This window comes from Hemitrygon akajei, chromosome 31 (genome assembly GCF_048418815.1).
Source record: "Hemitrygon akajei chromosome 31, sHemAka1.3, whole genome shotgun sequence".
In the NCBI taxonomy this organism is placed as follows: Eukaryota; Metazoa; Chordata; class Chondrichthyes; order Myliobatiformes; family Dasyatidae; genus Hemitrygon; species Hemitrygon akajei.
In genome coordinates, this window is record NC_133154.1 from 28,323,510 (window position 1) to 28,395,598 (window position 72,089).

Consider the following 72,089-nt stretch of genomic DNA (forward strand, 5'->3'; position numbering starts at 1 on the left):
TCTTCCAAACCGGTGTTACTTGAATATTTTGTGCACTTCTCAATCTTATTTTAACTCTGTCCCAACTTTTGTTGAGTGCATTGCAGCCATCAAATTCTAAATTTGTGTATATTTACAAAATACAATTAAGTTGGTCAGTAAAACTATTGAAAATCTTTTCTTTGTACTTTTGTCAGTTAAATAAAGGTTCACGTGAATTAACACATCACAGATTTTTATTTTTGTTGCATTTTGGAAAATATCCCAACTTTTCTGGAAATGGGGTTTGTATTGGCAGATGGAATATAGTGCTGGGAAGTATATGGTCACGCATTTCGGTTTGTTTCATGGTTATCTGGAGAATAAGAATCTCAGAGTTGAAGCCTTGAAACAATAATCTCTTATCTTGCCTACAAAGATATGGCCATCATATTCTTCTACTCCCGGAATGTCCTAAATGTAATAGAGAGCAACTTTTTGCTTCGTAGCAAACCTTTATTAAAGTTTCATAGATTTACCAGTATATACAAACTGCTAGTATTTAAATCCACACTTCCATGTGGTGGGATGAGGATCCAATATCTACGTTCATCCACACATATATATCCTGATACTTATTATTGCAGTTACATTGATTTGGCTAATTGGAAAGATTACTGATTTATTGATGCATTTATGTTGTGGTTAAATGTAGCATCTACGTTACTTAACAAATCTATCAGCTAAAACTATTCACTCAACTTATATACAGCAATAACCTGCTGGAGGAACTCAGTGGGTCAAACAGCATCTGTGGTAGGAAAGGAATTGTCTACATTTTGGGTTGACACTCTGTGCTGAGGACACCTCCATCAGTTCTAATACATGATCTTGACCCAGCACCAATAATCCCTTCTCCCCCATCCCCACGAACAGATGCTACTCAACCCACTAAAAATTCCTCCATCTTCCCTCTTGTTCCAGATTCCAGCACCTGCAGTATCACGTATCTCTGCTGAATGTTCATCCATTCTCGCATTTCAGCTTCCAGTTGTTCGTTGCTGGTGGTAAGAATGTAGCAGCCAGAGGGAGATGACAAGTTCCCCATCAGGCTCTGGGAGGAAACTCTGCTGGTGAGACAGGGATCCACAGAACACAGAGCAGAGTGGAGGAAGGCCACATTATCAACACAGGGTCAGTATTGAATAGAGCTGACCGCTGACCCAGAACACTGAACCAGCAGTTAAGGACGATGTGGGAGCTGACATTCTGTGCCAGGGAGAGTTTGATGAATGATAAACACAGCTCCTTATAATTGATAGTTCAGGTAATTGTGGTACAGTGTGGACAGGCATATCAGAGGATTGAAAACACATGGATAAGAAATGGATATGAGCGAGCTTTATGTCCATGGGCTGTGGGAAGGTATTCAGTGGTTGGGGTGGAGGAAATAGCTGGTGTGGGAGAATGTAGATAGGTTCTGGGAGGGAATTCTATGGGGGGGGGGGGAAGAGTGGCCGTGGGCTACAGGAGAGTATTCAGTAGGTGCGGAAATGCTGGTGATGGGGGAGTATCTGTGGGCTGCAGGAGGGGATTCAGTGTGTGGGGAGTGTTGCTAATTGAGAAGAGTCTGTGGGCTGTGTGAGGGGATACAGTAGGTAGGGGAGTTGGTGATGAGGGAGACAGGCTGTGAGAGGATTCAATGAGTTGGGGGGGAAGAGTTGGTGATGACAGAGAGCGTACATGGAATGTGCAAAGTGATTCGGTGGGGGGTGGGGAGTTGGTAATTGGTGATATTGTGCATGAGCTGTGGGAGGAGATTTGATGGGGGGAGGAGTCAGTGATGGGAGAGAGTGTCTGTGGGGTGTGGGAGGGGATTTAGTGAGGGGGGGTGAGTGTGCATGGACTGTGGTAGGGGATTAAGTCAGTGAGGAGAGTGAGTCATGGGTGAGAGTGTCCGTCGGCTGTGTGAGGGGATTTAGTGAGTGGGACATAATTACACTGGCTCAGTCACATCCCTGGGGTTTTGAGATTCACCAGCTGGAATCTGGCCCCACTTCAAATGTTTCAGCATGTGCCTCTGATATCCGGCTAGGGATTGGATGTGGAATGTGTGTGGTGGACAATATTTGGGGTCCAGTTCATTGATCAGACTGTGGAGGGGAATGGTTGGAAGCTGCTGGGATGTCAGAGGATTGGTGTTGTGGTCACATTTCTAAATGTATGCATTTTTTGACTGCTTTCCTGCTATGGATACAATTTTGCCACAGCACCTACCACAGTTACCTGCTCTGAAATAATCTCCGCAGTCTCCTTATGAATTTCATGAAACTCCATTCTGTTGCTTCTTCATATTTCTTCTTCAGGTACTCGTACCTCTGTCGAGCCCTTTCTGCATCCTCGTTTCTGCCTTCAACTTTGTATTTCTTCATCTCACTCCCCATATGCTCCATGGCTTCCTTCAGCTCCTCCACGCTGCACATTTTACCATCGTCAAACCTCTTCTTGATCTGCTCCATGATCTCCTTATCCCTGCATTCCTCAAATGCCTTCCTCCTCTCCTCCATCTTCTCCCTCTCATGTTTCACTCTTGAGAGCTCCTCTTCCAAAGCTGACAAAAGGGGCAAAGGATGAATTGGTTAGTCCATGCAGAGAGTGGTGAAGGGGTAATTTCTCGAGGTGTGTGTGACAAGACATTGAGAGGGAGCTTTACTCACTGTTCAGCCTAAGAAAACACACAGAAAATGCTGGAGGAACTCAGCCAGTCAGGCTGCATCTATGGAAATGAATAGACAGTCAACGTTTCACCTGAGTCCGTATTTCAGGACTGAGGAGTAAGGTGTAAGATTCCAGAATAAAAAGGTGGGGAAAGGGGAAAGATACTAGTTGGAAGGTGATAAGTGAATGCAGGTGGTTAAAGAAGGTCAAGAGCAGGAGAGGAAACAATCTGATTGGCGAAGAGAGCGGACTATCGGAGAAGGGGAAGGAGGTGGAACCCAGGGGTTAGTAATAGGCAGGTGAGAAGAAGTAAATTGTCAGAGTGGAGAAAAGAGGAGGGAGTGGGAAAAATGTGTTTACCAAATCGATATTCATGTCATCAGGTTGGAGTCTTCCCAGATGGAATATAAGGTGTTGTTCTTCTACTCTGAGCATCACCACTTCTTGGCACAAGAGGAGGCTATGGACCGATATGTCATAACAGGAATTGTAATTGTAATTAAAATGTTTGGCCATTGGGAATTCCTACTTGTGGCGGATAGTGCGGAGGTGCTAAACAAAGAAGTCCCCCAATTTACAATGGGTCTCACCAATCTAGAGGCCGCATAAGGAGCACCAGACACAATAGAGACCCCAGCAGATTTGCAGGTGAAGTATTGCCTCACCTGGAAGGACAGCCCTGAAAGGAGATGGGGAAGGTGTATGGGCAGGTGTAGTACTTAGAGTGCTTCCAGGATTAAGTGCCTGGAGGATGATATTTGGGAATTGGGTTGGGGGGGGGCTGGTGGAGAGATGAATGGATAAAGGAATTGTGGAGCGAGCAATCCCTACAGAAATTGGAGGAAGAGGGTGGTGGAGATATGTTTATTGGCAGGATCCCTTTGGAGATGGTGGAAGTTGCAGAGGATGATGTATTGGATGCGGAGACTCCTGGGGTGATAAGTATGGATAAGAGGAACCCTATCACTGTTATGCCTGTGGGAAGATGGGGTGTGGACCCCAGCTCCCCAACTACCATAAGTACCTGTCCCCCTCCAGGCAGAAGCCACTCATAGCTGACACGTGCATTCCTCTCTCTGCGGTGGGTGTCCCAAACCCACCAGCTTGTTCCATCTCCGACACAATTCTAACCCCAGGATCAGTGGTGGAGGAATCCTCAGAGAACTAAGGGGAATCTGGGCTTGTTGGTGACCACAGGGGAGGGACACTCTCAACATCAGACTGAAGGATGGCCTCATTGTTCTTGGCTTTGAAAGTCCATACAGAGCCACATTCTAAGGTAGAGAGGAGCAGCTCTCCTCACCGCAACCCTTCGCACAGTCTCTGAACCCTAGTAAGCAAGTCCAGGTAAGATATTCCTCGTTCAGAAATGGGCATCTCTTGGCTTACTCTGGAGTCTGAACAGAAAACACAACCTTTATGGTCTACATCCTCCTTGTTACCCCATTCACTGCCCCAGCAGCAACACCAGACAGTCCCCCAACCACTAGAGCACCCTTACTCTGCCCCATGAGAGGGTTTGGTGTCCCACGGCTTTTTTCCATTTCCATCATCCACAACCGAGATCAGGGTAAATGCTGGGGTCCCACTCCTGCAGTCATCTTCCCACCATGTAGCCTGTGTTTCTAATCTACACTATCAAACTCCTCTCCTATTCCATGGTATTCTCCCTTGTTTCGGCATAATACACCAGGTTTTGGATCAAACTATTGCACTTTCCATTTGTATAACTGTAGGCATTCTGCTCGAGTTCCACTGATATCATATGCCAAGCCCTTCTGTTTTCTCTGCACCTATATCTCTTCAACAAGGAGTACACACTCCTCACTGATTACCCCTACTCCAGCCTCAAATCTACCTTCTACTCTTGGGCACCCCACTCTGGATTTCTGTTGATGTTCTTCGAGAGACCCAACACCAACTTCTTTATGTGAACATGTCCAAGAACATCGGCACACCCCTCCCTGATCTCACTATGACTTTGGACCTTCTGATGAACTCTGAGCTGAAGTACCCAGCAGGAGTGTTTCACATTTTTAGTTTTCAGACTCGAAGAGTTAATTTTAAATCTACGAATAAACACTGACCAAAATGTCTTCAGCATTTTGTATATTTTCTCACCAGAGACACGCTTTTGTTCCTCCGTCAGCCGGCTGTCCATTTTCTGTACCTGGTCTAGATGAGGTTTTTCTTTTTCCAGGAAGTGGGTGAGGACAGCACACCCCTGCAGAGAAGAGAAGATACAATCATTCATGTCCAACTCTCTCTCATCACAGCAGTCCACAGGAGACCAGTGACAGGCTCTCCCCATCAAATAACTAGTGCTGGGGACTGTTACAAAATTAAGGAGCTCCTCTTACCAATCTACAGGAAACTAGTAAAACCACAACTGGAAACGACGCACAATTTATATCATGGCTTTGAATGAAGGCAGAGTTCTTTCTTTTTTTCAATGACAAAAGGCTAAATAGTAAAAATGACACACACTGGTGACAAAGAGTAGAGAGCTAGGTTGTATGAATGGACAAGTATCAGGCAAATTGAGCACAATGTGGGATAATACAAAATATCCATTATGGCAGAAAGATAAATAGTAGTATATTATCCAAATGGGAGAGTTTGTGAGGTTCTGAGATGTAGAGGGATCTGGGCGTCCCAGTGCAAGATTTGCAAAATGTTTGTGTTCAATTAAGTGGAAGAGATGGATGTGTAACAAAAGTAGGAAGGAAATACTTCAGTTATATCAAGTTTTGGTGATATTATATCTGGGATATGGACTGTATAGGTCTACTTTAACATTAATACACTGGACACAGTTTAGAGATGGGTTTTAGACTGATACCTGGAAGGACAGATTATCTTTCTCAAGAAGGTAGGACTGGCTCGGTCTAGACACTTCTGTGGGAAAGCCCAGAATTAGGAGTCACGGACTGTATGGATAGTGTAGGAGAGAAGGTCGTGAGTCACAAAGCTGAGTTGGATGAACAGGTAGCTGGATCAATGGAGATATGAGAAAAGCATTTTTCTCTCAATGCATGATTAGCTTTTTGAACTTTCCATTGAAGCACAGTGGAAGCAGAGAGTTAGGATTTTTAAGGGAGAGATTGGAAGGCTCTTGAAAACTAGGATTAAAAGATAATTCCCACAGCCCCATTACTGACTCTCCAACCACTGAATCCCTTCTCGCATCCCACGAACATCTCCCCATCACAATCTCTCACTACCCATGAAATTCCTTCCCACAGCCCCACAGGCACTGACCCCACCCACTGAAAATCCTGCCACAACCTATAACACTCATTCCTCGATTATAGACCCAATCTACCCAATTAATCCCATTCCAGATGATACGGAGAGCAGAAATCAAATTCAATTTTGTTGGGTTAATGGAAGCCAGAGGGGGGAGTTTTCTGAATCCATGTACGGCAGGGGAAGGAAAAGCTATTAGAATTGAAAAGTAAATGTCTTGCTGTAAAATATTGAACACACCTCTATCTCATTCTTAGTCTTTTCTTTATACTCCTTGATGGCCTTATCAAGATCCTTCTTCAGCTTCTGGAAGCCACCAGGTCTCAGGTAATGTTCAGATGTCAGGTTTTGTTTTATTGATGACATTACTTTTTTTAGATGTGCCTCAAATTCCTCTCGTGACTTCTCCTTGATCTTGGCCTCGAGAGACTTGTAATTAGAACTCATTGTCTCCTGGGAATGAAGGAAAGATGTACAGTAAACTAGGAAACAAAGTATTGTACACTGACCAGTGTCTCACAGTCCCTCTCTCTCAGTGGTATATCTGCATACCAACTATATCTCTGAGTTGCTCTCTCTCAGGGAGAGATCTGTACACTGACCACTGTCTCTCAGTCAGAGATCTGTACACTAATAATATTTCTGACTCACTCTCTCTCAGGGAGAGATCTATACACTGATCGGGAGTGATCTGTATACAAACCAGTGTCTCTCCGCCACTCTCACTCAGGGAGTGAACTAAACTATCCGGTGCCTGTCAGTCCTTTATGTTCAGGATGATACAGTATCTATGCTCCTTGTCTCTCACTCTTAAGGGTTGGATCCAGGGACTGTTGTACAGTTGAGACAGTTGGAAATCACTGAAGATTAGAAGCTCACCTCCAGCTGTTCGATGTGTTTGTCACTGTTGTTCATACATCTTTTGTGGAAGATATTGAATGCCTCTTTGCTCTTCATATGGTAATACTCTGTGAGTTTGCTCATAGTAACATCATCAGATTCTGAGAATTTTTTCATTTCATCATCAAAGAATTTCAGGGCTTCATCTACTGCTGCTTGATTTTCCACCTCCATTAACTTGGCAACACAGCTCTCCACACACGGTAGGACTCCATCTGCTATCATGCCCACGTACATTTTGGTCAATTCAACAAATCCTGTGTGGGTAATTTCTGGAGGTCAGTGCCTGGGGATCTGATCACACTCTCAATTCCCGCTCTCCATATCACAATGTACCCAACCCACTCTCATTCACTTCCAATGGGATCCCATTCCCCCCAATTCTCTCCCATCATGCATACTCCCAATAAGACTCCACCCCTTTCCTATTCAATCCCACAGTCCATGCTCACAAAGGGACCCGAACCCTTCTCATTCAGTCCCCCAGACTATATTTCCAATGGGACCCTACCCCTTTCCCATTCAATCCTACAATTTATATTCTCAAAGGGATCCCACACCTCCCCGTTCACTCATAGTGAATTCCATCTCTTTATATTCACTCCTACCCTCTACACATATGCTGGTATCCCACACCATCCCACTCATTCCCAATGGGATCCCAACACCTTCCCATTCACTTCCCTTGTCCACACTTCTAATGGCATCCATATCCCTTCCCATTCAGTCCCACTGTCCATATTCCCATATACTCTGATAGTATGTTCCTATTCCAGGTGAGCGTTTCAGGCCAAGAGCTTTCACCAGGGCTGGAAAGGAATATGATAAATCAGGATAGGAAGGTGGGAGAGAAAGAAATCCAAATTGTCAGGTGATAGGTGAAACCAGGATAGGAGGAGAGGGGTGAATTGGGAAGTCGATTAGTGAAAGTGATAAAGAGCTGGAGTAGGGGGATGTGATAGGAGATGACTGAAGATCATGGAATAAAAGAAAGAGAAGGAGCAACAGAGGGAAGTGATGGGCAGGTAAGACATTTGAGAAATCTATCTTCATACCATCAGGTTGGAGACTACCCAGACAGAATACAGCCTGGCCCCCTTGGGGCAAAAGAGGCCATGGACAGACATGTTGAAATGGAATGGGAAGTAGGATTGAAATGGGTGGCCACAAGGAAATCCCATGTTTTGTAGCGGATAGAGTGAAGGTGCTCAACATGATTGCATGAGCATTGATTTCTTAAACTCTAGTAATTCCCCCCCCCCGCTCATTTCCTTCACCATTCCCCATTCTTTCTTCCCTCTCACACCTCTTTTCACCTTTCCATCACCTGCTTCCGGTGCTCCAATCCCTTCCCCTTCTTCCATGGTCTTCAGTTCTCTCCTATCAGATTCCCCCTTCTCCTGCCTTCAACCCTTTCACCAATCGACTTCCCAGCTCCTTTCTTTACCCTTGCCCCTCTCCCAGTTTCACCTATCACCTACCAACTTGTATTTTTTTCTTCTTGCACCCTCCCCCATCTTCTTATTCTGATTTCTCCCCTCCCTTTCCAGTCCCGATGAAGGGGCTTGGCATGAAACATCAACTGTTTACTCTTTTCCATAGGCGTTCCCTGGCCTGCTGAGCTTCTCCAGCATTTTGTGTGTGTTGCTTTGGATGTCCAGCATCAGCAGATTTTCTCATGCCAGGTTAGTGTGTTATACTGAAGAGAGGTGGTGAGGTTTTGCCCAGTTACTCACTCCTGCCCATGACCAGCTGACCCCCAACAACTCTCTTGACTTTCTTGTGGGTGTGAATGTAATCGATGAGGTTCTGCCGCTCCGTAACAAAATCCTCATCCAGATCCTTGTCCTCCAGTTCCTGGAGCTGCTTGAGTTTCTTCCGGTGTGCGGGAATGGGAAATGCAAAGCAGCAACGTGAGGGAAAATTATCACGGATACACCTGCGGAGTTCATTATATTTCTTGTCCTGCTCATTGATCTCACCTGTAAAATAGAACCAGGAATCAGGCAGGAATCACCCTTACTGAGTCTGTTCCAAACGTGGTGACTGTTATCCACAGGGCTGTGGAGAGGAATAGGGGAAGGACAAGAAGGAAACAGAGGGGAGGCAGTTTGCAAGGTGTGATAGTGAGGGACAGGATGTGTGAGAGGGGCATCAAGTGCATTGTAGTTGGGTGATGGATGACTTGTCATGGAGGGGGATGATGTGACATTGAAAGGGTAGTTGAGGGTTATATTGATTGAGAGGTGGGTGTGTGTGGGAGAGTGACACCCTGCCAATGAAATGAAACTCTGATGGGAAGGAGGTGTCAGCTGGGTGGGAGTGGTGCATTTATATCATCAAACCAGAGGACAATGTACATTGGTGTTAAGTTAATGCAGGGAATTGTGAGGTAATGTGAATGTGAACAGGGCAGGAATGCAGAGTAAGTGGGGAAATGAGAGATGTGAAGGGGCCGGGAGACCCTAGAGTGTTTGTGCACAGATTCTCAAAGGTAAAGATTGCCCCTTCCTCTCCTACCCCTCAGACATTGACTTCAACCCTGCTCCTTTCCTTCTCTGGCCCCTTTCCAAGTTTGCCCTATCTCCTCAGAGACTGGTACAGCCACATACTCACTGTCCTTCAGTTGTAGATTGCGCTCCAGGTACTCATTTAGAGTGATAGGTTTTCCATCGATCTCTAGCTCCAGAGTGAAATCACGAATCAACCAAACAAATTCAGGGAAAAAACGGACAAAGTCCCAACTGTCACAGTCATCGGGCTGGGACTTCATCTGGATCAGCTTAGACTGTTCAGTCACAAAACTGGAAGCAATATCAAGGAAAAGGAATGAAGGGTTGGCAGGAAGATAGTGAGGAATGTCATTCACTGTTCAGATCTGCCCCGAGACAGAGACACTAGTCAGTGTACAGATGTGTGTGTGTGTGTGTGTGTGTGTGAGTGGGAGAGGGGGAGAGAGGGAGGGGGAGGGAAAGAAAGAAATATATATATGATATGCTTGTCATTATGGAGATATCTCACTGAGAAAGACAGACAGACACACTGGGCAGTGTACAGATCTCCCTCTTGGCAAGGTGGACTGAAATAGTGATCAGTGTACAGATCTCCCACTCAGAAAGAGGGTGACAAAGAGACTGCAGTCATTGTGGAGTTATCTCCCTGAGAGAGAGGGTCTTGATGAGTAAAAGGCAAAGCTGCTGGTAATTGGGAGCCCTGGATATCTAGGAATATTGTAACTTTGCTGAAGAAAACAGGAGGTGTCTTGATCCAGATACAAGTAGTTGGGATCAAGTGAACCATTGAATATATATATAGAGGATGCCGGAGTAAACTCAAGATGGAGATTTAGAGGGCAAAAGGGAGAATGAGGTGACTTTAGTTATGAAAATTAAGGAGAATTCTGAGTGATTTTACAAATATATTAATGAAAGAACAGTAACATGGGAGTGAATAGGGCCCCTGAAAGAGCAAGTTGGAAATGTATTTGTGGAAGTGCTGGAGATGGGCACAGTTCTCAAGCATTATTTCCCTGTCACAGAGGACACTGAAGAGGAGTACCAGCAAGTGCAGTGGGGTCTCAGGCTACGTCCACACTAGACCGGATAAATCCGTAACTGAAGCTTTTTTTCTTCGTTTTTACCATCCGTCCACCCTAAAATGGTGTTATCGTCCCCCGAAAACGGAGATTTTCAGAAACACTCTGTGTGTGTGTGTGTGTGTGTGTGTGTGTGAGAGAGAGAGAGTGAGTGTGTGTGTGAGAGAGAGAGAGAGAAGAGAGCGAGTGAGAGAGTGTGAGAGTGTGTGAGAGAAAGAGAAAGAGAAAGAGAGAGAGGAAGAGAGAGAGAGAGAGAGAGAGAGATAGAGAGAGAGAGAGAGAGAGAGAGAGAGAGAGAGAGAGAGAGAGAGAGAGAGAGAGAGAGAGAGAGAGAGAGAGAGAGAGAGAGAGAGAGAGGACTATCGATGTTATGGTTTCTTTGCAGCTTGTTTTGAATATACAAGGACGCTGCCTGCTTGTGAGTTTCTGCAGAGACAGAGAGAGCTATGAGTTGCTCGTGAGTCGTCATGGTGACGGAGGGCGGTGTTAATTGATGGACAGCTGGCGTTCAGCATGCTTGGATAAACACAAGGTCAGCCGGTTGTCTGACAGACACACACAGATTTGGACACCGGATGAGTTTTGTGTGCCCACAGAAAGGTGGGTTTTGAAGGATCGATCAGGAGAATCGATCAATGGCTCTGGCAGTGTGAAAAGGGGTGACTGGTGGAAAGTGTGTCCAACCCTCGCCTGGGTGGATAACTTTACCACAGGAAACGGTCTCCTTTTTGTGGTCACATTCGGTGACTTTAAAGGATTTCGGAGGACAACGGAGGATCGACGGCATCGGCTTACTCGGACAGCCACAACACCTCTCAACTCAATAACACGAACTGAACTGACTTCATTTACTCACCATCGTAAGACTGTATCCATTATCTCCTAAGCTTGAAGAAGCTTGGCTTTTATATTTACACTTATACTTGCATAAGTTCTGCTAACATGTTTGATTTATCTAATTTTTATATTACTGCATTGCGTAGTTACTAATAAAATAGCTTTAGGCAACAGCAATACCAGACTCCAGGTGTGTTCCATTTCTGCTGGTTCTTTTGACCCGTTACGGGGTACGTAACAGTAGAGTTACGTTTCGGAAGGACTATTCAGTGAAGGACTTTTACATTGTTTGCAGGGGCTCCGGTTACCTTTGCACAACAGAAGGAGCTCAGAGTAGAGGTGCAGGATTCCCTTAAAGGGACTTACATGTAGAGAGGATAGGGGTGTGCAGAAAGATTTTAGCATGCTGGCGTTCATCAGTTAGTGTGCTAAGTTTGAAGTGGGTGGTTACACTTTGATTGTACGGACTGTTGGTGTGGTTACACTTGGAGTACTGTGTACAGTTCTGACTATGCAGTTATAGCAAGGATGTGATTAAACCAGAAAGAGAGTAAAAGAAACATTTGAAGGAGGTTGCCAGGAGTCAGGGAACGGAGTGACCTTTATTCTTTGGAGCATAGAAGATTGAAGAATGATATCACAGCTGTAATAACAAACTCATGAAGGGCATTGATACGGTCAGTGGTCTTTGTTTGCAAGGTTGGGGAAATGAAAACTACTGGATATAGTATTATGGTTAGAGTGAAATTATTAATAGGAACCTGTGATGTCATTTTTTTATTGACAGAGGGTGGTGATTATATTGAACCAGCCAGCAGACGAAGTGGGTGAGGCGCGTACATGAGACACATTTACGAAGTATGTCGACAGATATGAAGATGACAAGAACTCAGAGGGATATGGGAACGTGCTGGAAAGCTGGATCAGCTTGAGAATACATTTTAGTCAGTATGGGCAAGCATGGCGGACAGGATACTTTCCGTACTGTAAAACTCAATGGCTCTGTGATTGAGAGACAACAGAGTACAGATATATGCCAAAAGAAAGGGACAGAGAAACATCAGTCCATGCACAGATACCCCACTGAGAGAGACAGGGACTGAAATAAACTGATCAGACTACATTATCTCCCTAAGAGAGTAGGTCTGAGAGACATCAGTCACTGTGCAGACATTCCTGAGAGAGGAACTGAGAGACATTGGTCATGTGCAGATAGTCCTGAGAGAGGGGAACTGAAAGACACTGTACAGATACCACCCTGAAAGGATACTGTAGGTCTTGCAGAGATTGCTGGTCAATTTGATTTTTACCATTGTAAATGAGGACGCTGCTCAGAAGGATGGCCAGTGTATAGATGGAATTATCATTGTGGCTGTCTCCCTGCAGGTAGAACAGAGCAGATAGTGAGAGCTTTTGCTCAGAGATGAGTCGAATAAATAAGCATCCCATTTCTGGACATTTCTTGCTCAGTGTTTACAGAGGTTGGTGGGTGAGGCTTCACTCCACAGCATCCTTCCTGTCAATGCCACCAGTGGCAGGTGTATGGCCAAGGGAAGCCTTACAGACTGAGTCTCGACAATTGCTCACCACCACGGTGCTGAGAGAGAGCACATTCTCATGGCACCTTATCATCCTTTTCATTTGGGAGGATGGGGATGGGAATTGGAGTGGGTGGGACAGGAAACGGTGTGGGTAATAGACTTGTATCACATATAGTTCCAAAGGAAAATATGGCAGAATTGCTCCCTGATGCTCAGCGTGAACCTGTGCTGACAATGTTAGTTAATCAACAAATTAATTCAGTTTTACATTAAGCATTTAACCATCCAAACTGCCTGTGGTGAGATTTGAACTCTGGTCTGTGGATCATTCCCCTGTCTGTGGGTTACCCATTTGGTAATGAAACTACTGTTCTGAGGAGAAGAATAGTTGTGAGGGATGGACTGACCTTCTCAGGATCTCGCAGACCCTCGGTGTCCAACAACAGGAGGACCTCATTGGGTCTTTGAGGGTGGGATTGACACCACATCCAGATTCCTTTGGTGTGAGCCTGGACGGTTGAATCCACTGAGAATCCTGCAGAGGGGAGAGACAGAGATATAGAGAGGTAAACTTTGCAAGAACATAAGTGGATCTATGATCTTCTATAGCCCAATGACATGCAGTTTCTTAGTACCCAATCCCTAGTTAGTGAGGGTTAGGTAGAATTGTTGGGAACATGTGAAGAATAAAATTGGATTGTTATAGGATTCGTGAAAAAGAACAATTGATGGTTGGCGCAGAGTCAGTTTTATGGCAAGTAACTCTGGTCGCCATTAACAAGACCAGTGTGCTCTCTGCATCCGAAATATGTAGCAAGAATGCAGTATAAATTCCCCAGATGTCTCTAGATCTATTGTCCAAAACAGTGATGGGAACACCAAGATAAATGGATGTCTCCAGTACATCTCCCACTACTGACAGCTTGACAATGCAAGTGTGCTCTGTGTGTCCCAGGTCTCAGGAAAACTTCTGCAAGACAGATAATAAACAGAGGTGAAAGGTTAGAGGTGGAAGTTTACAACCACTGCCCTTACCGTTCTTGTCTCCTGCGAGACAGTTCATGAGGTAGGACTTCCCTGTATGAGCAGCACCAACCACAGTCACAACAACCATTGGAACCTCAAAGGACTGGAGGACCCTCAGAGCCTCTGGGTTAAGTTGCAGCTTCCCGTCCTTGTTAAAAACTAGCTGCAAGGGGTTCTCCATCTTCTGTTTGTTGGCATCAGGGTCCCTGTTTACCGACATCAGACAGTCCTTTCCCGAACTGTCTACAAAATCAGAGCAAGGGAATCACACGCTGATTGAATCAGAGTAAACGGAATTGACAAAATACAGAGCACATCATCAAAACAGCTGCATCTCAATCCTGAGCCCCTGGAGTAGATCCCAAACATTATTTTATACACTGGAATCTGTTACCTACAGTACATACCAATCCCAAATACCATGGATTGTAACCCAGCCTCTACATCACTACTGAGATCTGTTATTTTATATATACTCCCTCTGAACACCTAGAATAGATTATGGCCTATAACACACACCTAGGAATCTGTTATTCAACATATAATCTCTCCAAATCCATGCCTTTAAAGCACTCCCAATGATCTGCTTATTTTCTAAATAGAAAACTCCAAACCCCTGGATTACGTCTCAGGCTGTAGCTCACTCCTGGGAGTCTGTTGTTGTACAATATAAAACCCCAGCCAGGGAATCTGCTGTGATATTGCCATGGTCCTGACTGAACAGCAGCAGGCATCCAGGATCCAGCACTCCAATTCCCCAGAGTATGATTAACTGCCACTGTCCCTCAGAGACTCAGACTGCCAAGTATTGCCTGCCACATTCCTTCATGAAAAGTTTGTACTTAAAGGCCTCACGCTGAGCACTCAGTGCTCAATCATGGAAGTTTCATTTCCAGTACTACTGTTTCTGATTTTTGTCTTTGGATTTTGTTTGTATCATCTTGTTTATTTTGAGTCTGAATTCATTCTGGACCTTACTCTGCACTTGGGTTAACCACCATCCATAGGTCTCGTGTTACAGCATGATTGAGACATCGTGACCTCAGCAGAGTACGAATGACTGTGTTGGTGCTGCTTCGTGCACCCACGCTGAGCTCAGCAATTTTATCAATATTGCCTCTAACTTCCACCATACACTTAATTTAACTTGGTCCATCTCTGACACCTCCCTTCACTCTTTTGCTCTCCTTGTCTCCATATGTGGAGAGAAACTGACAGCCAACATCCTTTATAGACCTAGTGATTCTCAACTTTACTTTGTCACTGGCTCAGGTGCAGTGAGTGTTACTGTCAGAGGCGTATGGAATTTGGGAGAGACAGTATAGAAGGAGCAGATTTGGGTGAGGCCAATCTTTCTCGGCCTCACAGACATGGTAAGTGTTGGCGTCAGAGGCCTAAACTCAGATGCAAATAAATGAAGATGGGGTCACGCAGAGTGGCTAATATTGGAGTGTGCCAGAGATAGAGTGGGAAGGCTTTGGCTTTACAGGCAAGAAAAAAATCTGCAGATGCTAGTCATCAAAGCAACACACATAAAATGCTGGAGGAACCCAGCAGGCCAAACAGCATCTATAGAAAAGAGTAAACAGCCAACATTAAAGTCAGGCAGTGTGGGAGAGATCGGGGGCTCATTAGTTAGGGGTCAGAGAGGAGATTCTGTGGCCGCAAAAGAGACACCAGGATTGTGTGTACCCTAGGCTGCTAGGGTCCAGGATGTATTGGAATGGCAGCAGGATATTCTCTGGGGGAGGCTGAACAGCCAGAGCTTGTGGTGCATATTCACATCATTGACAGAGGCAGAAAATGGAAAGAGATCCTACTTAGTAAGTATATATAGTTAAGAAAGAGGCTGAAGAGAAGGATCTCCAAGGTACTAATCTCCAGATTACCAGCGGTGCCATGGCTAGAGCAGGTAGGAATGGGGTGATACCAGGGATAAATGAGCGACTGAGGAGATGGTGCAGGGGGTAGGGTTTCAAGTTCTTGGATCATTAGAACATTTTCTGGGGAAGGAGTGACCTGTACAAGAGGAGTGGGTTGCACCTGAACTGGAGGGGAACCAATATCATGCTTGGATGCGGAGAATGTGAGTGAGGTACTCAATGAGTACTTTGCTTCAGTATTTACCAAGGAAAAGCACAGAGAGGACCAGGAGATCAGAGCTGAGTGCATAAATATGTTAGGGCATTTAGTGGTTAAGGAGGAGGAAGTGTTGGGTCTCCTAATGAGCATTAAAGTCAAAGAGGTAAAAACAAGTCAGTGTATGTGATGCATTTGGATTTTCAGTTGGATTTTGATAAGGTCCCATACAGGAAGTTGGTCAGCAAGGTTAGACCACATAGGACAGATGGGGCTAATGATGTGACATGGACTGAGAATTGGTTATTGGACAGAAAACAAATCAATGGACAAATGAGAACAAGGAAATGGGCTCAGATGTAGGTCTCATGTCCTCTCACGCCGATCCCACCACTTATGGCTGCCCGAAATCTCAATTTCAGTGTTGATCCAGAGTTTCCCAGTGGGGGCAGCTCTGGCCCTGAGCTGAACAAGTATTCAAAGCGCTGAAAATGAGCCCTTCAGGCTGGAATTTAATCACAAGTTAAGCGTGATGGGATTGAGTACACATTACTCTGTAGAGTCTCAGGCACATATATTATCAAGCTCGAGAGCCTAAGACTTTTGCACAGTACCATATTGATTTTATGTGTTGTCCTGCACTGCTGCTGCTGCAAAAACAAATCATGACATGTGATTGTTGATGTCTCTTCGGCAGTTCGCAATGAAAAGATCCAAAGCAGGCAGAAGACCAGAGCGGGGTGTCCAGGAAGAGGAAAAGGGGTTGGAGGTGGGAGAAAGGGTCATCGATGCGAGCTGCAGAGTCCTTGCCAATGAACTAGGTATGGAGATGGAGACTGTGCAAGAAGAGCTCAGTATCATGGTGGACACAAAACTCACTGAGGTATGGGTGCAGGAGGGCAAAAGTGAGGCCTTTACTGATGACATAAGATTCGGCCTCAGAGAGGGGAAGGTCAGGGAGATGATGAAGACGTGGCGCGGATGAGAGCTGGTATCAGAAAGGGGAAGAGGGCTGGTAGTCATTGAGGACAGGGGAGGGATGGTGTGTTCAGGGACAGTCCGGTGAGAGGAAGATAGATTCTTGAGGACCCAAGAGATGACAGTGGGACCTGAGAGACACTGCACTGCAGAGTGGTGGGGGAAGGTGTGAATGGGATTCCAGCAGCAGGGTGCAAAGACCTGCTCTGTAGGTGGTTTTAGAGATGGTCCAGGCTGAAGTCGTGGTTAGAGGTTGTGCAGTCAACACTTCGAAGGTGTCCGGGAATGTTGGACCTGCATTGACGGCATTGGAGTCCTGGCTCTGAGTCTGCTCAGGACTGTTTGAACTGTTGGTCAGCAACAGGGATCGCGGTCTGAGGACACCTGTGGCTGCGGGCATTCGAAACTGCAGGTCCTGTGGTCTGTAGACAGACGATCTTTTGATCCACCGAGCATCAGAAAAAGCGGGATCTCCCGGTAGTCACCTATTTCAATTCCACTTTCCATTCCCATTCTGTCATGTCAGTCTACTGCTGCGATGAGGCCACACTCAAGTTGGAGGAGTAATGTATTAAATTCCGTCTGGGTAGCCTCCAATCTGATGGAATGAACATCAATTTCTTGAATTGCCGGTCTAATGACCCCTTCCCCATTCCCATTTCCCTCGTCGGCAGTTAGCTATGAAAAGATCCAAAGTAGACCAGAGCGGGGGTGTCTAGGAAGAGGAAAAGGGTTGGAGATTGGAGAAAGGGTAACTGATGTGAGCTGGAGAGTCTTTGCCAAGGAAGTACAATTGTACAAAGTACAAGGAAGGACAGCACAATTTTCTCTGATGACTACACCTGCAAAAGGTGCATCCAGCTGCAGCTCTTGTCAAACTGAGTTAGGGAGCTGGAGATGGATGAACTTCGGATCATTTGGGAGGCAGAGGCAGTTTCAGGGAGACAGTCACCCCTAAAAGTCAAGAGACAGGTTACTGGGTGACTGGGTGACTTTCAGGAGAAGGGAACGACCAAAACTAAACACAATACTCCACAATGTCTCACTAGTATCTTGTACAATGCCAACATAACCTCCCACCTTCTATATTAAGTGACCTCACTACTGACTAATAGCCAGCCAGTAGTGTAGTGGCATCTGCACCAAACTTCAAGGCGAGTGGTCCCCATTTTGAATTCGGCCGGCTGCTTGCATGCTTTCACAGTTCACTGTGAAAGTCATACTCTGGTTTGACTTCCCAAAATGCAACCCTTCACACTTATCCAGGTCTGATAGGTATGAACTATGAAGAAAAAGTGAAAGAATTAAATCTTTTCAGCCTCAGTAGACACAGAATGAGAGGAGACATGACAGGTGTTCATATTTATTAAGGGTATAAGTAAGGTGGATGCCAGTTGCAACTTCAAAATTAATCCATCATCAAGATTACAGGGCCGTAGATGGAGACTGACTAAAGGCAGATTTTAGACCAACTATCAGGAGACATTTCTTTACACAGTGAGTAATAGCTTAGAGATTTTCAAATCCAAAGTTGATAGTTATTTTAACACACTATGTGCATGAGACAGGGAGGTGTGACAGGGCTGGGGGAGGTAAAAAAAAAGTGAAGGAGTTTTAGTGCCTGAGCATAATGTTGCGAAGGGGAAGTATAAGGGCTGGTGGTAATTTCACAGAGAAGGGTAGGTCTGGGTGGTTATAATGATAGGAAGAAGAACAAGGCCATGAGAGAGTTACAGCATAAGGGGACTAATGGGGTTACAGTGGAAGTTTTAGTGCCCTTTCATATGTTCTCACCAGAGGTGGACTGCACTGAAGGTTTATCAAACTGTCTACAGCAGTTTGATAAATGCATATGAGAATTGACTTCATTTCCAAGACTGTATAGACTCAAATACAGAAAAACAAGTGGAAACTTTATTTAATTTCAAAAATCTTTGACTGGCATTGATGGTATGAAGATGGGTCTTGATCTTTTGCCACTTTATTAGGTACACCTCTACACCTGCTTGTTAATGCAAATAAAATTCAAAATCTCAAAGTATATTTGATATCAGAATACAGTGGACAACCTGAAATTCATCCTCTTCACAGACATCTATGAAACAAAGAAACCCCATAGAATAACCCTGAAGCTAACCCTCCCCCCTGAATTTGCACAATCAGTAGAAAATGCATCAAAATTCCCTAAGTCCCCACCCACGCCAGCAGAATCACTGACAAACCCCCAAGACCCCACTATGTGAGCAGCAGCAGAAGCATCCAAAGTGTCCTTGATCCAGAGTCCATCAAAAAAAAAGATCACCAACCAGCACTTCGGTATCTCAGACAGAATCTCACTCTCCAGCGAGGGAGAGAGAGGTCGCTCCTGCAACAACGAGAGCGGTAACCAGCAACTCACTGTTTCGATGTTACAGTCTTTCACGTCGACGACAGGCTCTCTCTCTTCATCTAGAGTGAGAGGGATAGATCGAAGACAGGGTTCTTCCTCCCTTTGCAGCTGGTGGTTAGCAAACACACCGCCTGCTGTCTCGCTGTTTTAGTCTCCCACGATGCTTCAGTCAGCGAAATCAGCAAGGAACTGAGTTGCCCACAGGGCTCCTCCCTGACTTCAAACCTCTTGGCCATGAGGGCTCAAGTCTTCCGGGCAATTCCTGGAGTTAGTGTTCACTAGCAGTTCATTCCACACAATTACCACCTTATGACCACCAGTCTTACTCAACCTCAGTCGAAAAAGCCTGCTTGCGTTTACCTTATTTATGTCCCCCATCATTTTGTATCCCTCTACCAAACCATGGCTCATTCTCCTGTGCTCCAGGGCAGGAGATCCAACCTATTTAACTTTTCCCTATAACAGGTCCTCAATTCCCAGCAATATCCTTATCGATTTTCTCTCTACTCTTTTAATCTCATTGATATCTTTTCTGTAGGTAGGCGGCCAGAGGTGCACATAATACTCCGAGTTTGGCCTCACCAACATCTTATACAACTTGAACATAACATCTCAATTCTTGTACTCAGTACTATGGTTTATGAAGGCCAATCTGCCAAAAACTCTATCTTTATGACCCTATCTTCCTGTGATGCCACTTTCAAGCAATTATGGACCTGTATTCCCAAATTCTCTGTTCTACCACGCTCCTCAGTTCGCTAACATTCACTGTCTAAGTCCTACCTTGTTTGTCCTCCCAAAGTGCAACGCCTCACACTTGTACATACGAATTCCATCTGCCGTTTTTCAACCCATTTTTCCAGCTGGTCCAGATTCTGCTGCAAGCTTTGATCATCTTCCACAATGTCCACTATGCCCCCAATCTTGTTGTCATTCACATTATCATCCAGATCATTGCTATAGATGTCAAACAACAACTGACTCAATATCGATTCCTGCCGCACTCCACTAGTCGCAGGCCTTGGTTGAGGTGTATTGAATATTGAACTAGTCAAAGAGGTACAAACAAGTCAGTGTATGTGATGCATTTGGATTTTCAGTTGGTTTTTGATAAGGTCCCATACAGGAAGTTGGTCAGCAAGATTAGACCACATAGGACAGATGGGGCTAATGCTGTGACATGGACTGAGAATTGGTTATTGGACAGAAAACAAATCAATGGGCACATGAGAACAAGGAAATGGGAGTAGGTATAGTTCACATGCAATCTCAAGCAGATCCCCCTATTCATGGCAGCTCTATCCCAGATCTCAATTCCAGTGTCGATCCAGTGTTTCCCAGTGGGACAGCTCTGGCCCTGAGCTGAGCAAGTATCCAAAACGGCTGGTTGTAGAGTGGTACAGCACAGAAAACGAGCCCTTCAGGCTGGAATCTAATCGCGAATTAGGGGTGATGGGTTGGAATATACATTACTGTGTAGAGTCTTAGGCACATATAAGGCTCAGGAGCTTATGAGTATAAAGCTCAGGAGCCCAGGACTTTTGCACAGTACTGTAGTGATTTTATGTACTGCCCTGCACTGCTGCTGCTGCAAAAACAAATCATGACATGTGAGTGTTGATGTTTCATCAGCAGTTAGCAATGAAAAGATCCAAAGCAGGCAGAAGACCAGAGCAGGGTGTCCAGGAAGAGGAAAAGGGTTGGTGATGGGAGAAAGGTCCGCAATGCGAGCTGTAGATTCCTTGCCAGAGAAGTAGGTATGGATACAGAGGCGGCGGAAGAAGAGCTCAGTGTCATGGCAGGCGCGAAACTCACTGAGGTATGGGTGCAGGAGGACAAAGGTGAGTCCTTTACTGATGACATAAGGTTCTGTGAGATGGTTTTGAGATGGTCTAGGCTGGAGTCGTCGATGGAGATTGTGCAATCAGAACTTTGAAGGTGTCCAGGGTTGTTGGAACCTGCATTGATGGCATTGAAGTCTTGGTTCTGAGTCTGCTCAGGATTGATCAATCTGTTGGTCAGCAGCAGGGATTGTGGTCTGAGGACATCCGTGGCTGTGGACATTGGAAACTGCAGATCCTGTAGTCTGTAGACAGGTGATCTTCCGATCCAATGATTACCAGAAAAAGCTGTATCTCCCGGTGGTCACCATTTAAATTCCGTGAGAAAAGAGTAGCCAATGTTTCGGGCCGAGACCCTTCATCAGGAATGGGGGTGAAGAGAGGGCCGAAGCCCAGTAATAGAGATAGGGGAGGGGCTAGGGCCTAGAGGCGCCAGGTGGAAAACCAATCAGAGGAAAGATAAAGGGGGGAGAGGGAAGGGATAAGCATGAAAGAACTGTAGAGATAAAGAAGCAGAAAGTTGAAAGGGGAGAGGGGCAGAGAGGGACCTGGGATAGGGGAAGGGGAGGGTGAGGGAATTACCGGAAATTGGAGAATTCAATGTTCATACCACCAGGCTGGAGGCTACCCAGACAGTAGATGAGGTGTTGCTCCTCCAACCTGAGTTTGGCCTCATCATGGCAGTAGAAGAGTGCATGTATGGACATAGCTAGAAGGGAATGAGAGGCAGAGTTGAAGTGGGTGGGATCCACAGCATCTGCAGTTGTATTTTTGTATTACCATTTAACTTCCATTTCCTGTTCCCATTGGTCTACTGCCACGATGAGGCCACACTCAAGTTGGAGGAGCAAAGTCTTATATTCTGTCTGGGTAGCCTCCAATCTGATGGAATGAACTTCAATTTCTTGAACTGCTGGTAATGCCCCCCTTCCCCATTCCCATTTCCCTCTCTCACATTATCTCCCTATCTGTCCACCACCTCCCTTTGGTGCACCCCTTCCCTTTCTTCCATGGCCTTCTATTCATCTCCCATCAGATTTCCCACTATTCCAGCCCTTTATCTCTTTCACCAATCAACTTCTTACCTCTTTACTTCAGCCCACCCCCTCTCCCGGTTTCACTGATCACCTTGTACTTCTTCCTCCCTTCCTCCGACCTTTTCATTCTGACTTCTCATATTTTTTTCTCCTGTCCTGATGAAGGGTCTCGGCCTGAAACATTGGATGCTTTCTCTTTTCCATCGATGCTGCCTGGATTGCTGAGTTCCTCCAGCATTTTGTGGGTGTTGCTTGGATTTCCAGCATCCGCACATGTTCTCTTGTTATAAATTAGGTCGAAGTTACCTTGTTGTGTTTATATGCTTAATACCAAAGCTCCTGGACACTTAAATTTTTCGTGTCTGGTCAACCCAGCCCATTACAGCTGTTAACATATCAGAGGATCTGTCCTGCGACCAGTGCTTAAGCAGAAAGAAATTTGTTTAGCTTTGGCATGCCACTAAAAATTTTAACAAACCTCAATAGATGCACAGAGTTGAATATTCTAATTCATTGCATCACCACATGGTATGGAAACAGCAACTCCCAGGAATGGAAAAAATCTAGGGGAAGTGTTGGATACAGCCCTGACCACTGCAGACAAATTTACACATGACCGCAGCATCCATCTTCAAAGATCCCTCCCATCCAGCCTAACTAATACCATTGGGCAGGAGGCAAAGATGCGTTAGGTCCCAGATCATTAGGTTGAGGAAAATGTATTACCCTACAACCATCGGGCTCCTGATACAGAAAGTAAAACTGTTTAAATCAATTTACCTCCTAGTGTTTATGAGGAAATTGGAAATTTGTGCATTTCACTTCTGGAAACACTACTTTAGATTCTATAAATGACTGGATAAAACACCTCCCGCATAAGTGTCACTATCAAATATATCGTATAGTAATTCCAACCATAGAATACACAAAAGAAAGTTATTTACAACACATTATCACATAGCATTTGTGGAAATGTATGCTTTGGTCTGGTACCATACAGTCATTTAGTTTACAACTGCATAGAACTGCAAAGATTTAAGATGAACATTCAAATAACTGATTCCAGAACACTCTACAGCATGTGATACATAAACTAAAACTTATTAAAACATATTACCACTTAGTGTTTTGAGGACATTGGAAATATATGCTTCTTTGCTTTGAACATAATACATTAGCTTCTGTACTCTTTTTGTTATGCAACTACATATACCTTCTCAGACTTAAAGCCACTATCCAATAAATGGTTGTGGAACAATCAAGACCATGGAATACATACAATTGTTCATAACAAGATATCACACAGCATCTTTGAGGAAAGTGGCTGTATATGTGTTTTACTCTGGGAACACTGGGTGTGCAATTTTGCGTTACCATAAGGAGCAGAATTATGCCCTTCAGCCCATCAAGTCTGTTCCACCAATAGATCACGGCTGATCCCAGATCCCACACAACCCTGTACACCTGCCTTCTTGTCATATCATTTGATGCCCTGACAAATCAGGAAATGATCAACTTCTGCCTCAAAGACACCCACAGACTTGGCCTTCACCACAGTCTGTGGCAGAACATTCCAGAGATTCACTACTCTCTGGCTAAAAGCATTCCTCTTTACCTCTTTTCTAAAATGTTGCCTTTCAATTTTGAGGCATGCCTTCCAGTTCTGGATACCCCCACCATAGAAAACATCTTCTCCATATCTGCCCTATCTAGTCCTTTCAACATTTGGTAGGCTTCAATGAGATCCCTCTGCATTCTTCTAAATTCCAGTAATTATAGGCCCAAAGCTGCCATACACTCCTCAGCGTTAACCTTTCATTCCCAGAATCATCCTTGTGAACCTCCTCTGGACTCTCTCAATGATAACACATCCTTTCTGAGATATGGGGCCCAAAGCTATTAACAGTACTCCAAGTCCATCCTGACTAGTATCTTATAAAGAATCAGCATTATCTCCTTGCTTTTCTATGAGAAACATAGATAACTTACAGCACAATGCAGGCCCTTTGGCCCACAAAGCTTTGTGAAACATATCCTTGCCTTCGAAATTACCTAGGGTTACCCATAGCCCTCTATTTTTTCTAAGTTCCATGTCCTATTCCCTTTCAAGTAAATGCCAACATTGCATTTGCCTTTTTACAACACACTCAAACTCTTTCTTTTTCAATCTTTTTATTGAATTTTTCAAAAACAGATACCTAACGGTCATAATAGTACAAATGGAGTGAGATTACATTGTTAGCAATTAACACATGAGTAAAAACTCTAGGTAACACCATATAATCGACCTCCCAAACCCTTGATATAAACAAGATAAAAGAAGAAAAAAAAAGATGAAAAAAAAACAAATTGAAAAATCAAAAACAAAATAAACTAAACTAAACACAACTAAACCTACACTAAAAAATGCAAGCTGGGCTATTCTATTACATCAAAAAAAAAAATCGTTTGTGTTGTCAACTCCGCTCCTCTACCCAATTTAATGAATAATATAAAGGAATCGGAAAAGGTTCAAATTACATTCTGTGAAAGTATTGAATAAAAGGCCTCCAAGTTTCTTCAAATTTAACCGAGGAATCAAAGGTACCACTTCTAATTTTTTTCTAAATTTAAACAGGATATGGTTTGAGAAAATCATTGAGATGTAGTAGGAGGATTTATCTCTTTCCTATTCAATAAAATAGATTTTCTAGCCATTAAAGTAGCAAATGCAATCATCCACCAAGCTGCAGAGGGCAGATCAATCATTGGTAAGCCAAAAATTGCAGTAATAGGATGAGGCTGTAAATCAATGTGCAAAACTGTAGAGAATGTATCAAAAATATCTTCCAAAATTTTTCCAAAAGAGGACAGGACCAAAACATGAGTCAGAGAGGCTACCTCAGAGTGACATCTATCACAAATCAGATTTATATGTGAGTAAAAACGAGCTAATATATCTTTAGATATATGAGCCCTATGTACTACTTTAAATTGAATCAACGTATGTCTAGCACAAATAGAAGAAAACTAATTGAAATTTTTCCCATTTCTCTAAAGGTAAAGAAAGTTGAAGTTCCTTCTCCCATTCATTTTTAATTTTATTGGAAAATTTGGCTGTATATCCATAATCATATCATAAATGATTGCTATTAAACCCTTTTGATAAGGGTTTAAGCCTAAATTTTTTTCCATAATATCAGTTGGATATGAAATTGGAAAAGTAGGTAATATCGCATTTAAAAAAATCTCTGATCTGTAAATATCTAAAAAAATGGGATCTGGGCAAATTATATTTATTAGACAACTGTTCAAAAGACATGAAACAGTTATCCAAAAATAAATCACGAAAACATATCAACAACACACACAAAATGCTGGTGGAACACAGCAGGTCAGGCAGTTGTTGTTCCACCAGCATTTTGTGTGTGTTGTTGTTTGAGTTTCCAGCATCCGTATAGATGCTTCCTGACCTGCTGTGTTCCACCAGCATTTTGTGTGTGTTCTTGTTTGAATTTCCAGCATCTGCAGATTTCCTCATGTTTGCTCTTTAAAAGAACATATTATATCCTTTGTTTTCCAAACCAAAAAGGCTTCATCCATGAGAGAGGGTTTAAAGAAAAAATTAGATATAATAGGACTTGAAAAAATAAATTTATTCAAGCCAAAAAACTGAAACCATATTCAAAATGTATGTTTAATTATTGGATTAACAATTTGTTTATTCAATTTAGAAAAAAAAGGAAGCAAGGTCCCTAAAATGGAAGTCAATGAAAATCCTTGTGCAGAATTACATTCAAGATTAACACATTGTGGACTGATGTTAATATCCACATCTTGTGTCCGAAGTATTAAATATCGAATATAATTTGCCGAACAATAAAATCTTAAATTCGGCAGTGCCAGGCCACTGTTCTTTTTGGATTTCTGCAAGTATTTTTTACTTAGCCTAGGGTATTTATTTTGCCATATATATGACAAAATTTTAGAATCAATAGTATCAAAAAAGGATTTAGGAATGAAGATTGGTACTGCTTGGAAAAGATATAAAAATTTAGGTAAGATAATCATTGACGTTAAATAAATCCTTATGTTTTTTAGTAATCTTAACACCTAGATAAGTAAAATAATCTGTAACCAATCTCAATGGTAAATGTCTATAAATTGGAACTTGCATATTTAAAGGGAAAAATTCACTCTTATTAAGTTTCTGTTTATAACCAGAAAAGTTACTAGACTGAGTGAGCAAGGACATGACAGCAGGAATAGATTTCTCAGGATTCAAAATATATAATAACAAATCATCTGCATTTAATGATAACTTGTGTATCACATTTCCACAGGAAATGACATATATCGAAGGTGAGTCACAAATAGCAATAGCTAATGGTTACAGGGCAATATCAAATAACAATGGGCTAAGAGGACAACCTTGCCTAGTGCCCGGAACAACTGAAAAAAAGGAGATCTTGTATTATTGGTAAGTACCGAAACCATAGGGGCATAATATATCAATTTAACCCAAGATATAAATTGCAGGCTAAAATTAAATTTCTCAAGTGTACTAAATAAGTATGGCCCATTCAACTCTATTGAACGATTTCTCAGCATCCAATGAGATAACATATTCTGGAGTTCTGAGGGAGTATAAAGAATATTCATTAATCTCTTAATATTAAAGGATGAATAGCAGTTTTTAATAAATCCGGTCTGATCAACCGAAACAGATCGAGGCAATACATTCTCCAATCTAGTTGCCACTATTTTCAAAAAAAATCTTAGAATCTACATTCAATAAGGATATAGGCCTATATGATGCGCATTCAGTGGGATCTTTATCTTTTTTAAGGATTAAGGAAATAGAGGCACCATAAAAAGATTGTGATAATTTACCTGTAAATAATGCATCCTTAAAGATTTTACATAGCCATGGAGAAAGTATAGTAGAAAAGGATTTCAAAAATTCTACTGTATAACCATCTGGGCCAGGTGTTTTACCTGAATTCATCGATGAAATAGCATCTTTTATTTCTTGTTCCATAATAGGAGCATCTAATTCTAAACGCTCATTAGGTGATAATTTCGGAACATTCAATTTCCTTAAGAATTCATGCATTATAGTGGGGTCATCAGGAGATTCTGATTGATATAAAGAGGTATAAAATTCTTGAAAAGATTTCTTTATCTCATCTTGATCAACCATCAGATTTCCATCTTGTTTTCAAATTTTAATAATCTGATGTTTAACCAAATCAGATTTCAATTGACTAGCCAATAGTTTACCAGATTTAGCACCATGTACAAAGTTTGTATATAAAATTGACACCTAGACTTAATTATTTGATATTCAATTGAGGATGTTAAAAGTAAACTATGCTCCATTTGAAGTTCGACCCTTTTTTTTTATAAAGCTCCTAACTAGGAGCAATGGAGTATATCTTGTCAATCACTTTAATCTTATCAACCAACATACAAATCTCTTTATTAATTCATTTTGTTTCAGTCCAGCAGAATCTGAGATAATCTGTCCATGGATGTATGCTTTAAAAGTATCCCACAGTACACTGCTGGAAATTTTATCTGTAGAGTTTGTTGAAAAGAAAAAATTAATCTGTTCCTTAATGAAATTCATAAAGTCCCAGTCATGTAATAATACAGATTTGAGTCACCATTGTCCAAAACTAGAAGGTATATCCATTAGTTTAATAGACCAGTGGCGCATGGTCAGAAATGACAATGAAATCATAATTACAGTCAGTAACAGAGGGAATTAGACGAGAGTCAATAAAAAAGTAGTCAATTCTAGAATAACTATGATAAACATGAGAAAATGAGAGTAAGTGTTTAAAAATTCAGGGTAATCAATATTCAGAGCATAAACATTAACCATAACCACATTTTTATTACAGAGTAGGCCAATGATTACCAGAAATCTACCATTTGAATCTGAAATTGTTTCGTAATGAACAAATGAAATAGACGAATCTATTAAATAGAAACGCCTTTCACTTTAGCCTGGGAATTCGAATGGTATTGTTGGTATTTACAAAACCTGAAAAAACGCGGATTATTCTCTTTCCTCACATGAGTTTCTTGTAAAAAAATAATGTGGGCATTCATTCTTTAGAATACATTGAATTTTTTTTTCCATTTAATCAGATGGTTTAAACTGTTTGTATTCCACAAAACAAAAATAATAATCTTATCCAACATAATAAGACCAGTAATATAGTACATAAAGGGTTAACCAGAATACAAACTCATGAACTCAGAAGAGGAATAAAGGTTCAAAGGGGAACCGGAAGTTACGGCACATCGGACATTTTAGTAGTTTTGAAATAGCGCAGGTGAAAAAATCTAATCCAAAAAGAAAGAAATCCCCTCTCCCCACAAAAGAAGAACAATGCAGGACAGCATCTTAAAATGTCAAAAAAGAGAGCAAATGTAAGTCCGTTCAAGAAAAAAAGAAATCAAACACCAAAACATCATTAAATAATTTCAAAAAATTAAAAAGCAGAATCTCAAAAAGGAACAGCAAAATTAATCTAGAAATACTAAGAATACTGTTATGAGTGATGAACCGATCTGATGGACAATGGGGTGCAGAGTTACCCATTCCCCCTCCCTGAGAATCACGAACCATTAATGTTGCTATGCTGCTCATGAGAGAGAGAGATGAAAAAACATGCAAGAACATCTGCTGGAGAGACACCCTTCAGACACACCAGTGGACACTGATTGAATGTTGGGACCCACAGGGAAGGGTGGGGACATTGGAGACCGAACCAGGAAATCGGTCAGTTAAACTCACAGTGTTACAGCAGGGCCGGTGGGGACTTGTGTGTGTGTCCACTCATGCCAGTGACGAGTCCATCACAGAAGAATGGTCTAGCTGAATGACAGAGGGCTCATAACTGAATGACCACAAAGATATGATGGATTAAGAAAGCAAAGGAAGGTTTGGCTACAGTGGCTGTTACATCTCTCTCTCTCTCTCTCTCTCTCTCTCTCTCTCTCTCTCTCTCTCTCTCTCTCTCTCTCTCTCTCTCTCTCTCTCTCTCTCTCCTCTCTCTCTCTCTCTCTCCTCTCTCTCCTCCTCTCTCTTCTCTCTCTCTCTCTCTCTCTCCTCTCTCTCTCTCTCTCTCTCTCTCTCTCTCTCTCTCTCTCTCTCTATTACAACACAACAACCATATCAACCTCAGCACACATGAACTGAACTGAACTTTATACTTTTTTTAATGACAATTCATTTACCCCTAGACATCGATAGAGCTTGTTTATTATTGCTTATTATTATTCCCACACTTTTAGGTTTATTATTGCTAACTTGTGTTATCTATAAATTTGCATTATTGGTATTGATTTGCTTATTTTACTAATAAACACTTTTAAATATAGTACCACCAGACTCCAACGGATTCTTCTTTCTCTGCTGGTCAGGACACCCAGTTACAGGGTACGTAACAATACCTACAGTACAAACCAAAAAAAAGAGAACCCACACATAAACAATTGAAAATGATGGCAACAAGAAAATAAGGTCTTATCGGAAGAAGAAAACAAAACAACATCTTGAAATGTAAAAAAAAAGGGAGCGAATGTATCTGTACTGCGTATGTTAATCAAAATGGCTTTTTTGTTTGTTAAAAGTAAAACTGCTTCTTTGTTATGCTAACTGGTGAGGGAGTGTTTCTTGCAGAGCTTTCTCAAAGCTTCTTGCATCTTGTTTAGGTTAAAATTGCTGATAACAGGGATTGTATTCATTTGTTAACCAACTGGGTTGGATGTTATTTTCTCTTGTGGGTCTGGGAGCTGGGATTTCGCGGTCTTTTCAGGAGTCAGGGTGGGTCTGGGAGCTGGGATTTCGCGGTCTTTTCAGGAGTCAGGGAGGAGACGGCAAAGAAGGTGGACGTGTGCCGTAGTGCTCGGTTGATCACTTCGGGTGGTCCCAGGTATGGGGTCGTGGAGGTTGGAGGAGAGCGAAGAGGGGTCGAACGGTTCGATGGCTGAGCTCCAACGATGTGCACTAAATTGACTGAACTCTGATAAGTTTTGGCGTCTTTTCTTTATTTTCTTTTCCTTCATATATACTGTATCGTTATTAATCACTTAGTTCTAGTAAGAGTCATAAAATGTATTCTGTAACCGTACCTGGTGTTAGCTTGATATTGTATGAGCGACATTGCATTAACGTGTATTCCACAGCATCTGCGTATATGGGAGGTGGGGTTTGACGGGTGGATGGATGCTCCCCCTAGACATATACCAGCCTGTCGTGCAAGCGTTACAAATCTCCATTCAAAAAAGAAATCAAACACTAAAACATCTACTAAATAGTTTTAAAAATAATAAAAAGCGGAATCCCAAAACAGTACAAACCAGAAAAGAGAACTCTCACATTCTAACTGACCCAATCAATAAGCTGGTAAATAGCTTAGAAATTAAGTAAAAACAAAAAAAAATGGAACCCAAGTCAGGCCGTAGTAGAGGAAGTTTGCTTGTCAAAAAAATTTTGAGCTTCATTTAATGTCTTGAAGAGACAATGGGAATTATCAGAGAGAACGATCCTCAATCGAGCAGGAAAAAGCAGAGCTGGTTTGAGACCCATACGAAAAAATTCTGACATCAGAGGTTTAAATGCCATTCATTCCTTCAGAACCTCAGGGCTGAAATCTTCAACGAAGTGGAATTGTAATCTTTAAATTCTAACATGCCTTTCCGCCGAGCAAAGTGAATCAGATGTTCTTTGATATGAACATAATGGAGACGAATAATTACTGGCTGTGGATGATTAGATTTTGGACATAATGAGTGATGGATATGGTCAATGAATGAAGGGTCGTCCAGGACTTCTGTGCCAAACACATAGAATAAAAACTGAGAAAGGAACTTAATAGGATCTCCCTCCTCAACATGTCCAGGGAGCCCGATTATCCATAGATTCTGTCTTTGAGATCGATTTTCAAGGTCGGTAACTTTAGATTTATAACGATCCAGTTGTTGAGACATCGAAGCTAAATTTTGTTCAAAAGTTGTGATTTTTCGGTCTCTTTGTCGAGCGCCCTCATCAAGTTCTGAAATTGGTTGCTTTCTGCAGTCCAACTTCACATTTAAGCAATCTAAATTATCCTTGATCGTCTTTAAAACTCCTTCAACATGGCAAATTTTTGAGTAAGTTTATCATCTATAAGCTTCCACATTGCTTCAACAGTTAACGGAGCTTGCTTAGATTGTTTAGAATCACCATTTCTTTTTCCATTAGGATCCGAATCTTTCCCCTTTTTTTTCTTCTTGTGATCTGGTATTCATTTCCAGCGAATTAAAGTCAAAGTCCCAAAAGTATATCTATAACATAAACCTTTTGGTGTAGGTATAAAAGAGAGTAAATACAGGTGGCTACAGGTAATAAAAGTAGAGGAAATGGAGTGAAGCCAGATTAAACCTCACTCCATGAGTACCATCAGGAGACCTCCAGACACAACCTGTAAATTAACCATCTGGGAATCTTGCATAAGGACTCCAAAGTCTTGCTGCACCTCAGATGTTTGAACCTTCTTCTCATTTAGATAACAGTCTGCATTATTGTTCCATTTACCAAAAACGCAATATCATACATTTCCCAATGCTGTATTTCATCTGCTAATTTTTTGCCCATTCTTCCAATTTGTCTTAGTCCTGCTACAATTGCATTGGTTCCTCAGCACTTGCTACCCCTTCACCTATTTTTGTATCATCTACAAACTTTGCCACAAAGCCATCAATTCCATTATCCAGCAAACACGAGGAGATCTGCAGATGCTGGAAATTCAAACAACACACACAAAATGCTGGCAGAACACAGCAGGCCAGGCAGCATCTATAGGGAGAAGCACTGTTGACGTTTCGGGCCGAGACCCTTCCATTATCCATTATCCAAATCATTCACAAACAATGTGAACAGTAGCCGTCATAATACTGACCCCTCAGAAACACCACTATTCACTGGCCCCTTTTATTTCCACTCACTCCCTCCTGCCTGTCAGCCATTCCTCTATCCATGCCAGTATCTTTCCTGTAATGCCAAAGGATTTTATCTTGTTAAGCAGTCTCATGTGTGGCACTTCATCAAATGCCTTGTGAAAATCCAAGTAAATGACATCCACTGCCTCTCCTTTATCCACTCTGCTTGTTACTTCCTTGAAGACTCTAACAGATTTGTGGGCAAGATTTTCCCTAACAGAACCATACTGACTTTGACTTAGGTTATCATTAGTTTCCAAGTACCCTGAAACCTCATCCTTAACAATAGACTCAACCTTTCCTAACCACTGAGCTTAGGCTAACTGGCCTAAAATTACCTTTCTTTTGCTTTCTCCTTTCTTAGAGTGGAGTAACATTTGCAGTCTTACAGTTCTCATACAACTTCAAATATCTTGTAAGAATGAAGTTACATATTCAAATAACTGATTTCTAAGCACTCCAGCATGAAATGCATTACATAAAACTATTTCAAACAAAGCACTGTACCTGTTAGTGATTTTGATGTCATTGGAAATGTATGCTTTCTTTCCCCTGGAAACACTATTTTAGAGTCAGTGCACATTTTGTTATACAACTGGATGTACGGTACCTTCACAGGCTTCAGTGCCACTATCAAATAAACACTTGAATATTTATCAGACTGTGGAATGCATAAAACATAGTTGCATACAACAAGTTGCCACATAACATTTTGAGGAACATGGCAATATATGTTTTTTGCTCTGGTGAATCTCTATTTAGCTTATCTAAACACAAGAGATTCTGCAGATGATGGCAGTATGCAGCAGCACACATATAATGCTGGAGGATCTCAGCAGGTCAGTCAACAACTATGGAAGTGCATAAACCAGTAAATGTTTCAGGCCAAGACCCATGTATTTAATTGAGGAAGGGCAGGTTAGTGGCAATGGCCAGGAAGTTGGGATTGGGAGTCCAGACTCGGAGCATGTGTTCTCAGAAAGAATGCACAGCAGAAATGTAGAGGTTGTTTTTGGAACAGGAAGAAGGAAGTATATTCAAAGTTTAAAAGAAACAAAAATTTGACAGGACTTCTTAGAATTATACATTGCCCCAATAAAGGACTTATTAGAGATGAAAGGGAACATAAAAAGGGCTTGGCAATAGAGGCACAGCAATACAGCATGGATTCAGGCCTTAGAGCCCAACTAGTCCATACCAACCACATTCTCCAACCGGCTGGCCCCAACTTCCTGCATTCAGTCCACTTCTCTTCATGTTAATGCTTCTGAAAAGATGCTGTTGTAACTTCTTCAACCACTTCCTCTGGCAGCTTGTTTCGTATACTCACCACACTCTGTGTGGAAAATATGCTCCTCTAGTCCTTTAAGATCTTTCCCCTCTCACCCGAAACCTATGTTCCCCAGGGTTAGATTCCCCAACACTGCGGGAAAGATTATTACCATTCACATTATCTATGACTCTCATAAATGAAAAACTTTCTACAAAGTCACCCCTCATTCTCCTACATTCCAAGGAATAAAGACCTATCCTGGCCAAAGCCTCCTTAAAACCTAGCAGAAACCTCACCCTTTCTGCATTTTTTTCCAATTTAACCATCTTGCTCTGAAACAAGGTGTCAAAACTGTACTCTTTCTGACTGTGGCCATCACCCGCACAGTCAGGTGATGTTGTCCTGTAAGTCCTCTGTGACTCTCCCTTTCGAGGATATTACCGAGGTTTCTGCAATTATGGATATGCACCATGGCCAGTAAAATTTTCAGCCTTATGGTTTTTATATTTTGTGTTTTTGGGCGGGATGAGGATGATTTGAGGGGTTGATGTTCTTGTTGCATTTTTGTGGAGGGAGGGGGATTTGGGGGCTGATGTTTTCTTGCATTCCATGCGGGGGCGGGGATTTGTGGAGTTGATGATTGTGCTGAAGGTTTTTTTTGTGCGGGAGAGGGGTGGTTTTGCTGTTTCTCTCTGAACTAGCTTCTTTGTTTTTTTTCTCTGTGCTTTGTGGCTGTCTGGAGAAGAAGAATCTGAGTTCCATGCTGCATACATACTTTGATAATAACTTAAACTTTGAACCAATAATCTTCATTCTTACCTACAAAGGTATAGCCATCATATTCTTCGACTCCTGGAATGTCCAAAATGCAATAGAGAACAACTTCCTGCTTCACACCAGAACTTTATTAAAGTTTCACAGATTTATCAGCATATACAAACTGCTAGTATTTAAATCCACACTTCCAAGTGGTGGGTTGAGGATCCAATATCGAATTTCATCCACATGTATATATCTTGATACTTATTATTGCAATTACATTGTTTCGGCTAATAGGAAAGATTACTAATTTGTTCATAAAGTTATATTGTGGTTAAATGTAGCATCTATGTTACTTAACAAATCTATTAGCTAAAACTATTCACTCAACTTGCATACCCTGCTGGAGGAACTCTGAAGATCAAGCTGCATCTGTGGTTGGAAAGGAATTGTCAACGTTTTGGGTCGAGACCCTGTGCTGAGGACACCTCTATCAGTTCTAATAGTGATAATCTAAAGCATCCAGTGGGGGAGGCGGCAAGCTGGTAACTGGAGAGATTGTCCCTGAGCTGTGGGTATTTGCTCGGTGGATGGTGGAAGAGTGATTGGGGAGAATGTCCATGGGCTGTGGGAGGGGGTTCGGTAGGTGAGGGAAGTCAGTGATGGGGAGAATATCCATGTCTCTGGGGTGTGGGAGGGGATTTAGTGAGTGGGGGCAAGTGTCCATGGACTGTGATAGAGGATTTAATGAGTCAAGAGAGTTGGTCATGGGGCAGTGTCCGTCGGCTGTGTGAGGGGATTTAGTGAGTGGGACATATTACACTGGCTCAGTCACATCCCTGGGGTTCTGAGAGTCACCAGCTGGAATCTGATCCCACCTTTAAATGTTCCAGTGTGTGCCCCAGATATCCGGCTGGGATTGGATGTGGAATGAGTCTGGTGGACAATATTTGGGGTCCAGTTCACTGATAAGACTGGGGAGGGGTGTGGTTGGAAGCAGTAAGGGATGTCATAGGATTGGTGTTGTGGACACATTTCTAAATGTACACATTTTTTGACTACTTTTCTGCTTTGGATATAATTTTACCACAGTGCACACCACAGTTAACAGCTCTGAAATAATCTCAGCTCTCTCCTTTTGAATTTCATGAAACTCCATTTTGTTGCCTCTTCATATTTCTTCTTCAGGTACTCATAACTCTGCAGAGCTCTTTCTGCATCCTCCTTCCTGCCTTCAACTTCGTATTTCTTCATCTCATCCTCATATGCTCATGGCTTCCTTCAGCTCCTCCACGCTACAAATTTTACCATCCTCAAACCTTTTCCTGATCTGATCCATGATCTCTTTATTTCTGCATTCCTCAGCCATCTTCCTCTCCTGCTCCATCTTCTGCATCTCATATTTCAACTTTGAGAGGTGCTCTTCGAAAGCTCACGAAAGGGGCAGAGGATGGATTGGTTAGTCTGTGCAGAAAGTGGTGAAAGCGTTACTTCCCTAGTTGTGCGTAACAGGACTTTGAGAGGGAGATTCATTGTCCAGTGGGGAGAAAAACGTCAAGGGCCGGAGTGGAAGCAATATGACAGACAAGGAGAGTGAACTATCTGAGAAAGGGAAGAAGGAGGGAATGGAGGGTAGCAATAAGTAGGTGAGAAGTAGTAAAAGGTCAGAGTGGATAATAGAGGAAGGAGCAGGGGAAATGTGTTTACCAGAGGGAGAAATCAATATTCATGCCATTAGCTTGGAAGCTTCCCAAATGGAATATAAGGTGTTGTTCCTCTGCTCTGAACATGGACTCTTCTTGGCACAAGAGGAGGCTATGGATTGACATATCAGAATGGGAATTGGAATTAATTTGTTCGGCCATTGGGAATTCCTGCTTGTGGCAGATACTGCCATGGTGCCTGTCAAAGCAGTCTCGCAATTTACAATGGGGTCTCACCAATGTAAAGGCTGCATCGGGAGCACCAGACACAGTACATGACACCAGTAGATTTTTCAGGTGAACTTTTGCCTCATCTGGAAGGGACAGCCCTGAATGGAGATGATTGTGGAGGTGTATGGGCAAGTGTAGTACTTAGGCTGCTTGCAGGGTTAAGTGGTGGGAGGGAAATATTTGGGAGCGGGTGGGGGGGAGGGGGGGAGACACATGGATAAGGAAATTGCAGAGGGAGCTATCCCTGCAGAAAGTGGAGGGAGAGGGTGGTAAAGATATGTGTAGTGGTAGGATCTATTTGGAGATGGCAGAAGATGCTGAGGATGATGCGGTAGATGCGGAGAATCCTGGGGCTATAGGTAAGTGCAAGAGGAGCTCTATCACTGTTAATGGAGTGAAATAATGGAGGGAGGGAAATCCCATTCTTTAAAGAAGGACATCACTGTTCAACCTGTTTTGTTTCCAAAAAGTAATTTCTTTGATATTGCTCAGATTATTCTTTACAAATATGCATGCAATCAACAACCCCATATTTAAACTTTCATCTCTGTTCTCCTTCTCAATCTCCTCTGCTACTTGATTGGCCTCCGGTTGTACTCCTACCAGAAGAGGCAAATGTGAGCTTTGCCCACTACCCACCTTAGCCTTAGGGATGGGAAACTCTCCTGCTCCCCCTCTACGTCTCTCACAACAGTCAGAACAAATCTTGGAAATGAGCTGTCCTCCAGCCTATTAAAGAGCCAGTACGTGGACCCTGCCCACATGTATGATAGAATGAGCTCTGCCCACAACAGGTGGTAGTCCGAGCACAGCACCAGGTGTATTGGAGAATGGTACAGGCGCACTTCATGAGCTGTGCCATTTTCAACCTAGAATTCAGAAGCAGCTGTTGGGCTTGAAATTCTGCCCTGTGTTCGTTTAGGAAGAGAGACAACTAACACCGGAATATTACAAAACGTGGCTTTATTGCAGAATTCGTAACTGGCACAGCGAATCCACGGAGTCGCTGGAGAAGGCGTTCTGTTTTCCCCTTACAATCTGCTCTTATTTATACCCCTTTTCCCCCCAGCACAACCCCCCGTTACATATTAGGTAATATCGGGCACTTGTGTCCATCTTATTGGCCCGCAGCCATATGCTCACGAGTTACCTGTTTCTTTTGTTTACTGAATCGCGTGACACTAGTAGTTTCGATGTAGCGGGGTCCCCAGTTTCGCTCCCCTCCCTCGCATTCCAGCCTCCTAACATTATGTGTGTTACGTGAGCCACTCCTGACCTGTAATGGCAGTCCCGAATTAACCCCAACACAGCGGAGACTTATTGTAGGAGCTAGGATGAGAGGAATCATAGTACAGGACACATGGCAGTTCATCTCACTGTGAATGGGCACCAACACACCAAACTACCACAAGTCCCTGTCCCCTCCTGGCAGAAGCCACTCATAGCTGACACATGCATACCTCACTCTGCAGTGTGTGTCCCAAACCCACTAGCTTGTTCCATATCCAACACCAACTTCTTAATATGAAGATGTTCAAAAGATCAGTACACCCCTCTGAGGTGAAATACCCAACAGGAGTGTTTTGCATTTTTTAGCTATCAGACTCAGAGTTAATTTTAAATCTACAGACACACCCTGACCAGAATTTCTTGAGCACTTTGTTTATTTTCTCACCAAGGATATGCATTTGTTCTTCTGTCAGCTTGCTGTGCATTTCCTGTACATGGTCGAGATGATGTTTTTACTTTTCCAGGAAGTGAGTGAGGACAGCACAACCCTACAGAGAAGAGAAGATACAATCATTCACATCCAACTCTGTCCCATCACACATCCACAAGGGACCAGAGAACATCTAGTGCTGGGGATTGATACACAATTAAGGAGCTCCTCTTACCAAACTACAGTAAATTGGTAAAACCACAACTGGAGACTATGTATAATTTATATTGTGGCTTTGAATGAAGGCAGGTTTTTTTTTGAAATGACACAAGGATAACTTGTAAAAATGACACACAGAGGCAATGAAGAGCAGAGAGATAGGTTCTGTGAATGGAAACGGATCAGGAAAATCAAGCACAATGTGGAATAATGCAAAATATCCAGTATGGCAGAAAGATAAATAAAGCATATATCCAAATGGAAGAGTTTGTGAAGTCCTGAAATTTAAAGGGATCTGTGTGTCCTGGTGCAAGATTTGGAAAATATTTGTGTTCAAGTAAGTGGGAGAGAGAGAGAGAGTGTGTGTGTGTGCAACAGAAGTAGAAGGGAAATACTTCAGTTAAATCAGGTTTTGGTGAGATTGCATCTGGAATATGGACAGTATACGTCTCCTTTAACACTAGCACACTGGAAGCAGTTCAGTGATGGGTTCCTGGACCGATACCTGGATTGACAGATTACCTTTTTAGAGAAGGTAGCACAGCTTGGGACTAGATACATCTGTGAGAAAACCAAGAACAAGGGTCACGGTCTGGATGTTTGTATATGGGAGATGGTCATGAATCGCAAATCTGAGTTAGATTAACAGGCAGCTTGATCATCAAAGATATGAGACAGGCATTATTATCTCAATGCCTGATTGGTTTTTGGAACTCTCTCTGTTCCAATGGAAGCAGAGTTAGGATTTTTAAGGGAGAGATTGGAAGAATCTTGAAAACTAGCATTAAAAGATAATTCCCACAGCCCATGGATACTCTGCCTAGCCATTGAATTCCCTCCCACATCCCACGAACATCTCCCCATCATGAACTCTCTCCACCCATGGAATGCACTCCCATTGTCCCCCAGGCACTCACCCCCATCACTGACAAACTGTACCCATTGAAACCTCCGCCACAGTCCTATAGGCACTACCCCCATCACTAAAAAAACCCACCTACTGGAACTCCTCCCACAGCCCCATAGGCACTACCCCCATCATGGTTAAACCCCGCTCAATGTAACTCCTCTGAGAGCCCACCATAACTGGTTTCCCCAATCACAGACTCACTCCACCCAGTTAATCCCATTCCAGATGTTACGGTGAGTGGAAATCAAATTCACCTTTATTGGGTGAATGGAAGGAGGCAAAGGGGGCAATTTTCTGAATCCATATAAGGCAGAGGAAGCAAAAGATATGAGAATTGAAAAGTAAATGCCTATCTGTAAGATATTGAACTCACCTCCATCTGATTCTTAGTCTTTTCTTCATACTCCTTGATGGCCTTATCAAGATCCTTCTTAAGCTCCTAGAAACCTCCAGGTCTCTGGTAATATCCAGATGTCAAATTTTCTTTAATTGATGACATTTCTTTTTTTAGATGTGTCTCACATTCATCTTGTGACTTTTTCTTCATCCTGACCATGAGAGACTTGTAAGTAGAACTCATCTTCTCCTGGAAGTGATTGAAAGCTGTACAGTAAACTGGGAAACAAAGTATTTTACACTGACCAGTGTCTCTCAGTACCTCTCTCTCAAGCGTATATCTGCATACCAACTATATCTCTGAGTTGCTGTCTCTCAAATTGAGATCTGCACACTAACTGTATCTCTGAGTTTCTCTCTCTCTCAGCGAGAAATCCATACACTGACCACTGTCTCTCAGTTCATCTCTCTCAGTGAGAGATCTGTACACTAACAATATTTCTGAGTCACTCTTTCTCAGGGAGAGATCTGCATACTAACTATATGTCTGAGTTACTCTCTCTCAGGGACAGATCTGTACGATAATCAGGAGGGACCTGTATACAAACCAGTGCCTCTCCACCATTCTCATTCAGGGAGTGCCTCAGTCCCTCATGTTCATGATGATGTCTATGCACTCTGTCTCTCAGTCTATGTCTATAAGGGATGGATCCAGGGACTGTTGTTCGGAGGTGAGACAGTTGGTAATCGCCGAACATTAGAAGCTCACTTCTAGCTGTTTGATGTGTTTGTCACTGTTGTTCTTCATAGATCTTTTGTGGAAGATATTCAATGCCTCTAAACTCTTCATATTGTAGTATTCTATGGGTCTTCTCACAGTAGGACAATTAGATTCTGAGAATTTTTTCATTCCATCATCATAGAATTTCAGGGCTTCATCTACTGCTGCTTGGTTTTCCACCACCGCTAATTTGGCGACACTGCCCCTCACACATGGTTGGACCCCATCCGCTATCATCCCCACGTATGCCTTGTCAATTCAACAAATACTGTGTGGGATGTTTCTGGAGGTCAGCACCTGGAGATCTGATCACAGCCTCGATCCCCACTCTCCATATACCAACGTACCCAACCCATTCTCATACACATCCAATGGGATCACACTCCCTCTCATTCTCTCCTATCATTCATACTGCCAATGGGAACCCAACCCTTCCCATTCAATCCCACAGTTCATATTCCCAGTGGGACCCCACACCTCTCCATTCACTCGTAGTGAATTCCATCTCTATCCATTCATCGTACTCTCAACATGCTTGCTGGTATCCCACACTATCCTACTCATTTCCAAAGGAATCCCGACCCCTTTCCGTTCACTTCCATTGTCCACACTTGCAATGGGATCTCAGCCCCTTTCCATTCACTTCCCTTGTACACACTTCCAATGGTATCCAAATCCCTTCCCATTCAGTTGCATTTCCACATTCCCATGCACTCTGAGAGTATATTCCCATTCCAGGTGAGTGTTTCAGGCCAAGTCTCTTCACTGGGGCTGGAAAGGAAGAGGAGAAATCAGGATAGAAAGGTGGGGGAGGGGGAGGAAGGTGGCAGGTGAGAGATGAAACCCGGAGAGGAGGAGGAGGAGGTGAAGTGAAGAACTGGTAAGTAGATTGGTGAAAGTGATAAATAGACAATAGGTGCAGAAGTAGACCATTCGGCCCTTCGAGCCTGCACCGTCATTTTGAGATCATGGCTGATCAACTACTATCAATACCCGGTTCCTGCCTTGTCCCCATATCCATAAGATACCTATCTAGCTCCTTCTTGAAAGCATCCAGAGAATTGGCCTCCACTACCTTCCGAGGCAGTGCATTTCAGACCCCCACAACTCTCTGGGAGAAGAAATTTTTCCTTAACTCTGTCCTAAATGAACTACCCCTTATTCTCAAACCATGCCCTCTGGTACTGGACTCTCCCAGCATCTGGAACATATTTCCTGCCTCTATCTTGTCCAATCCCTTAATAATCTTATATGTTTCAATCAGATCCCCTCTCAATCTCCTTAATTCCAGCGTGTACAAGCCCAGTCTCTCTAACCTCTCTGTGTAAGACAGTCCAGACATCCCAGGAATTAACCTGTAGCTGTAGTTGAGGGGGGATATGTTAGGAGATGACTGAAAATCATGGAATAAAGGGAAGGGAAGAAGCAACAGAGGGAAGTGATGGGAAGTTAAGAAGTTTGAGAAATTGATGTTCATGCCATCAGTTTGAAGACTACCCAGACAGAATACACCCTGGTCACATCGTGGCAAAAGAGGCCATGGACGGACATGTTGGAATGGAATGGGAAGTAGGATTGAAATAAGTGGTCACAATGAAATTCCACTTTTTGTGGCAGATGGAGTAAAGGTGTTTAAAATGATTGAATGAACATCAATTTCTTGAACTCCAGTAATTCCCCCCCCCCCCAATCTCCTTCACCATTCCCCATTCTTGCTTCCCACTCACACCTTCTCTGCTCACCTGTCTATCACCTCTATCTGGTGCTCCAACCCCTTCCCCTTCTTCCCTGGTCTTCAGTCCTCTATCAGATTCCCCCTTCTCCTGCCTTCATCTCTTTAAGCAAACAACTTCCCAGTGTTACGTACCCCGTAACTGGGTCACTTACCAGCAAAGATAGAGAGGTCCGTTGAAGTCTGATGGTACTATTTTAAAAAGTTTTTATTTATAAAGGGGCACAAAAATAAGATGAATACAAACATTCAGATAATATATGTCGTCAATACTCAATCTAAAAGCGCGGGTATAATCATAATCATAATCATAACTCTATCGTTTGTCTAGGGGTTACTGTATTGTCCGATGAAGAAATAAAAGTCAATTGTCATTAAAGATGCAGCTCTTAGGGTTGTAGAGACAGTCTTAAACTTGCCCGTGTCTTTTATGAGGCCGATCCGTTGAGTCGGGGGAGTTGGTTCCCCGTTATTAGTTCAAAAATCGTTTCCGTGGTACCAGCCACTGGGCTCCAGGCAAGGGAACCGAACGCACGTGGCTTTCTTCAAATGGCTTCCCGCTATTACGGGATCGCTAGCGTTTCTTCTGGTGCGTCTGAGGGGCCGTCTCTACAGCCCCTCTTTTATCTTGACTCGCAGGGTAGTAGATGTCAATCAGGTTGGGGGTGATGCAATCTCTCTCTCAACCAGCCCACTTTGCCCGAGGGCTTGCACGTAGCATAGTCCCCAATCCACAAATGTGTCTCCAAGAGACAATGGCCAATGTCGCGTTATTTTGCATCGCCGGGGAACGAGGCATCCTGCACGTCTCTCTCCCATTTCCTGGGTCCTCTGACCCAACCCACTAGTGCCCTTGCGATTCTCACAAAGGAGGGGGCTGCGGGCATAACACCAGCTCCTTTATTAACCATTCCCCTCTCGCAGTTTCAACTATCACTTGGCAACTTATACTTTTTCCTCTTGCCCCCTCCCCTCCATCTTCTTATTCTGATTTCTCCCCTCCCTTTCCAGTCCTGCTGAAGGGCCTTGGCATGAAATGTCAACTGTTTATTCTATTCCATAGATTTTGCCTGGCCTACTGAGTTCCTCCAGCATTTTGTGCGTGTTGCTTAGGATTTCCAGCATCAGTAGATTTTCTCATGCTGGGTTCGTGTGTTATACTGAAGAGAGGTGGTGAGGTTTTGCCCAGTTACTCACTCCTGCCCATGATCAGCTGACCCCAAACAACTCTCTTGACTTCTGTGTGGGTGTGAATGTAATTGCTGAGGTTCTGCCACTCGGTAACAAAATCCTCATCCAGATCATTGTCCTCCAATTCCTGGAGCTGCTTGAATTTCTTCCCCTGTGTGGGAAATGGAAATGCAAAGCAGCAACGTGAGGGAAAATTATTGCGGATACACCTGTAGATTTCTCCTCTCTCCTCAGAGAATGGCACTGCTACATACTCACTGCTCTTCAATCTCAGACTGTACTCCATGTACTTATTTGGAGGTATAGGTTTTCCATCGATCTTCAGTTTCATAGTCACATCACAAATCAAGCAGACAAATTCAGGGAAGAAACAGACGAAGTCCCAAATATCACAAACATTGGGCTGGGACTTCATCTGCATCTGCTTAGACAGATCAGTCACAAAACTGGGAGGATAAAGGAATGAAGGGTTGGCAGGAAATGGTGAGGAATGTCAGTCACTGTACAGATCTGCCCCTGAGACAGATACACTAAGAGACACTAGTTAGTGTATAGATCAGAGAGAGACAGAAACTTTTTAGAGTACGTGTTCGCCCCTCAGAGAGAGGGACTGAGAGACATTGGTCAGTGCAAAGATCTCTCCCTCAGAGAGAGTGTGACTAATGGATGCCTGTCATTATGGAGATATCTCACTGAGAGAGACAGACTGAGAGACACTGGTCAGTGTACAGTTATCCAACTCAGTAAGATGGACTGAAACACTGACCAGTATACAGATGTCCCCCTCAGAAGGAGGGTGACTAAGAGACAGCAGTCATTATGAAGATTTCTCCCTGAGAGTGAGGGTCTTGGTGAGTAAAAGGCAGAGCCTCTGGTAGTTGAGGGACTGACCTTCTTAGGATCTCCCAGACCCTTGGTGTCCAACAACAGGAGGACCCCATTGGGTCTCCGAAGGAGGGATCAACACCACATCAAGATTCCTTTGGTGTGAGCCTGGACAGTTGAGGGAGAGAGATAGATAGAGAGAGATAAACTTTGCAAGAACATAAGTGGGTCTATGCTCTTCCATAGCCTAAAGATATGCAGGTTTTTGAGTGAGGACTAGGGTTTGGGCAGAATTGATGGACGCTTGGGAAGACTAAAATGGTCCTTATGTAGAATTCATGAAAAAGAACAATTGGTGGTTGGTGCAGAGTTGGTTTTACAGCAATAACTCTGGTCACCATTAACAATACCAGTGTGCTCTCTGCATCTGAGATATGAAGCAAGCATGCAGTTTAAATTCCCCAGGTCTCTCTAGATCCATTTCCCAAAACGGTGAAGGGAACACCAATGTGACACAAAAGGATGTCTCTAGTACATCTCCCACTACTGACAGCTTGACAATGCAAGTGTGCTCTGTGTGTCCCAGGACTTGGGATAATTTCTGAAAGACAGGTAGTAACCAGACGTGAAAGGTTAGAGGTGGAAGTTTACAGCCACTGCCTTTACCCTTCTTGTCTCCCGTGAGACAGTTCATGAGGTAGGACTTCCCTGTACGAGCAGCACCAACCACAGCCACCACAACCATTGGAACTTCAATGGACTGGAGGACCTTCAGAGCCTCTGGGTTAAGCTGTAGCTTTCTAAACCAGGTGCACGGATTTTTCCATCTTCTGGTTGGTGGCAGCAGTGACATTGGTTACAGACATCTGACAGTCCTTTCTCGAAATACAGTTTGAATCAGAGTAAATGGAATAGATAAGACAGAGCACATCAGCAAAACACATACATTTCAATCCTGAGCCCCTAGAGAAAATCACAAACTTTAATTTACTCACTGAGATTGTAAGCCAGCCTCTAAATCTCTACCACAGATCTTTTATTTAACATATACTCCCTCTGAACAGCAGGTATAAATTATGCCCTGTAACTCACTCTTGGGAATCTTATTCAACATATAATCTCTCCAATTCCCTGCATCAGATCCAACCCTCTAAAGCACTCCCAATGATCCATTTATTTTCTAGATGAAACCACTGAATTAGATCTCAGCCTGTAGCTCACTCCTAGGATTCTATTGTTGCAGAACATAACACCACAAAGAACTTTTCTGTTACTCACTCCAAGGGATCTGTTGTGATATTGTCATGGTCCTGACTGAACAGCGGCAGGCCTCCAAGATCCAGCGCTCCAATTCCCTGGAGTACGGTTAGATGCCACTGTCCCTCAGAGACTCAGACTGCCAAGTATTGTCTGCTACATTCCTTCATGGACTTAAAGGCCTCGTGCGGAGCACTCAGTGCTCAATCAGAGGAGATCCATTTTCTAGTACTATTGTTTCTGATTTTTGCCTTTGGATTTAATTTGTATCATCTTGTATATTTTGAGTCTGAATTAATTCTGGACCTTGCTCTGCACTTGGATTCACCACCATCCATAGGTCTATTGTTACAGCATGATTGAGCCATCATGAACGCAGCAGAGTTCATACAAACCATATTGGCCTACTAGGGAGCAACTGTAGGCAGACCTGACAACATGCTTTGGGAGATCCTCACCATTCTGCAGAAACTTTCATTCACAAGGAGGCAGGATCCAAGTGGCTACCAGTTCCAGTCATGTTCATGCTGGAGACTCTGTCAATATTTGTCTATCCCCCATCAGGAAGGTCTTAAAGCCCCCTGCTTCTTTCTTGACAAAGGAACCAACCAACTCCCCTCCACCACCACCCTCCTCTGTCTGACAGAACTGGTCCACACCATGAAATATTTTCTTTGGTTCCTCTTATTTTCTCCACACCTAAGGGGTAGCTATGGGCACTAGTGTGGACCCAAGCTATGCCTGCCTCTTTGTTGTCTATGTAGACCAGTCTATGTTCAAAACCTTGCCCAGTTTTACTCCCCAACTCTTCCTCCACTGCATTGATGACTGTGTTGGTGCTGCTTCGTGCACCCATGCTGAACCGATCAATTTTATCAATATTGCCTCTAACTTCCACTCTGCACTTAATTTCACAGTGTATCTCTGGCACCACCCTTCATATTTTTGATTTCTCCGTCTCCATCTCTGGAGACAAACTATCAACCAACATCTTTTACAAACCTGCTGAATCTGAACATTACTTTTTCAGTCACTCAGGTATGGTGAATGGGAGTGTCAGAGCCCTACAGAAGTCAGGGAGAGAGAGAGAGGGAGTGAAGAAAAGGCACAGATTCGGTAAGTCTGCCTTTGTCGGTTTCATAGGCTTGGTAAGAGGCCTCGACTCGGGTGCAAATAATAAGAAGATCGGGTCAAGCAGAGTGGCTATTATTGGAGTGTGCCAGTGATAGAGTGGGAAGGCTTTGGCTTCACAGGCAAGAATACATCTGCAAATGCTGGAAATCAAAGCAACACACAGAAACCGCTTGAGGAATTCAGCGGCCAGGCAGCATCTATGGAAAGGTGTAAACAGTTGATGTTTCAGGCCAAGACACTTAAAGTCAGGCAGTGCATTAGTTATAGGGGTCAAAAAAGAGATTCTGCAGCTGCTAAATTGACAACATGATGATGTGTTGCCTCCTGGGTGCTGGGTCCAGGATGTATCAGAGTAGCTGCAGGATATTCTCAAGGGGGAGGGTGAAGAGCCAGAGTATTCAAATGAAAAATCAAAATAACAGGTGTTATGGTTTGGTAAGTTTCGAGTGTGTATATTTCAATGCTAAGAGTATTATGGTTAAGGGTGATGAAGTTAGGTACATGGCACTATGATGGTGTAGCCATTACTGAAACTTGACTGAGATACAGGCTGTAATGGGTGATTAATGTACTTAATTTTAGAAAAGATACAGGAGGAAGTAAAACGGGGTGGGGGCGGGAGTTGTGCTACTACACAGGGGCAATATCACAGGTGTGCTCAGCAGACATAATGGAGGGGTCAGACACTGAGTCCATTTGGGTAAAACTCAGGAATAGGAAGGGTGCAATCACACGGATGGGGTTGTACTAGAAACCCCCCCAATAGTCACCGGGACACTGAGGAATAGAGATATAATCTGATTAAGGAAATGTGTAAAAATTACCAGGTTGTTGTAATGGGGGATTTCAACTTTCCTCATATAAACTGGGATCTTCTTAGTGTAATGGGTTTAGATGGGTTAGAATTTGTTAAGTGTATCCAGATAGGTTCTTAAATCAATATGTTGATAGTCCAATGAGAAGAAGGGCCATACTGGACCTGGTGTTGAGTAGTGAGCCTGGCCAGGTGACTGTTCTTTCAGTAGGTGAACAATGACCACAACTCCTTAATGTGCAGGATAGCTATAGATAAGAATAGGTATAGTCTTTGAGGGAGAGTTTTAAACTGGAACATGGCAAACTACAATGGCATTAGAGCAGGAACTGAGAAGAGTTAATTGGGAACACTTTTTCCTGGCAATTCTACATGAGATGTTTAGAGGGTGTATAAGATCAATTGCACCGAGAGGAGGATAAAAATGTCCCTGTTGGAAGGAAGGATGTGGATGGAAAGATAAGAGAACCTTGGATGTCCAGAGAGGTGATGAATTTAGTCATGAAGAAAATGGAAAAGTATGTAAAGCTTCAGAAGTCAGGATCAAACATAGCACATGAGGATTATAAAGAAGCCAGAAAAGAAGTAAAAAGGGGAATTAGGAAAGCCAGGAGAGGTTATGAAAAGTCCTTGGCAAGCAGGATTAAGTAAATCTCAAAGCATTCTATACATACATCAAGAGCAAGAGAATAACTAGGGTGTGGATGGGACCACAGAAGGACAAAGGAAGGAACATTTGCTTGGATGCAGAAAACGTGAGTAAGGTACTTGATGAGTACTTTGCTTCAGTATTTACCAATGAAAAGGATATGGAGGACCAGGAGATCAGTGCAGAGTGTATAAATACATCTGGGTAACACGAGTGAATCTGCAGATGCTGGAAATAAATAAAAAACACAAAATGCTGGCAGAACTCAGCAGGTCAGACAGCATCTATGGGAGGAGGTAATAACGACGTTTCAGGCCAAAACCCTTCATCAGGAGTGAAGTAACATGGGATGGTCAAGGGGGGATAAGAAGTGGGGGGAGGGATAAAGTAGAGAGCTGGGAAGTGATAGGCTGGACGGAAATGGGCTAGGGGGAAGATACAGAATTATGGGAAATAAAAGAGAAAGAAAGGTAGGGCTGGGGGGAGAGATTATAGTGAGGGGGAAAAAGAGAGAGAAAGAGAACCAGACTAAAATAATGGATAGGGATGGGGGTAAGAATGGGGGGCAGGGGTATCAACAGAGGTCAGTGAATTGGATGTTCATGCCGGCAGGAAGGAGGCTACCTAGGCGGGAGATAAGGTATTGCTCCATCGACCTGCGTGTGGCCTCATCTTGATGGTAGAGGAGGCCATGGACAGACATGTTGGAGTGAGAGTGGTCTGTGGAATTGAAGTGTGTGGCCACAGGGAGATCCCGCCACTGCTGGAGGATTGAGTGCCGGTGTTCGGCGAAACGGTCTCCCAGTCTGCGGCGGGTCTCCCCAATGTATAAATAGCCACATCGGGAGCACCGGATACAATATATCACCCCAGTTGACTCGCAGGTGAAGTGGTGCCTCACCTGAAAGGACTGTCTGGGGCCTGGGATGGTGGTGAGGGTAGAAGTGTGGGGGCAGGTGTAGCACTTCTTCCGTTTGCAGGGATGAGTGCCTGGAGGGAGGTCCATGGGGAGGGATGGGGGGGATGAATGGACAAGGGAGTCACGTAGGGAGCGATCGCTGCGGAAAGCCGAGAGTGGGGGGGAGGGGAAGATGTGGTTGGTGGTGGAATCACGTAGGAGGTGGCAGAAGTTATGGAGGATTATACCTTGGATCTGTAGGCTGGTAGGGTGATAGGTGAGGACCGGGGGACTCTATCCCTGGTGGGCTGGCGGGGAGATGGGGTGAGGGCAGAGGTGCATGAAATACGGGAGACGCGATGGAGGGCAGAGTTGATAGTGGACAAAGGGAAGCCCCTTTCTTTAAAAAAGGAAGACATCTCCTTTGTCCTAGAATGAAAGACCTCATCCTGAGAGCAGATGTGGCGGAGGCGGAGGAATTGAGAGAAAGGGATAGCATTTTTGCAGGAGACAGGGTGGGAGGAGGAATAGTCTAGGTAGCTGTGGGAGTTAGTAGGTATGTAGTAGACGTCTGTGGATAGGCTGTCCCCAGAGATAGAAACAGAAAGATCTAGAAAGGGGAGGGAGGTGTCGGAAATAGACCAGGTGAATTTGAGGGCGGGTTGAAAGTTGGAGGCGAAGTTAATGAAGTCGACGAGCTCAGCATGCATGCAGGAATCAGCACCGATGCAGTCGTCGATATAACGCAAGAAAAGAGGAGGACAGATACCGGTGTAGGCTTGGAACATAGATTGCTCCACATGGCCGACAAAAAGGCAGGCATAGCTAGGACCCATGCGGGTGCCCATGGCTACACCTTTAGTTTGGAGGAAGTGGGAGGAGCCAAAGGAGAAATTGTTAAGGGTGAGGACTAATTCTGCGAGGCGGAGAAGAGTGGTGGTAGAAGGTGACTGGCTGGTTTTGGAATCCAGGAAGAAACGGAAAGCTTGGAGACCTTCCCGGTGGGGGATAGAGGTGTATAGGGACTGGACGTCCATGGTGAAAATGAGGCGGTGGAGGCCAGGGAACTTGAAATCTTTGAAGAGATGTAATGCATGGGAAGTATCACGGACATAGGTGGTAAGGGATTGAACAAGGGGAGATAAAACAGAGTCGAGATAGGCAGAAATGAGTTCAGTGGGGCAGGAGTAAGCAGAGACAATGGGTCTGCCTGGACAGACAGGTTTGTGAATCTTAGGTAGGAGGTAGAAACGTGAAGTGCGGGGTGTGGGAACTTTAAGTTTGGTGGCCGTGGATGGGAGATCTCCCGAGCTGATGAGATCGGAAATGGTTTGGGAGACAATGGACTGGTGCTCCCTAGTGGGGTCATGGTCCAGGGGTAGATAAGAGGAGGTGTCAGCGAGTTGTCGTCGTGCCTCTGCTATATACAGGTCGGTGCGCCAGATGAGAACAGCATCCCCCCCTCCCACCCTTATCAGCGGGTTTGATGGTAAGGTTGGGATTGTTGCGGAGGGAATGGAGAGCAGAGCGTTCAGAGGGGGTAAGGTTGGAATTGGAGCAAGGGGTGGTAAAGTCGAGACGGTTAATGTCCCGACGGCAACCAGATCCAGGGCGGGTAGAAGTCCTGGGCGGGGAGTCCATGAGGAGGAGGAGGGTTGGAGACGGGAGAACAGGTCATCGGTGGGGGTGGGAGAGTCCCTACTGAAGAAATGGACTTGAAGACGGAGCCAGCGGAAGAAGAGCTCCATGTCCTGGCGCACGCGAAACTCACTGAGGTGAGGGCGAAGGGGAACAAAGGTGAGGCCCTTACTAAGGACAGAGGGCTCAGCCTCAGAGAGAGGAAGGTTGGAGGGGATGGTGAAGACCCGGCAAGGTTGAGAGCTCCGGTCCGAGGGGGGGGGTGGGAGGCTGGTGGAGTCAGCGGGGAAGGGGTGGGGGTGAGAAGAAGCTGAAGCCCCCGAGGGCCCGGGAACCGGTGACTGAACCTCAGGCTTGGAAAGATCAGATGGCAGCGTGGTGGTGGGGGAAAGGGAGACAGCAGCGCGTGGAGGTCCAGCTCAGAGGTCAAGGCTGGGATCCAGCGTGGTGGGGGGAGGGGGAAGATGGCAGCACGAGGAGGTCCGACTGGAAGTTCAAGGCCGGAGTCTCTGAGGGGGTGTCCATGGCCGTAGGAACCCGCGTTGGTGGTACCGGAGTCAGGGTTCGGAGTCTGTCCAGTGCCGTGATTGGCAGCAGGGGTCGCGATCCGAGATTCATGCGTGTTGGCGTCGGAGCCGACGGAGTCAGAGTAAGAAGGTCAGGGAAGGGGTGGAAGAAGTACAAGGTAGTAGGTGAAAGTGGGAAGGGGGAGTGGTGAAGTAGAGAGCTGAGAAGTCGATGAAGGGCTGGTGAAGGGGGAATCTGATAGGAGAGGGCAGAAGGCCATGGAAGAACCGGAAGGAGGATGATCACCAGGGGAAGGTGTTGGGCAGGTGAGGAGATAATGTGAAAGGAAAATGAGAATGGGGAATGATTAGGGGCATTAACAGAAATTCGAGAAATCGATGTTCATGCCATCAGGTTGGAGGCTACCCAGACATAATATAAGATGTTGCTCCTCTAACTTGAATGTGGCCACACCATGGCAGTAGACTGACATGGACCTATGTGAGTGCCCATGGCTGTACTTCTTGTTTGAAGGAAGTGGGAGGTGCTGAAGGAGAAATTATTGAGAGTGAGGACCAGTTCTGCTAGACAGAGGAGAGTGGTGGTGGAGAGGAACTTTGGGTCTGGTGTCCAGAAAGAAACAGAAAGCTTTGAGGCCTTCCTGATGAAGGATGGAGTTGTATAGGGTTGGACATCCATAGTGAAAATAAGATGATCAGGGCCAGGGAACTTGATATCTTTGAAAAACTCAAGAGCATGTGAATTTCATAGATGTGGGCAGGAAGGGACTGAACCAGGAGGGATAATACTGAGTTGAGGTATGTAGAAATAAGTTTGGTGGGGCAGAAACATGCAGGTACAATGGGTCTACGTGGACGGGTAAGTTTGTGCATCTTGGGTAAGAGGTAGAAACGGGAGGTGTGGGGTGAGGGAACTATGAGGTTTGTGCCAGTGGATGGGAGATCTTTAGAGCTAATAAGGTTGGTGATGGTGTGGGAGACAATCGCCTGCTGCTGTTCAGTGAGGTCCTGTTCGAAGGGTAAGTAAGAGGAGGTGTCTGAGAGCTGTCACCTGGCCTCAGCAAGGTAGAGGTCAGTACCACAGTGTCCCTTTATCTGCAGGCTTGATGGTAAGGTTAGGATTAGTATGGAGAGTAGAGTGTTTGGAAGGAATGAGGTTGGAACTGGAGAGAGGAATGGTGGAGTTGAGACAGTTAATGTTTCATCAGGAGGTACCAATGAAAAGATCCAGAGCAGGCAGAAGATCAGAGTGGGGTTTCCAGGAAGAGGAAGAGGGTTGTAGATGGAAGAAGGGGTCGGCGGTGTGGGTTGGAGAGTCCTTGCTAAAGAAGTAGGCACAGAGACAGAGGCAGCAGAAGAAGAGCTCAGAATCATGATGGGCGCTGAACTCACTGAGGTGTGGGCACAGGGGGACAAAAGTGAGGCCTTCACTGCAGACAGAATGTTCTGCCTCACAGAGGGAAAGGTCAGGGAGATGGTGAAGACCCAGCATGACTAAGAGATGGGATCAGAAGGTGGAAGAGCTAAGGATGAGCGGATTGGGTTGAGAGGAAGGTGGAGTCTCGGAGGCCCCAAGAGCTGGAGGTGGGACCTGAGAGACACGGGATTGCAGAGTGGTGGTGGTGGAGAGATTCCAGTGGCAGCGTGTAAAGTCCCAGCCTGGAGGTGCTTTCGGTCAAGGACCAGGCTGGAGTTGGACGTACTTTGAAGATGTCTGGGGTCGTGGAGTCCAGGTTCTAAATCAGCTTGAGATTGTTAGAACCGTTGAGGTCGGCAGCAGGGATCGCGGTCTGGGGACATCCATGGCTGCCAGCGTTGGAGAAGACAGCAGGTTCTCTGGTCTGCAAACAGGCAATCTTCCAATCCACCGAGGATCAGTAAAAGCGGGATCTCCCAGTGGCTATCCATTTCAATTTCATTTCCCATTCCCATTCCAACATTTCAGACTCCTGCCATGATGAGGCCACACTCAGGATGGAGGAGCAACACCTTATATTCTGTCTGGGTATTCTCCAACCTGATGGCATGAACATTGATTTCTTGAACTTCTGGTAATTGCTCCCCTCCACCCTCCTTCACCATTCCCATTTCCCTCTCTCACATTATCTCCTTCCCTGCCCATCACCTCCCTCTGGTGCTCCTGCCCTTTCCCTTTCTTCTGTGACCTTCTGTACTCTTAGATTCCCCCTTCCCCAGCCCTGTATCTCTTTCACCAATCTACTTCCTAGCTCTTTACCCCACCCCTCATGCTCTCCTGGTTTCACCTATCACCTACTACCTTGTAGAGAGGGAAAACTCTGATTTCAAACCTTCCCTGCCTTGCAGCCATACCCACTCATGGGAAAGGCTTTGGGAGTAAACCCTGAGGACAATTCCGGTGCTGGGGTCTCTAAGGCTATCCGACATTGTCTTCAACCTCGTTCTGGCAATCCCTGTGACGACACTGATGCCAAGCTGTATCGGTCCTTGCCCTTCCCTTGGACAACATCGGTGGCATGAAGAGGGAAGACTTACTGCATGGGCAACAGCCGCTATTCCATACAACCTTGCCCAGGCCTGCACCCTGGAGAAAACTTTCCAGGCACAGATCCATGGTCTCACAAGACTAACTAATGCCATATACATACTACCTTGTATTTCTTCCATCCCTCTGCCCACTGTTTTACTCTGACTTCTCATCATTTTCTCTCCAGTCCTGATGAAGGGTGTCAGCCTGAAATGTCGACTGTTACTCAGTTGTGCTTCTATGCTTAGTACAACAGCTCCTGGATATTCAAATTGTTTGGGTATGATCAGCCCTTTAGAGACATTAACATATCAGTGGATTTTTCCTGGGACCAGTGCATAAGCACAAAGAAGTTTGCTTAGATTTGGCATATCACCAAAAACTTTGACAAACCTCTAGTCAATAGTGCTAGAAAGTTTGTGAATCCTGTAGAATTTTCTCTATTTCTGCATAAATATTACTTAAAATGCGATCAGATCTTCACATGTCCTAAAACTAGATAAAAGGAACCAAATTAAATAAACTACACAAAAACACTATAGTCGTTCATTTAGCTATTGCAATAACTGATTCAATATTACATGTATTTGTTGGGAAAAATTTGTGACTGCTGGGGTAATGCCTTCTGCAAAAGCTATTTGGAGTCAGGTGTTCCAATCAATGAGATGAGATTGGAGGTGTGGGTTCCAGAGGTGCCCTGCCCTATAAAAAAAGACACACAAAGTCAGGTTACTGACAGAGCCCGCTCTTCTCAAGAAAGATCTGTTTATGTGCACCCTTCCTCGATCAAAACAATTTTCACAGGACCTTAGAAGAGGAATTGTAGAGATGCTTGAAGCTGGAAAAGGCTACAAAAGCATTTCTAAAGACCTGAGTGTTCATCAGTCCACAGGAAGAGAAATTGTCTACAAATGGAGGAAACTCAGTATTATTGGTGCACTCCCTAGGAGTGGGCATCCTGCAAAGATCACACCAAGAGTATAACATGCAATGTTGAAGGAATTGAGAAAGAATCCAAGGATAACAGAAAAAAACCTGCAGAAATCTCTAAAACTTGCTGAAGTCTCTGTTCATGTGTTCACTGTAAGTGAAACACTGAACAAGAATGGTGTTCGTGGAAGGACACTAGAGAGGAAACTACTGCTCTTCAAAAAAAAACATTGCTGCATGTCTCAAGTTTGTAAAAGACCAACTGGATACTCTACAATACTTCTGGCCAATGTTCTGTATACAATTGATACAAAAGTTGAACTTTTTGGCAGAAATGCACAATGCTATTTTTGGAGGAAAAAGGGTAATACACACCAACACCAAAACCTCATCCCAAGTGTGAAGCTTGGTGGAAGGCTCATGGTCTGGGGCTACTTTGCTGCCTCATGGTCTGGAAAGCTTGCAGTCATTGAGGGAACCATGAATTCAAAATTGTATCAAGGCATTTTACAGGACAATGTCAGGGTAGCTTAATAGAAATTGGATAATGGAACAAGATAATGATCTGAAAGACAAGAGTAAATCAACAACAGAACCGTTTAAAAAGAAGAAAATTCATGTTTTGGAATGGCCAAGTAGAACTCCAGACCTTAAATCCTCTAGTGAGGTGGAAGGATCTGAAGCAAACACTTTATGTAAGGAAGCCCACCAACATCCCAGAGTTGAAGCTGTTTTGTAAGGAGGAATAGCCTAAAATTCCTCGAAGCCAATGTGCAGGACTGATGAACAGTTACCAGAAACGTTTGGTTGAATTTATTGCTGTATACAGGGGTAACACACCAGTTATTGAAAGTGAACATTCACATACATTTTCCAACAAATATATGTGATATTAGATAATTTTTCTCAATAAATAAATGAGCAAGTATAATATTTTGTGTTATTTATTTAATTTGGATCTCTTTATCTAGTTTTAGGACTTACATGAAGATCTAGTCACATTTTAGGTCATATTTATGCAGAAGTAGAGAAATTCTACAAGGTTCACAACCTCCTAGTATCATTGTAAATGCAGTGTTCAGTATTCTAATTAATTGCATCACGGCATGGTATGGGAACAGCAATGCCCAGGAATGGAAAAAAAATCTGTAGGAAATTTTTGATACAGCCATGTTCATCACAGACAAAGGTTTCTGCATCATTGAGTAAATTTACGTAATGTGCCGCCATAAGAAAGCAGCATCAATCTTCAAAGATCCTTCCCATCCAGCGTAACTACTACCATTGGGCAGGAGGCAACGATTCTTAAGTCCCACACCATTCAGTTCAGGAAAATGTATTACCCTACAGCCATCAGACTCCTGATACAGAAAATAAAACTGTTTAAACCAAGTTAGTATTTTTGAAGAAATTGGAAATTTATGCTTTTTACTTCTGGGAATACTACTTTAGATTCTGTGCAATTTTTTGTTTGACAGCTGGATATAACATCTCAGGCATAAGTGTCATGATCAAATATATTGTATAGTAATCAGGACCATAGGATGCACAAGAGAAAGTTATTTACAACAAGTTATCACATAGCATTTTTGAGGAAAGTGGAAATGTATGCTTTTGCTCTGGTCTAATATCCTCATTTAGTTAACAGAATGTGCAGTTTTGTTATACAACTGCACGTAATTGCAAAGAATTGAGATGCACATTCAACTAACTGATTCCAAAACAGCATGTGATACATAAATTACAACTAATTAAAACCAATTACCACTTAGTGCTTTTGAAGACATTGCTCTGAAAACAACACTTAAGATTCTCTGCACTTTTTGTTATGCAACTACATATACCTTCTCAGATTTAAGTGCCACTATCAAATAAATGGCTGTGGAATAATCAAGACTATGAAATACATAAAACTGTTTATTACAAGATATCACATAGCATCTTTGAGGAAAGTGGTAATATAGGCGTTTTGCTCAGGTAAAATTCATTTCGCTTTTGCAAATACATGAGATTCTACAGATGCTAGAAATCTACAGCTGCAGACATATAGTGCTGAAGGAACTCAGCAGGTCAGGCAGCATCTATGGAGATGCATAAACAGTCTCTGTCTCAGGTTAAGACCCATGTATTTAACTGGGCAATGGCAGGTCAAGTGGCAATAGGCAGAAACTTGGGAGCAGGAATTCTCAGAAATATGTGCAGTAGAAATGTAGAGGTTATTTAGGGAACACTTGCATTGGCTTCTAGATAGGTCTGTCCCACTGAGAGAGAGGGAAAGGATGGTAGCTAAAGGAACAAGGCTGCTGGAACATTTAGTCAACAGGAAGAAGGAATTATATTTAAAGTTTAAATGAAATAAAAATTAGACAGAGTTTTTGAAAATTATACATTGGTCAATAAAGGATTTTTGAGAGATAGGAGGAGACACAAGAAGAGTTTGGCAATGGAAACACTGCAATACAGCATGGATTCAGGCCCTTCAGCCCATCTAGTCCATGCCAATCACATTCTCGAACCGGCTGGCCCCAATTTCTTGCATTCAGCCCATTTCCCTCCATGTTAGTGCTTCTTAAACGATGCTGTTGTAACTTCAAACCACTTCCTCTGGCAGCTCATTCCATATACAAACCTTCCACCTTCCACTGTGAATAAGTTGCTCCTTGGGTCCTTTCAGATCTTTTCCCTCTCACCCCAGTGTTAGACTCCATTAGTTTTAGACACCACAACCCTAGGGGAAAGATTGTTATCATCCACATCACCTTTGCCTCACATAAATGAAAACCTTTCTACAAAGTCACTCCTCGTTCTCCGACATTCCAAGGAATAACGACCTCTCCTGGCCAAGCTCTCCTCATAGCTAGCAGCAACTAGCATTCATTCCAATTTAACCATGTCATTCTGAAACAAGGTGTCAAAACTGTAAACAGTACTTCAAAGATGGCATTTGGCCTTTGTCTTTCTAAAACTTTCCTAACCATTTACTTATCCAAATACCTTCCAAATGTTATAGTTATACCTGCCCTAATCATTTTAGCAGGTAGCATTTTTCATAAATGCTTCATTCTCTATGTGAAGAAGTTGCCCCTCAGGTCCCATTTATATCTTTCACCCCTCAACCTAAACATGTGTATAAGATGATCAGAGGCATTGATCGTGTGGATAGTCAGAGACTTTATCCCAGGGCTGAAACAGCTAACACAAGAGGGCACAGTTTTAAGGTGCTTGGAAGTAGGTACAGAGGAGATGTCATGAGTAAGTTTTTTACACAGAGAGTGGTGAGTGCATGGAATGGGCTGCCAGCAATGGTGTTGTTAACAGATATAATAGGGTCTTTTAAGAGACTGTTGGATAGGTACACGGAGCTTAGAAAAATACAGGGCTATGGGTAACCCTACTAATTTCTAAAGTAAGTACATGTTTGGCATTGTGGGCTGAAGGGCCTGTATTGTGCTGTAGGTTTTCCATGTTTAAATGTGCCCTCCAGGTTTTAGTTCCTCTTCCCTGGGAAAATGACCGTGACCATTCACCTTATCCATGCCACTCATGATTTTATAATCCTCTATAAAGTCACCTCTCAATTTTCTATATTCCGAGGAATAACATTCTAGCCTACACAACCTCTCACTCTGTCTTTGGCTCTTGAGCCTTGGCAGCATTCTTATCAAACTTTTTGCATTCTTTCTGATTTAATTATGTATTTTTTTCTGTAACAGAATGACTGAAACTGAACACAATACTCCAAGTAATGTCTCGTTAATATCTCGTATGACTGGAACATAACCTCTCAAATTCTATCTCAATTAACCTAACTAATGACTAATAGCCAGCTGGTGAAAAATGGAAATCGAACCTTCCAGACTAGCCTGCCTTGTGGGACCTTGTCAGAGGCTGTGCTAAAGAGCATGTAGATAATATTCATTGCCCTATCCTCATCTATCCTCTTGGTTAACTTGAAAAACTCTAAGACATTTGTCAGACACTACTTCCCATGCACAAGGTTTCATTGACTATCCGTAATTAGATATTGACTATCCAAATGCATCTTGTCCCTCAGTATCCTATCAAGTACCTTACTGACTACTGATGTCACGCTGACCTGTCTATAACTCTTGCCATGTCTTTGCAGTCGAACGTTAGCCAGCCTCCAATCTTCTTGTGGCTACAGCTGAAGCAAACATCTCCACAAGATCCTCCACAATTTCATTTGAATCTTTCCACAAGGTCCAAGGATACACTTGGTCAGGCTCTGAGGTTTATCCATTTTAAAGCACCCCAAGGACTCCAATACATACTCCTCAATAATTCAACTGTGGTCCAAGATGTCAACGTTCATATTCTCATTTATTTCACACTCACCATTTTCTCCACAGTAAAAACTGATGATAAATATTCATTAACAAATCTCGTCCATTTCCTGCAGTTCACACACAGTCATGAGGATCCTCAAGGAGACCTATTCTCTCCCTAGCCACCCTTTTGCTCTTAACATACCTGTTGAATCTCCTGGAATTTTCCTTAACCTTTTCTCTCTGAAGTGTACTCCCACACTTCTTTTTATCGCTGAGGGATTCACTTTTTTGCAACTGCGTAAACCTAAGGTATAACCAGACCCTGACTACTTCTTGTCATCTAGGGGTCCCTCAGTTTTCCAGCCTTGCCACACAACCCCTGGACCTTGATATTACACTTTAAAAAGCTTCCCTCTTGCCAGTCATTTCTTTACCAGCAAACAACCTCACTCAAACTCTGAAACATCCTGTGTAACACCTCCAAAATTGGCCCTGCTCCAGTTTATTCTTAGCAGCATGAAGGAACAGGGATCTTGGGATCTAAGCCCATGTATCCCTGAAATTTCCTGCATAAGTTTGATCAGGTGGTTAAGAAGACCTATGGTCTGTTAAACTTCATTAGTAGGTGGACTAAGTTCAAACACCACAAGGTAAATTTGCAGATCGATAGCCCACAATTTTGGACCACAATTGGAGTCATAGAATCACAAATCACTTCATTCCATTTAGTCCATGCTGGCCTGGTCTTCTGCATTGTCTCATCTACCTGCACCCAGACCAAATCACTCCATACCTCTCTCTCTTCCGAACCAAACCTCTCTTACATGTTACAAATGAACCTGGATATGTGGGCTACTCGTTCCACACTCACACCACACTCTGAGTCAAGGAGATCCCCAACAAATTCCCCTTAAATATTTCAGCTTTCACCCTAAACCTGTGACCTCTGGTTCTAGTCTCATCCTACCGAGCGGGAAAATGCCTGCAAGCATTCACCCTATCTGTGCCTCTCATAATTTTGAACCTCCCAAGATTCAGTGCTGTTTAAGATTATTTCCAGTACACAGGGATATCATGATCTTCCCTCATTCTCCTCTCCCCCAAGTCTAAGACAACGGAATAATTGTAACTCTGGATCTGATGTAGCACAGAAAAAAACACAACAAGGAATCTGATAATAAAATAAAAAACACACCCTTTCCCTATAACTGAGGTCCCGAAGTCCCAGCAACAGACAAATATTAAAAGATTCAAAGTACATTTATTATCAAAGTATGTATTCAATACGCATCCCTGAGATTCATCTTCCCACAAACAGCCTGGAACAAAGAAAACCCTGGAACCTGTTCAAAGAAAAACATCAAACTACACCCTCCATGTGAAAAAAAGTAATTGTGTAAACAGGAAAAAAAGAAATTAAAAATGAGAAAGAAACATAGAATATAAATCACAAAATCAAAAGAGTCCAGACAAATTCCATTCAGCTTCATTCATCACCTGCAGGATCCCCCAACCAAAGTCACCCAAAACAGCAAAAGAGTGACCAGAAACCAGAAACGCATCATAACATGGACTACAGAGTCCAATCTACAATGGATCAATTAAACTTGCCCAGGACAGTGGTCTTCAGCACAGTCCTTCAGCAGTGCATGTGAGAGGGAGAAATAAACCATTTGAATGCAGATACCTACAGCTGGTAACAGTGAGTGAGAAGCAGGTAGAGGGTACTGACCACTCCCTCACCTCCTGCTCTTGCCCTCAATGTTTTCAATCTTTCTCAATGCTTTAATCAGTGAGAAATGGAGTCAATCATAGCCTCGAACCCCATCTCCAGGCTTCTTGCCCTCAAGGCCACACGCCTCACCGAAATCTCTCAATGACACCAAAGTGCCAGGTCACTCGATTGGCCCAAAAACATGCCACCAACATATTGATGACAGGCTCCAGCAATAGCAGAACCACCTTTGAAAGAAAAAGAAGACATTAAAGAAGTGAAAGAAGTAGTTTCATGAACCTTCTGGAAGGCAATAGACAATAGACAATAGGTGCAGAAGTAGACCATTCGGCCCATCGAGCCTGCACCGCCATTTTGAGATCATGGCTGATCAACTACTATCAATACCCGGTTGCTGCTTTGTCCGCATATCCCTTGATTCCCCTATCCATAAGATACCTATCTAGCTCCTTCTTGAAAGCATCTGGAGAATTGGCCTCCACTACCTTCCGAGGCAGTGCATTCCAGACCCCCACAACTCTCTGGGAGAAGAAGTTTTTCCTTAACTCTGTCCTAAATGACCTACCCCTTATTCTCAAACCATGCCCTCTGGTACTGGACTCTCCCAGCATCTGGAACATATTTCCTGCCTCTATCTTGTCCAATCCCTTAATAATCTTATATGTTTCAATCAGATCCCCTCTCAATCTCCTTAATTCCAGCGTGTACAAGCCCAGTCTCTCTAACCTTTCTGCATAAGACAGTCTGTACATCCCAGGAATTAACCTCGTGAATCTACGCTGCACTTCCTCTGCAGCCAGGATGTCCTTCCTTAACCCTGGAGACCAAAACTGTACACAATACTCCAGGTGTGGTCTCACCAGGGCTCTGTACAAATGCAAGAGGATTTCCTTGCTCTTGTACTCAATTCCCTTTGTAATAAAGGCCAACATTCCATTAGCCTTCTTCACTGCCTGCTGCACTTGCTCATTCACCTTCAGTGACTGATGAACAAGGACTCCTAGATCTCTTTGTATTTCTCCCTTACCTAACTCTACACCATTCAGATAATAATCTGCCTTCCTGTTCTTACTCCCAAAGTGGATAACCTCACACTTATTCACATTAAACTTCATCTGCCAAGTATCTGCCCACTCACCCAGCCTATCCAAGTCACCCTGAATTCTCCTAACATCCTCATCACATGTCACACTGCCACCCAGCTTAGTATCATCAGCAAATTTGATGATGTTATTTTCAATGCCTTCATCCAAATTGTTGACGTAAATTGTAAACATCTTTGGTTGCATTGATCGTTGGTGCCATCTTCTTCCTTGTAAATTTTCTCTGTATTCTTTCAATCTTATTGATGCCTTTCATGTAGATAGGTGATGACAACAGCACAAGGTACCCTAAATTCAACTTCAACAACATCTTACATACTGTAACATCATTGCATTTAGTTCTTGTTGCTTCAATATAGGAAGGATGTGGAATCTTCAGGGAGGGTGCAGAGGAAATGCTGCCTAGATTAGACAACGTGTCTTATGAGGATGGATTGCATGATTCAGGGCTTTTCACTGGAGTGAAGGAGAATGAGAGGGAACTTAATATAGATGGATAATATTATGAGAGGAATAGGTAGAGTGGACAGCCAGCGCCTTTTTCCCAGGGTGGCAATGGCCAATAGCAGAGGACACCTATTGAAAGTGAGTGGAGAAAGGTTTAGGGGAGAAGTCAGAGAGAGGTATTTTGCACAGAGTGTGGTACACACTGCTGGGGACAGTGGTAAAGTCTGATGCTATATGGATATTTAAGAGGCTCTTAGGCAAATCAATGTAAGAAAAATGGAGGGTTATGGGCTATGTGGGAGCAAGGATTAGATTGGTTGTGGAGTTGCTTTATATAGTTTGGCATAACACTGAGGGACACGTACAGTGCTGTGCTTTTCTATGTTCTATGTTTAGGGTTCTTAACCTAACAGACCATAAGGCATAGAAACAGAATTAGGCCATTCAGCCCATCAAGTCTTCTCTGCCATTTCATCATGGCTGATTCATTTCCTTTTCAAACCCATTCTCCTGCCTTCTCCCCATAACCTGTCACGCCCTGACTAATAAAGAACCTATCAATCTATACCTTAAATTCACCGAGTGAGTTAGCCTCCTCAACCACCCATGGCAATGAATTCCACAAGTTCAGCACGCTCTTCCTAAATAAATTCCTCATCATCTCTGCTCTCAATGGATGTTCCTCTGTTTAGAATATTCTGGAGTTAGGGTATATAGCAAATATTAATTTCACCAGCGACCAAATTCCTGATTTGAATGTAGATTGCAGTTTGAAATTAAAAGACAGCTCAGTGTCATGAGGTTCAGATATGGCCCAAGTGTGGAGTGAGAGACATTGAAGTAGGTCAATAGTTCAGACTTTAATGTGAACAGTGTTAAAGGGAAAAGAAAACAATAAACGCTAGGCCAAACAGGGCCGTTAATTATAACTCTCAAATGGAAAACGAAGCCTACACCGCGGCTGAAAAGAACAACTAAGAATGGAATGAATACCGCTAGTCTTCAGAGTCAGTTGCCTCGACAATCCAATTTCTCAGGCAAGGCGGAATGCAAGCAGGCAGTGAACCGTTGCTGTGTCCCAGTCTCGACAAAGACTACGACAGAATGAATGGAGTTAAATACTATCACAATGAAATAATAATTAGCTGACACATGTATATTCATGACTGCAATTGCTGTACAGGCTGTGCTGCCTAATCCATGGTTGTAACACTCAGAACAATTAGACCTCAGATGCCTGCATATGGATGAATGTGGCCAAGAGTTAGTGGGGGATTAACATTGATCTTGTGTGACTGGAGAGTGGGTGTGAAGAATGAGGTGTTTGAAACTATATGTAATTCAAAGGAAGCATTGTAGGTACATTGTAACTATAGAATCATCCTGCTGTTCCCTTTGATTATTAGCATATACTGCAAAAACGTCATGTAATAGTGGATCAAGTAGGCCCCTTCTTACAAAAGTGTCTGAATATGAAGCCTGTTGCATGCTTTTGCTGAATAAAACTCTTCTATACCCACTAACCACTAGCTTCAGTGCCTCTCCAGGAACTGTTCAAACTACAGCATTTGGGGTCTCATTCAGGATATGTCCATAACCCATCATGTGGCAGCAACTTTAGCAGTCTGAGTGAGTGAGTATTTTTTAAGGTAGTACTCATACTTGGATCTGTTTAGGTCAGTCACTAGGATGTCACAAAGTATCACAAACGCGGCAGAGAATTGAACTGGTTATAATTGTAGCGTAAGTGTTTCAATGCATTTGTTGGTGAAATATCTGGAACAATCTCTGCTTAGAGCTTCTAGGTAGCCATTAGGGATAATAGTGAAGGCGCAGATCCACAACAGGGAAGTGTCAGGTAATTGGAGAAAGAGTTCCAAACTACAGGACATTTTTGCTGCCCAATTTGATTAGATCCTCCTTAACGTTTGGCCTTTCCTGGAACAAGAAGCCCTAATTAGAGTTCATTTTTCACGGTGGGGGAGTCTAGGACTAGAGGGCATAGCCTCAAAATAGAGGTGAGGTATTGTGAACAACATCACCAGAGAGATACTGAACTAATGGATATAGAAGTGTTTTATTCAACAAAAACGAGCACCAGGCATCAAAGTGAAACACGCTTGGTGTGTTTTTTGTCCATTTTTGTCCTGGAGGGACAAGAAGGGGCTGTAGGGACCTTTTCTGGAGAATTGTCAAAATGTTACCTTTGATCTTTAGCACATAAAACATCATGTAATATTGGATCAAGCAGTCCTCTTGTTCCAAGAGTGTTTCAATATGATGCTTACTGCTCATTTTTGTTGAATAAAACACTTCTATATCCACTAGTTCAGTGTCTAATTAAGATTTCTGAGATACATTTTACAAACTCCACCCCATTCAAGCTTGTTGCACTTTGAGTGTTCTACTCCACGTGGCACCTGCCCTCTTAACTCTTTCTGAGACAAACCTCACTTTTTTTATGAATCACCCAATGCTTGCCTGTCTTCCTCCAAACCTTTGAAGCAGCTGGAATTGAAAAATCCATCAGTCTCAACATTAGAAAAATTCACCTGGGTCTCAGAGCTCTGAAAGGCGTAACATATGAGGAGTGTTTGATGTATTTGAGTGGTAGTGTGGAGGCTAGAGAGGGGTGGGGTCTCAGTAAAACATATATGATATTGAAAGGCTGGATAGGGTGGACACCAAGAGGATTATTTTTTCAGCAGGGGAGTTTAGGATCTGAGAATATAAAGGGACATCCATTTAGATCTGAGATGAGGAGGAATCTGATATCACAGATGGCCAAGTTATTGGGTGTATTTAATACATAAATTTACAGGTTGTTGATTGGTTAAGCGTTGCAGGGAGTAGCAGAAGAATGATGATGAGAAAAGAATCAGCCATGGTAGAATGGTGGAGAAGCTATGATATCCTCCACCTGCTTTTATTTCCCATTGTCCCTTCTAATGAGAATTCCTGGACTACGACGGGCTACGGAACTATATCAATGATCTTCCGATCTCACGTTCGACGGTTAAATGCGGAGCAGTTAATTGCGGCGCATGTAAGGGCCAACGCCATGGCCACCGCCGAGAAGGCGGCGAGAAAGGCGGGATTCAAACCAGGCTGAAGCACAGGGAGATGAGGCCTCCTCTTCAGAGCATCCAGTTGGCGAGTGTAGAGTCACTTGAAAATAAGACTGACGATCTCAGGGCAAGACTGCTGTATCATATCAGAGTCAGATCTCAGTTCTTTGTTTTATTGAAACTTGGTTAATGGCAAACACTCCGGATGCAGCAACCATCCAGAAGGTTTTTCCATTTTCAGAATGGATCGAACCTCGAGATCTGGTAAGGAAATAGATGGCGGGAATGCTTTATATTCAATTCTAGTCAGTGCATGGACGTTGGGTTATGTCACCTTCTTGCTCTCCTGACTTAAAACAACTAATGATTAAATGCAGACCATTCTATTTGCCTCGGGAGTCCTCATCCGGGATCCTGACCGCAGTTTACATCCCACCAGTGGCTGACTACTGTAAAAGCAGGCACTTATGAAACTGCTGAATGCGGTCTGTAAACAGGAAACAGCCCTTCCCGATGCATTTCAAACTCTGGTCAGCAACTTTCACCAGGCCTGTTTGAAGAAAACTCTGCGCAGTTATCACCAGCAGTTAACCTGTTGCACTAGAGGTTCTAACACATTAGTCCACTGTTGCACTACAATCGGAATGCAGTCGTTCCTTCCCGAGACCGCATTTTGGCAAGTCGGATAATTTGGCTGTACTGCTGATACCAGCATACAGACGGCCTAAAGAGCAAAGCTCCAGAGATCAAAACAACTAAGTGGTGGTCTTGGGAGTTTGAGGAACGGTTGCAGATTGCCTTGGGCCAGTGGACTGGGCCGTGTTCAAGAACTCATCCGAGATCCTGAATGACTACACCAGGGTTCTTACAGACTTTATTAAAACAGTTATGGATGAGTGTGGCCTTGCAAAATAGTTCAGTGTTTTCCCCAATCAGAAGCCCTGGATGAACAATGAATCCAGAACCTACTGAGAGCCAGATCATAGGCAAACAAATCTGGAGATCAAGAATGCTACAAGAGGTGCGGAAAGATCTGCGGAAAGTCATCTCTCTGGTGAAGTGGAGATTCTGGATGAGACTGGAATTAATAAGGGACACTTGGCAGCTATGGCATGGTTTGAATGCCAGAACTTCCAACAAAGATAAATTGAGTGACATAGCGGACATCAGAGCTTCACTTCCGGATGAGCTCAATGCCTTCAATGTTTGCATTGACAACCAGTACAGGGAGAAACCATCACACATCCCCATGTCTCCCAATGATCCCTTGGTCTCGTATCTCTTGAAAAAAAGGGGATAGCTACACTCATTTAAGGAATCTGTTGTATTGTTATTTCACGCTTATTATTTATTGCTATTTATTTATATCTTCATTTGCACAGTTTGTTTACAGTTTATAGTCCCTGATGTTTACAGTTACCATTCTATAGATTTGCTAACTATACTGTACCCGCCAGAAAGAGAATCTCAGGATTGTATGTGATGACATGTAAGTGCTCAGATCATAAGTTTTACTTTGTACTTTCCTGATTACTTTTTCTATCCATTAACTAAACTGTCAAAATGTCTCAGCAATTAAATGTTTTTCTCATTTTTCTCACTGTTCTGTAGACCAGCAGATAGACTCCCCTCTGTTCTGTTCTTTGTGATCCGCATGCTTGAAGGTGAAAGGTTAAGGGCAGAAGGTTAAAGGGCGTCACACATATCTTTCCTGCTCCCTGCAAGCTGGTTCTGGAGACCAGAGTTCCTGGTTCACGCTCCTGGATTACTGTATATCGCAGACTGTAACTGACTCCTGAGGATCTGTATTTCTAATATAAACTCCGCAAGCCCTTGGATTAGATCTCAGTGAGTAATGTTATACCATAAATAAATGCTGAAAGTTGTTATAGCTGGGGGTGGTAGTGTGGATAAGCTCACACTACCTATTAAATGCTCCCAATAGCTTGCATCACAAACAGCCTCTGACAACCAAGTCCAGCTCCTGGCCTTGACATATCATGAATGCATGGAGAGGGGGTGCTTGCTACATGGGCAATAATCTGCTGTCTATGTTATACTGCTCAAGCTTATATATCCAGACAGCAGGGAGACAACATCCATGGTTCACCCTGACTGATGGATATGGACCTCCCACCCCCTACGTCTCCTCTTCCCTTCTCCCCTCCTTCCCTTCCTCCTCCCCTCCTCCCCCTCCTTCCCCTCTCCCCTTCTCCCCCTCGTCATCTCCTCCCCTTCTCCCCCCTCTCCCACCCATCCCCTTCCTGTCTCTTCTCCTCTTCCCACTTCTGCACTCCTCTCTCTTCTCTCCTTCACCTTTCTCCCCATCCTCCCCTTCTAACCCCTCCTCTTCTCCCCCTCCTCACCCCTTTTCACCCCACCTCCTACACCCCTCCTTTGGAAGTCGAATCTGGATAAACTCTCTCAGAGACTGTATAAGTACAACTTCTTTATTCAAAGTACCCGGGGCTTACTCAGTTAGTTACTCAAACAGGAACAGTCTGTGATTGTTCCTGCCCGATCCACCAACTAACTCCAAATTCCCCTTACAGAATGGATATAGTCATTCAGATACCAACCCCCCCCCCCCCCCCACACACACACATACCAAGCTGGAGTCATACTTACCTATTGTTTGACAGTACCAAGAGACAAATTGCAGAATAGGCTTAATGGCCTCATACACAAAAGGGCTGGAATTGTCCTCTCTCTGCGCTTCACTGCACAAAGAAACAAAGACCTTGAAACGCTGTCTGACTCCAAGAAAAAATATGGCTCAGCATGGCCTAGCACATTTGTTGATCATCAGCGGTTTCTTGCAGAGAGAAAGGCTGCTATTGTTTAACGAATGTGTTAACCCTTTTACGTACTTTATCATTCCCTCCTTTTTATCATTACATGATCAATGAAGCAGTAGTTTTTTTTACAGAGAAAGCGACCGAGTGCAGCATCAGTGGCTAAAAACAGCGTTACAACAGTAATTATAACAATGATAAGTACAACTATTAGGCCATAATGCAATATCATGCTCCACATATTACAGAATAGGCCTTCAAAGGACCAGCATTTAGACCCCTTGGTGAACCCGTGTAAATCCTGTCCTGCTTTCTTGATGCTGTCTCTCCTGCTCGGAGAGGTAGGTAATGTTGGTAGACTCATCAGGGGTTTAGGTGCACTATTCTGTGTCAATGACAACACAAGTTCCCCCTTTCTCAGGTAGATTAAAGTCTAAAGCCATAGGATTCTGTAGGACTGTTTGTTGGATGGCTAACATTTCCGTGATCACCTCAGCCACCCGAGTTTGAGTGCCTAATAGAACACTGGCAGTTTCATTTGCCAATTCCTCCAGGGAAGCTACCAACTTAATGCTTCCTTGGGAGTTCCTAGCCCAGGTGGGAAGGCAATCATCCAGAACCTCTCTGAGTCCGTGATTCCCCGTTTCTTCCTCTGTCAGTGGGGGTGGTCCCTTAGGCTGGGGACTAGGTAAGCTAGATAACAGCACCGGCTCCACTTCTTCTGGAGCAGCTGCCGGTCCCACCTATTGGTCGCTTCCCCGGGTAGCCACAAGTAGGCTTTATCTTCACAACCCAATAGGTGCTATTCAAAGGCCGAGGGAGAAATCCGCCATTAACATTATAATTATAGATGCTGCAAATGCTGTTCCCCAGGAAAACTTTCCCCTGGCGATTACAGTAACAAGTTGTATTTGCCACCTGGGTGCGGGGCACACGTCGGTGTTGTCAAGAGGCTTCAGGGAAGGAGGTTATATTCAATGGGGACCTGAGGTACCACGCTTCAAAACGCTGACATTTGCCATCGCTCGGAGTCCCCTTGCAATTCTGGACCTCACTACCCCGGATGTTATTAAAGAATCCCCAAGCAGAGAGTTCCTCGCTAGAATTGAGGGGGTCACTGACAACTATACCATAGTCTTTCCATGCGAGGGTAGTTGCGCACATATCCAACATCCCCCTGCTTCTTAGTGTTTGGCATAGTTGTGGCAAAGGGACAGGCAAGTATTATGGGCAAAATCAGAGAGTAGGGGATGCTTTGGCCAATGCACTTGGGGAACTGCTCCCTGCGTGGGCCTTGGGAAAAAGATGGTTTTAACCGATGGGGAGCTGCCACGTCTTCGGTGGCCACTGCTTCCGCCCTTATACATGACTCTAGTTGACTGGAAGCCATGCAAAAAGAAAGCAAAAAGACAACGGCCCAGTACATGGTGAAGTCCGTAACAGCCCCCCCTACTCCATAATGTTTTTCAGTCAGGACCACCACGGTTGTCCTTCCAACTTGACTGCCGTGGGCCTGGTGAGCAGGACTTGGAATGGTCCCTTCCTTCGTTGTTCTAATTTGCCACGGTTCCAGTTCTTAATTAGTACGTAGTCCTCGGGTTCGATGTTGGGGTAGTCGCCTTCGCTTGTCGTATCGTCTTCGTCCTTGTATGCCTGACACACCTGTGAATGTAAGGCTTGGAGAATCTTCGTTGGGTAGTCCGTTTATATCAAGAATGGGAAACGCGCCGAACCCCACGGAGTCCTTAGGGGCTTTCCGAAGATGATTTCAGCTGGTGACAGTCCGTTTTTTTTTTCCAGGGGTTGACCCTCATATGAAATAATGCTAAGGGCAATATTTTTAACCAATTAAGCCTCGTTTCCTCCGTAAGTTTTGCCAATTTGTCTTTTTTTAACTTACCATCTGCCCTTTCCACTATACCTGCAGCCTGGAGATGGTGAGAGCGATGGAATTGTTGTTTAATGGATAAGGCATTGCAGATTTCCTCAGTTAATTTTGCTACAAAGTGGGGACCGTTATCTGAGCTCAGTATTTCTGGTAACCCATAGCGGGGGATCACTTCTCGCAACAGTATTTTAACTGCTATCCGGGCTGTATTATTCATGGCAAGGATTGCCTCGATCCAGCTACTAAACACATCTATGATCACTAAGCAATATCTGTGACAATGCACTCTAGGCAGCTCAATAAAATCAATTTTTAAACATGAAAAGGGGCCTCCAGGTAGGGGAGTGGCGACCGACACACAGGGTGTCCCCTTTCCCAAATTGTTCTTACGGCATATTAAACATGCTTTTGCCCTCTTTGCTGCCGCTTGCTGCAATTTCGGATGCCACTATGTTTGCAGCAAACTGCTTACCCTTCCGTCCTTTCCGAGGTGAGTACAAGTATGTATATAATTAAAGAGGATTGGTAGAAATTGGGTGGGGACGCAGACCTGTCCCGCAGAGGTGTACTAGATGCCCGTCACGGGACCCTCCTTACAGCCCATCTGTGACCATAGTCTGCGTTGCTCCTCAGAGGCGTCCCCCTGGAAGGTACGTACGGCTTGCATGTCTGGCATACCCGTGCTGTCTGAGAGGCGCAGGGTGTTTCAGTGTGGCCCCGATGGGACTATAATTTCGAGCGTCCGAGCTGCGGCTTTGGCAGCCTCATCAGCCATGGCGTTACCGGTGGTTTATCAGCCTGACGGGTATGAGCAGATCATTTGACAATGATTTTGGAAGTTGCAAGGCAGTGAGGAGATTCTGTACAAACGTAGCATTGCTAATAGGATGCCCTGAGGAGGCGAGGAAACCCCGGCATTCCCAAAGCGCTCCGTCGTCATGAGCTACCCCGAAGGCGTATCGAGAATCAGCGTGGATGTTTGCACGTTTGTTGGCGGCGAGGATGCAGGCACGAGTGAGGGCAAATAACTCATTCTGCTTTTTGTGCTGACACGGCCGGGTCAAAGGCTGCCTGCTCGAGAACCGCGTTATCTGTGGCCACAGCATAGCCGGAACATCTCTGGCCTTGAGGGCCAACGGAAAATCTACCATCGGCACACAAGGTTATGTCGGGGTCCTGTAGGAGTTGGTCGGTGGAGTCCGCGCGGGCTGTGGTGAGGAGTTGATTTCGCAGCACGCAATCGTGTTCAGAATCGTTTGTAACCTGGGGTGGCGACGTTAGGAAAGTGGCCGGGTTTAAAGTGGAACAGTGAGAAAATGTCAGTAGCGGGTTGCTCAGTCAGGCTGTCTCATAGTGATTTTGTCGTGCCTGAGTGAGGTGTTGTGTCTGTCGAGCGGTCAAAAGCTCCACCGAGTGGAAAGAGAGCAGATTTACAGGCTGATGTAAGGTAACATTAGAAGCCGCAGTTACCTGCCTACCCTGAAATTTCACCCATAGGTGTCGCGTCCGTTGGTATGTTCGTTCAGACCCCTCGAACCCCGAGAGGGCAAAGGTGGCAAAGGAAAGCAGGAATTCATGTTCCGACATTACCTCATGATCGCGGGTGGAAGTGGGTGCCCCCGTATCAATCATAAATGGAAGCTGAATTCTAGGTAGCTGAAGGATTATGCTGGGTCTTGCGGGTCGCTACTTACAACGGGCAACATTTTCAAGGGTCAGATAGCGAAAAAGGGGTGATTGTCCGGTTTGAAACTGGGCGTCTCTGCTGTCCGCAGGACCATCTTGTCTTCCAGTGTCCTGGTCAGCCACATTTAAAACACAGTCCAGGCTGAGCTTCCCCCGGGCATGGGCGCTCGCTGGGGTGGCCCATTTTTTCGCTCAGGGGGATAAGGTCGTTGGGGTGGCCTTTCCATGCCCTGTATTAGCTGGTTGGTTTGGTCCTCATCGTTTGGCAACCACCCTCTTAGTTCTTGCCAGGTGTGGTATCCCAGATCTGCTTTCCATTTCCGTCCCTCGTCCGCAGGTAATGTCATGCAACAAATTCCGAAAAGATCCTGGGGGGTAGCGTTTTACATTTGAATTGTGCTCCGCACGTATTGTACGAAAAGCGCCGGTTTCTCCTTTCTGTCAGGGGCCTGATTCTTTATCATGATCATGTCTTGTGGCTTCCATGGGGCATAGACAGGGATAACCGCCGGCTGATCTTGCTCCCGCGCCCTGGGATTTGGCATCAATCAGGTAGGTTACTGTCTCTGAGGTTCGGGCGGGGGACTTTTCTCGGGGACTGAGCTCATCCGTTCTTCAGTATCACCTCGCGGGATGGTTGGATATAGGGGCTCTGTCCTCCCCCTCCCCCTTTGTTTCACCCTTCGTCCCACGGTGTCAGAAAACCCCGGAGAAATTTCAGGCTCCGGGGTCTTATTACTCGCCAGTATTTATCGTGACCACTTTCATCAAACAGGGTCGGTAAGCCAGACATGATCCCGGGATTCTGTATTTAATTCCCCATTTGTCAATGCATTTGTCGCTTTTGGCCTTCGGTTTTATTCCTTGGTCAAGGTTCTGCGTTTATTATGACTGATCTTTCTTCGGTCCATTTTTATGGCTGGGTCACAGCTTGTCACATCCCAAGTCCCTCCCCATTGCCACACTTTGTCCCCAATTT

The 72,089-nt window shown here is 43.9% G+C and overlaps 1 protein-coding gene across 1 annotated transcript; it reads right to left on the bottom strand.

Moving 5' to 3' along the window:
- Nucleotides 1-502: 502 nt before the first annotated feature.
- On the bottom strand, nucleotides 503-40,235 carry LOC140719201 (uncharacterized). Its single transcript, XM_073033640.1, has 7 exons — nucleotides 39,987-40,235; nucleotides 16,284-16,368; nucleotides 13,834-14,067; nucleotides 13,206-13,333; nucleotides 6,166-6,378; nucleotides 4,798-4,900; nucleotides 503-2,569 (listed from the first exon to the last, which is right to left on the bottom strand). Exons 1-7 carry the CDS (start codon nucleotides 40,233-40,235, stop codon nucleotides 2,241-2,243), a joined length of 1,341 nt encoding a protein of 446 aa, XP_072889741.1. The 3' UTR covers nucleotides 503-2,240.
- Nucleotides 40,236-72,089: the final 31,854 nt, after the last annotated feature.

What these genes read in the sequence shown, in the direction of transcription:
- LOC140719201 (XM_073033640.1), bottom strand. Translation starts at nt 40,235, where the DNA reads ATGATAGCGGATGGGGTCCAACCATGTGTGAGGGGCAGTGTCGCCAAA. An exon ending in AGACTAAGAATGAGATAGAG is followed by an intron (nt 4,901 to 6,165) that starts GTGTGTTCAATA and finishes TCTTCTCTGCAG; the next exon opens with GGGTGTGCTGTCCTCACCCA. An exon ending in GGAACAAAAGCGTGTCTCTG is followed by an intron (nt 2,570 to 4,797) that starts GTGAGAAAATAT and finishes CCCTTTTGTCAG; the next exon opens with CTTTGGAAGAGGAGCTCTCA.